This window comes from Spinacia oleracea, chromosome 3 (genome assembly GCF_020520425.1).
Source record: "Spinacia oleracea cultivar Varoflay chromosome 3, BTI_SOV_V1, whole genome shotgun sequence".
NCBI classification, from domain to species: Eukaryota; Viridiplantae; Streptophyta; class Magnoliopsida; order Caryophyllales; family Amaranthaceae; genus Spinacia; species Spinacia oleracea.
This window is the reverse complement of record NC_079489.1, coordinates 57701315-57773403: the sequence shown is the minus strand read 5'-3', so window position 1 is coordinate 57773403 and position 72089 is coordinate 57701315. Positions and strand designations below refer to the sequence as shown.

General features: G+C 40.5%; 1 protein-coding gene across 1 annotated transcript; it reads right to left on the bottom strand.

Annotated features, from left to right (window-relative positions):
• Nucleotides 1-15938: 15938 nt before the first annotated feature.
• LOC110798771 (E3 ubiquitin-protein ligase RGLG2) lies at nt 15939-27837 on the bottom strand. The gene is made up of 12 exons (XM_022003968.2): nt 27668-27837; nt 26794-27078; nt 21081-21165; nt 20841-20981; nt 20626-20739; nt 20394-20491; nt 17756-17835; nt 17551-17656; nt 17318-17445; nt 17005-17239; nt 16387-16443; nt 15939-16274 (listed from the first exon to the last, which is right to left on the bottom strand). Exons 2-12 carry the CDS (start codon nt 27055-27057, stop codon nt 16194-16196), a joined length of 1389 nt encoding a protein of 462 aa, XP_021859660.1. The 5' UTR covers nt 27058-27078; nt 27668-27837; the 3' UTR covers nt 15939-16193.
• Between the last annotated feature and the right edge of the window lie 44252 nt (nt 27838-72089).

Genomic DNA, 72089 nt, shown 5'->3' with positions numbered 1-72089 from the left:
TTAGTTGAACGACTAACTCTAGTAGATTTAGGAAAATAATCTAATCGGACAAATCCTAAGCAACTAAGGATTCAAAGCTTTGCACGAACATCGACCACACACACGAACAGCCCACAAGGGCCCTGTCCGCGCGCGCGGCCCAACAGCGCTGGCGCGGCCCATGCGTGGGCGCAGCCAGCCTGCTGCCTCGCCAGTGGCTGGGCCTGGCCTCGCCTTGCGCTTGGCTGGGCCTGCCTTGGTGGGGGGAGTTGCTGCTCACTTGCTTGCCTTTGCGCGGGCTTCGCTAGGCGCGGGCCTAGCTTCGTGCTGGGCCTTGCGCCTAGCAAGCTCGTCCGATGTTTATTTCGTACGTCGCGCTTCCGATTTATTTTCCGATTCCAGAATTCATTTCCGATTCGAACAATATTTAATATTTCCGATTCCGAAATTAATTTCTGTTTCAAACAAATATCTAATATTTCTGATTCCGATAATATTTTCGATTCCGGCAATATTTCCGTTTCCGACAATATTTCCGATTCCGGCAATATTCCCATTTCCCATAATATTTTCCGATACGTACCATGTTTCAGTTTCCGGCAACATCTACGACTTGGATAATATTTATATTTCCGAAACGATCCATATTTCCGTTTCCGGCAATATCATCGTTTCCGGAGTATTCATAATTTGCCTTTTGACGATTTCAGCTCCCACTGGAACCGAGATCCGTCGATTCTGAATATCAATAAATAGAGTATTTAATTCACTTAAATACTTGATTCGTTCACGTACTATTTGTGTGACCCTACGGGTTCAGTCAAGAGTAAGCTGTGGATTAATATTATTAATTCTACTTGACCTGAAGTGGCCTCTAGCTAGGCATACAGTTCACTTGATCTCACTGAATTATTAACTTGCATAATTAATTAATACTGAACTGCATTTATTAGACTTAGCATTGAATGCATACTTGGACCAAGGGCATTATTTTCTTTAGATGATCCATCATTGCACTTGCATTGTTGGGGAGTAGATTTAATTTAGCAGGTTGGTAGAACAAAGTACGATCGAAATCATGTAGCTTGGGATGGTTGGGAGTTGCATTCTTTTGTGCTTTGGAAACTATTTAATATTTTAATCTCGTATTACCTTCGTGATTTAAATTATACTTTAATCATGTTTTGAGTTTGTTGGATTTTTAATACTTTGGTTTTGGGCAACATGGTTCCAATTTGTAGGAGGCCTCAATTATTATTTATGTTGGTTTGAAAGTTAGTTAACATTAAATTCCGCTGCGTAATTATGGTACTAGCCTTAACCGTTATCACGGTGGCGGTAATACTTTAGTAATGTTAGGTTATGATACATATGACATTACATAGATCATGCGGAAACAACCATTAACCCAGGACAACATATTATTTACACATAATCATATAGCATAATTTAGATGCATACTCTTTGTTGCGTGCCCTCCCTAGCTGCGCCCGAACCGAACAAGAACAAGTCTTTAGGACTCCAAGTGTCGTCCCTCCGTAGATAGTCCACAGCACGTCCGGATCCGCCTTAAGATTGACCAACTAGAATCGCCCTTAAGGTACTAGAAAATTTCGGCACTTTTATGAGCAAGATGTGTGTTTTAATTTTCTCTCAAAAAACTCACTTTTGAATACTTTGAAACTTCTTATAAATTGTGAGCCCTAGCCTCATATTTATAGGGGTATGGAAAGGGAATCGAAATCCTATTCAGATACAAATTAATTAAACCTAGAATCCTACAAGAACTCTAATTTAATTAATTTATCAAATAGAATTAGGAATTTAATCATTAACCGAACTCTGCATGTTTTAGGAAACGTGCACGAACACAAACACTTGCACACACACGCACGGCTGCCACGATGGGCCCCATGCGTGCGCGCGAGCAGCAGCCCACGCAGCGCCCGCGCGCGCTGCGCGCTGCGCGTGCTGTGCGCGCTGTGCGCGCTGCGCAGCCTGCTGGGCCTGGCCTTGCGCTGGGCCTGGCGTGGCTGTTTGTGCGGCGCGCTTGGCTTGCTGGGTGATGGCCTGGCTTCGTGCTGGGCCTCGTCCGGCAGGCCTCGTCCGATGCTTATTCGTACGATGCGCTTCCGATTAAATTTTCCGATTCCGGAATTCATTTCCGATACGAACAATATTTAATATTTCCGATTCCGGAATTAATTTCCGTTTCGAACAAATATTTAATATTTCCGTTTCCGGAATTATTTTCCGATTCCGGTAATATTTCCTGATTCTGACAATATTTCCGTTTCCGGCAATATTTCCGATTCTGGCAATATTTCCATTTCCGATAATATTTTCCGATACGTACCATGTTTCCGTTTCCGGCAACATCTACGACTTGGATAATATTTATATTTCCGATACGATCCATATTTCCGTTTCCGGCAATATCATCGTTTCCGGAGTATTCATTTCTTGCCTGTGACGATCTTAGCTCCCACTGAAACCAAGATCCGTCGGTTCCGAATATTCATAGATGGAGTATTTAATGCCATTAAATACTTGATCCGTTTACGTACTATTTGTGTGACCCTACGGGTTCAGTCAAGAGTAAGCTGTGGATTAATATCATTAATTCCACTTGAACTGAAGCGGCCTCTAGCTAGGCATTCAGCTCACTTGATCTCACTGAATTATTAACTTGTTAATTAATACTGAACCGCATTTATTAGACTTAACATAGAATGCATACTTGGACCAAGGGAATTATTTCCTTCAGTCTCCCACTTGTCCTTAGGGACAAGTGTGCATTTCCTAATTCCTTTGTCGCTCGATGCTTTGCTCTTGAACATAAGGTAAGAGTTGTCATCCTTATTACGTCCAGAGGTGTTCCTCGGTTTCAGAGTTCAACTGATCAAATAAACAGATAATCATAGCCTATGATTCATCCGAGCACGGCCATGCATTTCACAGTTTCTAGCTCTCCGAGTGGCCTTGTACAACTTTTAAGCATCTCATCCCGATTTATGGGAGGACAATCCCAATCTTGCGATCTTGAGATTAGACTTCGTTTGATAGGTGATTACCTGAGCGTTGCCTTTATAGCCTCCTTTTACGGTGCGACGGTTGGTCAACGTCAAAGCAACCAGCTCTCAAACAAGTAATCTCAAATCACTCAGGTATTGAGGATTTAGTGTCTAATAATTTAATGAAATTTACTCATGACAGATTTTCATCTTTTACAGTAAATTTTCATAGGTCTTGCCCGATACTAGTCTTCCCAAAGTAAGTATCTATGCAAATGATTATGACATTGCCATGTCCACATAGTTCAAGAAACAGAACTACTAGTGATCTTGCATTCTAATCGTCTAACGTTTTCTATGCGTCCAATTTTATAGAAAACTCCGATTAGGGACCATTTTCAACCTTTGACATTCAAGTTCACTTGATAGACATTTCTTAGTCACAGGACTGGTCCTGACAGTCTATCTTGAATATATCGTCAAATTGAAGGGACTCATCATTTAATAAACCATAAATTAAATGGAAAAATGAATTCATTTCATTTATTGTGAATGATTAACCAATAATGTTTTACAAAGATTTAAAATCTAAAACTTTAAAACATTAAACAGAGACATCAAAGCCATTCTCCAATATGCTTGATTCCCATAGCTGCAGTGTGCGAGTTGTGCTTCGCCTGCGGTAGAGGTTTAGTTAATGGATCTGATATGTTGTCATCAGTTCCAATTTTGCTTATCTCGACTTCTTTTCTTTCAACGAACTCTCGTAGAAGGTGAAATCTACGAAGTACATGCTTGACTCTCTGGTGGTGTCTAGGCTCTTTTGCCTGTGCAATAGCTCCGTTATTATCACAATACAGGGCTATTGGTCCTTTAATGGAGGGGACTACACCAAGTTCTCCTATGAACTTCCTTAGCCATATAGCTTCCTTTGCTGCTTCATGTGCAGCAATGTACTCCGCTTCAGTTGTAGAATCCGCAATGGTGCTTTGCTTAGCACTTTTCCAGCTTACTGCTCCTCCGTTGAGGCAGAAGACAAACCCAGACTGTGATCTAAAATCATCTTTGTCGGTTTGGAAACTTGCGTCCGTATAGCCTTTAACAATTAATTCATCATCTCCACCATACACCAGGAAGTCATCTTTGTGCCTTTTCAGGTACTTCAGAATATTCTTGGCAGCAGTCCAATGCGCCTCTCCTGGGTCTGACTGGTATCTGCTCGTAGCACTGAGTGCGTACGCAACATCCGGGCGTGTACATATCATAGCATACATTATTGAACCAATCAATGATGCATATGGAATCCCATTCATTCGTCTACGCTCATCAGGTGTTTTTGGGCACTGAGTCTTGCTTAGAGTCATTCCATGAGACATGGGTAGGTAGCCTCGCTTGGAGTCCGCCATCTTGAACCTATCAAGCACCTTATTGATATAAGTGCTTTGACTAAGTCCAATCATCTTTTTAGATCTATCTCTGTAAATCTTGATGCCCAATATGTATTGTGCTTCTCCTAGATCCTTCATCGAAAAACATTTCCCAAGCCAAATCTTGACAGAGTTCAACATAGGAATGTCATTTCCGATAAGCAATATGTCGTCGACATATAATACTAGGAAAGCAATTTTGCTCCCACTGACCTTCTTGTATACACAAGATTCGTCCGCGTTCTTGATGAAACCAAAGTCACTGACTGCTTCATCAAAACGTATATTCCAGCTCCTGGATGCCTGCTTCAATCCGTAGATTGACTTCTTTAGCTTGCATACCTTTTTAGCATTCTTTGGATCCTCAAAACCTTCAGGCTGTGTCATAAACACAGTTTCTGTTAAAACGCCGTTTAAGAAAGCAGTTTTGACATCCATCTGCCATATTTCGTAATCGTAATATGCAGCGATTGCTAACATTATTCGAATAGACTTTAGCATTGCAACTGGTGAAAAGGTTTCATCGTAATCCACACCGTGGACTTGCCTGTAACCTTTTGCGACCAATCTAGCTTTGAAAACTTCAAGTTTCCCATCCTTGTCCTTTTTCAGTTTGAAAACCCATTTGCTTCCAATGGCTTGGTAGCCATCTGGCAAATCGACCAAATCCCATACTTGGTTTTCAGACATGGAGTCTAATTCAGATTGCATGGCTTCTTGCCATTGCTTGGAGCTAGGGCTCGTCATAGCTTGTTTGTAAGTCGCAGGTTCATCACTTTCAAGTAATAGAACGTCATAGCTCTCGTTCGTCAAAATACCTAAGTACCTTTCCGGTTGAGATCTATATCTTTGCGATCTACGCGGGGTAACATTTCTAGATTGACCATGATTCTCACCAGATTCTTCTAAAGATCTCTGAGTTTCATCCTGAATGTCATCTTGAGCATTCTCTAGAGTTTGTTGTTCGACTCGAATTTCTTCGAGATCTACTTTTCTCCCACTTGTCATTTTGGAAATGTGATCCTTCTCCAAAAAGACACCATCTCGAGCAACAAACACTTTGTTCTCAGATGTATTGTAGAAGTAATACCCCTTTGTTTCCTTTGGATAGCCCACAAGGATACATTTGTCAGATTTTGGATGAAGTTTGTCTGAAATTAATCGTTTGACGTATACTTCACATCCCCAAATCTTAAGAAAAGACACATTTGGAGGCTTTCCAAACCATAATTCGTATGGAGTCTTTTCGACAGCTTTAGACGGAGCTCTATTTATAGTGAGTGCAGCTGTATTTAGTGCATGTCCCCAAAATTCTAATGGAAGTTCGGCCTGACCCATCATTGACCTGACCATGTCTAGCAAGGTTCTGTTCTTCCGTTCTGACACACCGTTCCATTGTGGTGTTCCAGGAGGAGTTAATTCTGATAGAATTCCACATTCTTTCAGATGGTCATCAAATTCATAGCTCAGATATTCACCGCCTCTATCAGACCGCAGTGCCTTAATCTTCTTGCCTAATTGATTCTCTACTTCACTTTGAAATTCCTTGAATTTGTCAAAGGATTCAGACTTATGCTTCATTAGGTAGACATAACCATACCTACTGAAGTCATCAGTGAAAGTGATAAAGTAGCTGAAACCACCTCTAGCATTTGTACTCATTGGTCCACATACATCTGTATGGATTAAACCCAATAGTTCATTTGCTCTTTCTCCAACTTTAGAGAAAGGTTGCTTTGTCATTTTGCCAAGTAAACATGATTCGCATTTACCATAATCCTCTAAGTCAAATGGCTCTAGAATTCCTTCCTTTTGAAGTCTTTCTAAGCGTTTCAAGTTTATATGGCCTAATCGACAATTCCACATATAGGTGAGATCTGAATCATCCTTTTTGGCCTTTTTGGTATTTATGTTATATACTTGTTTGTCGTGATCTAATAAATAAAGTCCATTGACTAATCTAGCAGATCCATAAAACATCTCTTTAAAATAAAACGAACAACTATTGCCTTTTATTAAAAAGGAAAATCCCTTAGCATCTAAGCAAGAAACTGAAATGATGTTTTTGTAAGACTTGGAACATGGAAACATTCTTCCAGTTCCAAAACTAGCCCGGAGGGCAACGACAAATAGTAAGTTCCTACGGCTAATGCAGCAATTCGTGCTCCATTTCCCACTCGTAGGTCGACTTCACCCTTGCTTAACTTTCTACTTCTTCTTAGTCCCTGTGGATTGGAACATAAGTGTGAGCCACAAACTGTATCTAATACCCAAGAAGTTGAATTAGCAAGTATACAGTCTATAACGAAAATACCTGAAGATGGAACGACTGTTCCGTTCTTCTGATCTTCCTTTAGCTTCAAGCAATCTCTCTTCCAATGCCCTTTCTTCTTGCAGTAGAAGCATTCGGATTCAGAAGTGGGTTGACTGACCTTCCTCTTTGCAGATTTGGCGCCAGTTTGCTTAGTTGGGCTGGCCTTGTTGCCACCTTTCTTAGCATTCCTCTTCTTTCCAGATTTCTTGAACTTGCCCCCACGCACCATAAGCACATCCTGCTTATCACTTTTGAGCGTCTTTTCAGCGGTCTTCAGCATACCGTGAAGCTCAGTGAGCGTTTTGTCCAGACTATTCATACTGTAGTTCAGTTTGAACTGATCATACCCGCTATGAAGAGAATGGAGGATGGTGTCTATAGCCATTTCCTGAGAAAATTGCTGATCCAGCCGACTCATATTGTCAATGAGTCCAATCATTTTGAGAACATGTGGACTTACGGGCTCGCCTTTCTTAAGCTTGGTCTCAAGAATTTGCCTATGAGTCTCGAATCTTTCGACTCGAGCCAGATCTTGGAACATGTTCTTCAACTCACTGATGATTGTGAAAGCATCTGAGTTGATGAACGTTTTCTGCAGATTCGCACTCATGGTGGCGAGCATTAGACATTTCACATCCTTGTTGGCATCAATCCAACGATTGAGGGCTGCCTGAGTGACCCCGTCGCCTGCAGCTTCGGGCATCGCCTCATCTAGGACATACTCCTTTTCTTCCTGCATAAGAACTATTTGCAAGTTCCTTTGCCAGTCAAGGAAGTTTTTCCCGTTCAACTTCTCCTTTTCGAGAATTGATCGAATGTTGAATGAATTGTTGTTTGCCATATTAAAAACTACAATTGAAAAGAATAAACAAATAAATAACCATTCACAGTTTCTCTTAATAAACTTAAATTCTAGCATACATGCATAATTCAATGTTTATTAAGCATTTTATTCAAATTATGTGTTCCGGCAGGTGTGAATAAAATGATTCCAAGATCCTAAAATCATTGAAGAACTAAGCACAGTTTGTCGACTTAATCCTAGAACATCTTAGGTAAGCAAAAGCCTTTTGCTAATAGTCTAGAAACTATTCTTGGTTGATAGGTACGTCTAAGAACTTATTAGGTAAACCTATCGAATTTGCCACGACATAAAAGGACTCCTTACTTATATCGTTGAGTTTCACCAAAACTAACATGTACTCACAATTATTTGTGTACCTTGCCCCTTTAGGACCAATAAGTAACACCTCGCTGAGCGAAAACTATTACTAGATTGATGTAAAGGATATCCAAGCAAGTGTATATTTTGGCATGGCACCTTTTAACTCAATTTTTAAGTTTGGAACTTAAGGCTCTTACTATGTTGGTTAGATTTTAAGTGAACTAAAATCCTTAATCATGCAACATAATCAAGCTTTTGATCTCATGCATTTTAAGACATATTTAAAACAATAAATAACTTAAAACATGCATAAGATAAATGTGATCTAGTATGGCCCGACTTCATCTTGAAGCTTTGACTTCAAAGTCCGTCTTGAAAATCTCCGTGGGAGGCACCATTTTCTTCAAATAGGATAAGCTATAACTAATTACAACTATTTGATGGTTCGCAGACCATATTTGAATTGAAAAACAACTTTGGTACTTTAGACCAATTACATTCAAATTAATGGTACGCAGACCATATTTTCTATCCTATTTGGGCCATACTAGTCACTTCATAACCTGCAAAACAGTACATATACAATATATATATATACCATTCACCCATTCATTATCATGAATGGCCCACATAGCTGGTTAGTAAAACACATTATGCATCATGTAAACATTTGCAGCAATTAATCAAGGGCACCAATAATCTACCAATTATTCAGTCCTTATTAATTCTAATCAAGTTGTTTTAACCTTAAGGATTTGTAGACCTAATCAAGAGTTTACGACTAAAAAGCGCTCCCACTTAAACCAATAAATTTATATGCTTTACTAATTTTAAACATAAAAATGTATTTCTAGTCTAACCGGAAACATACAAATTTAATTAAAATTTAAAGCTCATATAAATTTATAATTGAATCCAAAAATTTAATTTAATTTCAGTCGTATTTAAATTAATTCATGATTTTAATTTTAGTAAAATAATTAGAATAAATAAAATTTATTATAATTACAATATTCAAAATTAAAATCCAAGAAAATAATTTAAATTATTAATTTTAAAATTAATTAAAATTACGTGAACTGGAATTTTCAAATTAAACATTCAAAACGATCTTTAATCGTAACGCAAACACCCTACGCGTTGCACGCCCATGGGCCGCACGCACACAGCCATTGCTGGCCATGTGTGCGCAGCCCATGCGCTCGTCGCATAGCTGCTGCATCCCCATCGCAAGCCTCCGCACGCATTGGTGCTCGCTGCGCGCGCCAGCGCTCATCGCACGCGAGCTATCGCTCGCAGTGCGGGCGCGACATCGCTCGCTGGGCGCGCGACATCGCTCGCTGGGCGCGCGAGCCATCGCTCGTTGGGCGCGCGACATCGCTCGCTGGGCGGGCGACATCGCTCGCTGTGCGCGCGAGCAATGCTGGCTGTGCGCGCGAGTCCTCGCTCGTTGTGCGCGCGAGCAATGCTGGGCGCAGCGCTCGTGGCACGCGAGCTTGCGCTCGCTGCGCGCGAGGCTGCGCGCTCTTGTGCGAGGCAGCGCGCGTTGTGGCGCAGCTCGCTTGCTGCCCACACGCGACTGCCTTGGCTCGCCCTTTGCCCATGCCCATTCGTCCATTGCTCGTGGCACACGACACAAGGAAGGGCTGCTGCCTTGTGCTCGTGCACTACGCCCTTGCTCATTGCATTCGTGCCGCACGGGCGACGAGCTCCCTTGCTCGTCGTCGCATGCCCGCATTATACAACACCCCTTAAGGGTAACACGAAGCGTCCACTGCTTCGTGCGTGCAATTTTTATGAACGAATCGCATAAAAATTTAAAATTTATATTTAAAATTAATGACAAATTAATAAATAATATTAATTTCATAATTTTAGGGCGAAAAAATCGAAAATTTATTATCCAATTGATTTCCGATTGTTATGGATTCAAGTCTAGGTCATAAAAATTTAAAATTTATCATAAATTTACAATTTTTATGGTGGTTTTTAATCATAGGTTTCTAATTAAATTACAATTAATTATGAAAATCAAATTAATTCTAAATTATTCTAATTTTCAACAAATTAATCATAATTACAAATTAGATTGCATAATTAACAAGACTAGGCATTCAAACTTGTTAAACATATGCAGTAGGTCAATCAAAAATTCAAGATTTATCAACAAGAATCGCAAATATTTAATTTAACATCTTAAATTTACGAAATTTTGCATTCGAAAAACTAAAACCTTCGAAAAGTCATAGTTAGGCTTCGAATTTGAGAATTCTGGGTTCGGCAGAAAATTATTATTTTTTTCAAAATTTTAGAATGCCTTTTACATGCGGAATTGACACAAAAATCACTCAATTCGGATGAGTAACGAAGAAACTGCCGAAAAACTGCGTACGTATAATTAAATAAACGCAATTTGCAATTAATTAACAATTACGAAAATTAATCACCCCTTTTAATTCTTGCAAATTTGTAATATTTAACCATGTTCAAGCAATTTAGATTATGAAAATAATAAGGGGCTCGTGATACCACTGTTAGGTTATGATACATATGACATTACATAGATCATGCGGAAACAACCATTAACCCAGGACAACATATTATTTACACATAATCATATAGCATAATTTAGATGCATACTCTTTGTTGCGTGCCCTCCCTAGCTGCGCCCGAACCGAACAAGAACAAGTCTTTAGGACTCCAAGTGTCGTCCCTCCGTAGATAGTCCACAGCACGTCCGGATCCGCCTTAAGATTGACCAACTAGAATCGCCCTTAAGGTACTAGAAAATTTCGGCACTTTTATGAGCAAGATGTGTGTTTTAATTTTCTCTCAAAAAACTCACTTTTGAATACTTTGAAACTTCTTATAAATTGTGAGCCCTAGCCTCATATTTATAGGGGTATGGAAAGGGAATCGAAATCCTATTCAGATACAAATTAATTAAACCTAGAATCCTACAAGAACTCTAATTTAATTAATTTATCAAATAGAATTAGGAATTTAATCATTAACCGAACTCTGCATGTTTTAGGAAACGTGCACGAACACAAACACTTGCACACACACGCACGGCTGCCACGATGGGCCCCATGCGTGCGCGCGAGCAGCAGCCCACGCAGCGCCCGCGCGCGCTGCGCGCTGCGCGTGCTGTGCGCGCTGTGCGCGCTGCGCAGCCTGCTGGGCCTGGCGTGGCTGTTTGTGCGGCGCGCTTGGCTTGCTGGGTGATGGCCTGGCTTCGTGCTGGGCCTCGTCCGGCAGGCCTCGTCCGATGCTTATTCGTACGATGCGCTTCCGATTAAATTTTCCGATTCCGGAATTCATTTCCGATACGAACAATATTTAATATTTCCGATTCCGGAATTAATTTCCGTTTCGAACAAATATTTAATATTTCCGTTTCCGGAATTATTTTCCGATTCCGGTAATATTTCCTGATTCTGACAATATTTCCGTTTCCGGCAATATTTCCGATTCTGGCAATATTTCCATTTCCGATAATATTTTCCGATACGTACCATGTTTCCGTTTCCGGCAACATCTACGACTTGGATAATATTTATATTTCCGATACGATCCATATTTCCGTTTCCGGCAATATCATCGTTTCCGGAGTATTCATTTCTTGCCTGTGACGATCTTAGCTCCCACTGAAACCAAGATCCGTCGGTTCCGAATATTCATAGATGGAGTATTTAATGCCATTAAATACTTGATCCGTTTACGTACTATTTGTGTGACCCTACGGGTTCAGTCAAGAGTAAGCTGTGGATTAATATCATTAATTCCACTTGAACTGAAGCGGCCTCTAGCTAGGCATTCAGCTCACTTGATCTCACTGAATTATTAACTTGTTAATTAATACTGAACCGCATTTATTAGACTTAACATAGAATGCATACTTGGACCAAGGGCATTATTTCCTTCAAGTAATACCTTTATTTTAAGTTGGAAAATAGTTTTATAAAAGCAAGGAATTATTAGGGTGTTACAATAGTAGAGTAGCATTTTAAAGACTTTTCTAATGTAATAGCTAGTGCTTAAATTTTAATGAAGTAATAAAGTAGCAAGCTACTATTTATGGTTTTAGTAGTTAATTTTGTGGTTTCTCGAATAAAGTACGATCCAAAGAATGTATTATTTTCTCATTGAAGTAATAAAAGTTTAGAGCTCTTCCTTTTACCTCTAATTCTAAGTTTACGTTCTCTTTGAGCGATTATCGCAAAAGAGTTTCATGTATTTCTTCAATGAAATTGTACTTGCAAGGTGGTTCAATTTTCACCACTTAAACGTTGTGATGCGGATTAAAGAGAGAAAGTGGCCCAATAATAGGCGCCTATCTTGCTCTAAGGGTCCGAAATTTTCATGCAACTTGTGCTAATTTTGTGACTTGTTAGTACAATGCTTTAGCAAGGAAGTGTCCAAACCCAGTTGTTAAAGTTAGTCTTTTGTTATATTCAGCAGAAGAGAAATGACTACCCAAGGGATTGCCGATGTGGTTAGGCAACTAGCTGAAGTAGTGCAGAACTTAGCACGAAATAGGAATAACTAGGGACTTGATCCAGCTGGTGAGATGTTTAAGAAGGTGGCCCAGAGTAAGCCTCCTTTGAATCAAGGGGAAGTAGATCCAACTGTACTTGAGAACTGGCTAAGGGAGTTCGATAAGCTTATCCTAGCTGTGAATTGCCTAGAAAATCTTAGGGTTAATAGTGTTGTGTATTACCTTAGGGGAGAAGCTGATTTGTGGTGGCAAAGGTGCCAGAATACTTTAAGAGCTACACCTGGATTTGGATGGGAATTATTCAAAGTAGCCTTGAGAAACAAGTTTTATCCACCATCAGATACCGGTTTTTTTTTCTTTTATAAATAATGATGTTGTATATTCGTATATCTCTTGTGGGGATATGTAAAACTATAGTTTTCTCTTTTAGTTGGAATAAATAGGGTTATCATAAAGGGTAATGAAATTCTAGGGCATATTACAAATATAGCGGTGGATGCATCTTGGCACAAGGAGACTAGGAATGCTGGTATGTGCTAGTATTCAGATGGAAAACCAGCGGGAACAACGACAATATCGGGGGCGCACAAGATGGTATGGATGCTTCTTCTTAACAAACGGAAGCCAATGCTTGTCTACTAGGTCTTCAATGGGCTTCGCAAGGTGAGTACCAAAGAGTTACGATCCTTACAGATTCGAAGAAGCTTATTGATTTGTTCCAAGAAGAGGAATTCTTAGACATGCAATTAAAATGGACACTTTGGAACATCAAAACGATTGGCATGACCATTGACTGGTGCTGCATCAACAACGTTGTACACGAGAAAGTTCATCAAACACATCTCCTTGCAAGAGCAGCTTCAACTTTACTATTTCTTACAAAAAAAAATTCTTAGTTTCTATAAGCTTTCCAAAAAAATAAATAAATAAATAGTACTTCGTACTATATTAGGTATGTGTTTTAGTTGCTCCGTATTTTCTTTTAAAAACGTTAAAAAATCATAAAGTAATAAATATTACAGAGTATGTTTTTTTTTTTTTTGAGGGGAATATTACAGAGTATGTAATAGATATACTTTAGAGTTTGTTTAATACTTACTCCGTATGTTGTTTTAATGACATATTTTTTTAAGTACACTTTCATGTGTTGTATTTTTTTTGAGTAACCCATCAAAGGGAGTTTCATGTATTGTATTTAAGTTTGTAGTGAAAAAACTGAAAGTGGTTCTCAGATAACAATTAATTTTCTTATGTTCCTTTATGTAAGGTGTATGTTCTTTCAAAGGGGCTAAAAACCAATTAAAATAATAATAACTATTTTCCATTGAGTTGTTTAATATTGTCTTTCAGTAATATTTTTTCTAAGTTATAATCAACTCCGTCAAAAGAAAAAGTATTTTGACGTAAAAGTCATTATGTTATTTTGTTTAATGTGTATTTTATTTTAAAAGGACAAAAAAACCCCGTAAAAATAGGCAATAATAATTTTATGCTCTTCAAAATTTCTTAATATGCTTTCTTAAAAACGTGTTCTTTTGTCGTAGGCTTATATTATTTTAATCAAAACTTAAATATTTAATATCGGACGCGTATTTTAGGTTTTTTTTAGCATTATACACACGGCGGTAGGAACTAGGGGTGTCAAATCGGATCACCGGATGGATTGTGGGTTGACCCATGACAGTTCGGGTTTGTTCGGTTCGGGTCAAGTTCGGGTCAAAAGTTTTCGGGATCAGATCGGGTTTGGGTCGGGTCTATTCAGTTCGGGTCAATTTTGGGTCATTTGTTGTCGGATCAGGGTAAATTTCGGGTCGGGTTAGTTCGGTTCGTGTAAAAAACGGACCAGGTGATCCCGTGTCGGATTCTAAACGGGTTTGGTCTGTTCAAATTCGGGTCGGATAACTCTGGGTCGGGTAGAATTTGACTCGGGTCATTTCAGTTCGGGTCAATTCAGTACCAGTTCGATTTTAGTTAGGTCTCGGGTTGGTTCGATTTCAGTCTGGATTTTTTCAAGCCATTATTAGTTAATGTTTTCATTCTATTTTTAATTAACAAGTTATTAATCTACGTCTTTACGAGTATTTTTAATTTACTGAATTACAACATCGTAAAGATGATTAATAATTATATAACGAGAACCATATATAGACACTAGACTACACAATATATATAAATCAATAATATATAAGTCTTTAAGTTGAGACGAAATCCAACTTACAAAATAATTAACGATTATAGTGTATAAGAACATACATCACAAATATACTCCAAATACAGCTAAACAACTTCTTAATATAACATATCACAACAATTCTTAAATTTACTAGTAGTCCTAACAAGTTTAAAGAACATAATATTCATTTGTATATCATGAATTGGATCATATCATTAGACATTTAATGATTATTACACGTTTACTAATACTTAGTTAACAGGAAATAGCTAATTGAAACCGATAACGTTATATCAAGATAACATAGACATTAAAGTATGAAACAATAAATCCATGAGATTGTATCTCTGTCAGTCGACAGAAAACCAAACACGACCAATATGTCAAGTATTTAAAGTGGTAAAACACATGAATTTGAGTGATTAAAAATTTGAAGGTAAATTAAGTGGGATCAGATATAGTCTAAAATCAGGTTGGTTCAATACAAAAGGGCCGGTTAGACTATTTGTTTGAGTCAAATCGGGTGAAATCGGATATTGGCCGGATGAAATCGGTGTCGGGTGGAGTTTAGGTCGGGTCAAACCAAATCGGGTCAAATCAGATATTTACCGGGTCAAATCGATTCCGGTAAAGTTCAGGTCGGGTCAAACAGGTGTCGGGTGGAGTTTGGGTGAAATCCAACCGATGGCAGGTGAAGTTTAGGTTGGATCAAACTTGTTACGGGTAGAGTTCAGATCGGGTGAAACGGGTAACGAGTAGAGTCAAGTCGGTCACAGATCGGGTTTGGGTCCTGAATTTTCCGGGTCAAACCAGCTCGGTTCGAGTTTGAAACAGATGATTTTTCGGGCCAGATCAGCTTCCGAGAGGACGGAGAGGCCAATATCTGATATGTATTTCAAGATACATATCACCCCACTAAACGACAAAATAGAGATAAGACAAAAATTAAAGCAGGTGCCACTTTTCAAAGAACAGATGCCATTTTGGAAAAATGGATGCCATTTTTAAAAAACCGATGCCATTTTTCATAAACGGATGTCATTTTCAAAAAAAATTGATTTTGTCCTTTAGTATTTGTCTAATCCCTATTTTATCGTTTAGTGGGTGATATGTATTTGTGAAATACATATGAGATATTGATTTATACTTCTTCGGACACCTTTAGTAGCCTAGTAGGAACCAATTTGCGAAACTCAACGGAACTGACATATTTTGCACCTCGTCGCGGACAAGTTGTCGACCATTCTACTTTGTCATCAGAAGAATGACACACTTTACATGTGATAAGTTGCCAACTACACCAAAACCCTCGGGTTTCTTTTTTTTCTATTTTTTCTTTTTCTGAGTCACGATAACTCTATTCACTACTGTGTAACAATTGTTACTCCGTATTTGCAAATAATGTCACAAAGAAAAGCATCGCACAACTACGTCCCCGATAACACCATCAAGATTATACATCTCCATCTCCCACGCCAAGTTCATCGAAAAAGTTACTCCACCATACTAGATCACCATAAACTTGAATTTGAGTTCAAAAAATGAATTAAAGAATTTCAGCTAATGACAGTGACAGCCACAATATTCACAAAAACAAAAAGAATTTCAACCATGTTCCTGTTAGTAGAGTTTGATCCTCGTTTGTATAGTGCTGCGACAAATTGGACAATTCAAGAGGTCTTGCCCACATTCAGCGCATGTCTGCCAAGAAGATGCGTAAATTAATCACATTCACAGCAATAGGACAAAAGTTGGAAACCAAATAAGCTGGGAAGGAAAGGGTCCTAAAAACAAGTTCATTTTTAGGATCTACCTGATGTCCGCAGCCAAAAGCCATGTCCTTGTTATTAGTCAAGCAAATAGGGCACAACTGGTCAAGAGCGTGAAAATAAACCATGGTTAGCTTATATTTAATGATCAAACATCAAAATAAAAATAAATTAGTGAGAGTCATAGCACCAATTTTTAAAACAGAAGAGCTGAAGGCTAAGTAGAACAAAATCAACTAGCCAATTCACAAACCTCAAATTAGTTGACAAACAACATTCACAAAAAAAGAAAAAGGAGAGGGCACTTTCGACCCAAGCAAAATTTGCCATTATTGCCAACAATGAATATACCTGTGCAATTGAACAGAAAAAGGGAAGAAAGCAAGTTCGACAAGAAGGGAGATAACAACCAACTTGTAGAAATAAAGAAAAAGATGCAAACAACTCATACTTGACAAGTTGACATCACCTTGGACAGGACGTAAAACCACTATGAAACAAGGGCACGGAGGTAGGTAATCAAGAGCTAGAATAACGCAACGAAACATGGCGTGCCAAATGGGAAAAAATGCCATAAACCACACAAAGAAAGAAGGTCATGCACTCATGCATATCTGTTAACGAATAATGAAAAAACAAGCAAAGTAACAAACGGCAAATACCAGATTATCAAATTCAGAGCTTGTAGCAGGTGGGCCTGCATCAGGGGTAGAACTAGGAGCAGATGGAGCTGTACCAACATGGCTAGGGTTTCCATAATACGCAGGTGCACTTGACTGAAAGCTTGTTGATTGAGAAAACTTTGGATAGTTAAAAGACGATGCACTGCTTAATGACTGTGCATTATGCGAAGGTGGAGGAAGAGGGATTCTCCCTGGAGAAGCTCCCCTACGCCTACTGCATTAATATTAAAAACAAATCAATTAATCACAATTTCATCATTTCCCATGAAGAGAGATCAGGGAGAGTAGTTACCCTAATAGATTAAGCTCTATTGTTGCCTTATACTGAGAAGGAATCTCCATCAATGCTGAAAGAGCAAACTCTGTTTCCTTCCGAGTTTGATGATTATTCTTTGCCATAATTTCAGTGAAATTCACAAACTGACAGGTTACAGAACATAATCAAACAATGGTATCAAGAAGTTCACAAAAACCCCCAAAAGCTTCATGAATAGGAAAAACATCCAAGATAGGTAGGGAATTCACCTGAAAGTTATCAAAATCCCTTGCAGGTATGTTATCATCAAATTCTTTCATCATGTCCCATGGTCCATCCCCAACCCCAACAACAACAATTGAAAGAGGATATTTGCTGTCATAAATCACCATAACAAACATTAGAAACACAACTACAAAATTTGACAAAAATACAGGAGAAGAAAAATAAACTAGAGAGAGTTCCAAAATAAACCTCGCTTCCACTATCGCATCAACTGTCTTCTGCTCCTGCGGACTTAGTCTACCCCGCTCTGTATCAATACTCCTGGTAACCTACAGAAACAAACCTCAAGGTAAAGTTTCAATTTAGAAAATCATATTGGCAATCATCCAGTTGTATACTAGATTAGATCCCATGCACGCACGGATAGTCAAAATTCATTATTTATCAATTTTTTGTACAAAATATTTAATTGAAACATTCCTCCTCCTAAATTTAATGCATTCATCGTTAATTCGTTATCATTACCCCATTGCCTCAAAGAGGCTCCCGTAAGAAGCGGGGTAAGGGAGGTCGGGTGTACACAACCTTACCCCTACAATTGCAGAGAGGTTGTTTCCAATTGATCCAAAAGCGATAACTGGACGACAATGAGACTACCATCTTCTACTTCATGAAAAGGAAGCGAAGAGGTTTTAAGAGCCATTTCGATTTAGCCCATTACATCCCACAGAAAAAAGAACAAATGAATCTTTAGCTCCACCGAAAATAGAACATCTCGTAAATCTAATGCATAATTAATAAATCTTAAACATACTCATTTAATTATCAAATATGCAATTTTCGTTCTACTACGTATTACATGCGTATATTATATGCTTAACATGTTAATTTGACCAAAATATTTAATAGCTTAATACTTGTATATTAATTGGACTAAAATATTAAGTAAATGTATTATCCATTATTGATATACCGATTTGACTAAATTGTTACCAAAAACATTTTTTAGCAACTTATTGTTAAGTGGTATCTATTAGTTATATTCTATAATCCAATATTTTTTCCGTATATAACAGTTTATAAAAAAAAGGTAAAAAATAAATAAAGTGGATTTGTTTTTTTGGAAAATGTTCAGGAAGTAACATCTGTCATTCCTGGTGTTTGTTTTAGTATATAGTCATAATTATCAATTATCATTATTTTATAGTTTGATTCACAAAAACACAACAATATTTCTATAGGCAAACAATATATAATATGTCCTTCAAAAGGTTTCTGGTTATTGATCGAAATAACTAGGCTATAAATTCATCAACATATTTCTTTCATGAAGCACTGTAAACAAATTGAAAAGATACAAATGGTGACGTTTGAAACTTTTTTATGCTAGCAGTGCTTCCTAGTAGTATAAGTTTGGGATAAAAAAGGTTGTAGTAAAAAAATCATTAGCACTTAATTTATAAAAAAGGCAATTAAGTGTAGCCACAATGACATAAAGAATATATAACTCTCCAGTTAATTAATTTCACTTTATACGTACTTGTATGCCATATCTGATTCAACAGCTTAGTTCTCGCTACAAATTATAGATGGTCTACCTATTGCAAGAAGTATGTTCCTTCAGGTTTCGGAATGAATATAAAACCCATTAGGGGCCGTTTGGTTGGGGGTATTCAGGAAAGGGAATGGGAATCAGAAGGATTAATTCCCTTTGTTGTTGTTTGTAATGCTATTTTAATCATTCCCTTTACCCCCTTCATTCCCTCAAATCCCTCTATATTGATTCCCCACCCCCCCCTAGGTATTGGCATTCCCTTTCCTGAGCTATCAACACACCACCACATCCACCATGACCAACCCATAACTAACCCTTCCCACGAAGACGGTGGACGGTTGTCGGTTGCTCGCCGGTTGCTCGTCGGTGTCTCGCCGGCTGCTCGTCGGTTGCTCGACGATTTCCGTTTCAGATCTGGTCGACGGTTGCCGATGACTCAGCGGTTTCTCGAGTCTGACGTTTGCTGGAGGTCGGCGATTCGAAGTTTGACAACCCTCAACTCCGTTTGAGATACTTCCGGAGGTCCACGACCCGACAGTTGCTGTAGGTCGACGGTTCAGAGATTGACAATTTCCCGGCGAGAGGGAGTCGCGGGTTGGGGGAGAGTGAGGGTGTCGCGGGTTGGGGGAGAGAGAGGGTGTCGTGGGTAGGGGGAGAGAGAGGGTGTCGGGGGTTGGGGAGAGATAGGGAGCCCGGAGATCGTCCGATCGAGTAGCGGGGGTGGTGGAGAGGTGGTGAAGCGGTGGTGGAGAGGTGGTGGAATTGTTAGGGTTTCCCTGGGATATGTTCAAACAAACAACTCTTAAAATCTAAGGGATTTGCTTTCCATTCCTTACCTTACCCTTTGTTGATTCCATTCCCTTTACCCTCGGTGAACCAAACGGCCCCTTAATCTCCAGATCAATTGTTAATTTAAGTTGGTTGGGTGATTGAGAATATAGATGGTTTAAGAAAATGAGAAAGGGGGTTAACAAATGAGAAAAATGCGAAAGGGATAACAAGTAACATGGGACATTACCACCCTGAGTCCCTCTAGAGCCTAACATGTGGGGGGTTCAAGGCCGAGTCTAGATATGCCCTATATCAAGAAAATTTGCATGGTCCTGCGAGTATTGGAAAGCATACAGAAGCAGAAGGAGTCAGACCAATACTCTGAAGCATATCTTGGTCTATTTAGGTCATATTGGAATACAGCCTAGAGAGAGATGAACCGTGGAATAATATTTCAGCCTGTTATTAAAAAAAAAGGCTACTTCATATCTTATAGTGCAAAAAATAAAAGCACAAAAGAATTTATCAACCCACTTTTAAAATAAAAAAAGGGCCCAATACCTGCCCATCTGCAATAATTAGTAAAACATGGTATTGCCCTCCACTCTGCTCAACAATTGTTATGGCCATCTCAATTACAGGGGCAAATGATGTAGGTCCTGCCACATCAAGAGATAATGAACCATTATTTAACTTAAAAATCTAAATCAAAGAAAGGACAAGCAGCCAATATAACATCAATACTCATTGCAAGGACCTGACAAGAAGGAACAACATCAGTAAAATAACAAACCTGCAAGTCGTAAATGGGGAACAATTTCCCTATACCGGGACAAAACTTCCTCAAATCCGTTACAAACTCTTCCATCTGGATAGAAACTAAAGACATCTTGATCATGTGTTGATGCTGTTAAAATACAATATACTTAGTTGATTAAAAAAACACGAAACTCAAGAAGACACAAGAAACATGAGAACAAAATTAAATAAAGCGCAATGCACACATACCATCTCCAAATCCGTAACATGGAATTAAATTATCATCATCAAAAGCAGCAAGTGTCTTTCCAATTATAGATATTGCTTGTTCATAAGGATTTTGTCCATGGCCAGTATGATGCAAACTTCTATTGTTGAATGACATTTTACCTGTTGTGGGTCACAGTTCAAATTTTAATTTTAAGAATAAGAGAAAAGCACCCTAAGATGATTTTCCAGGAAGCCATAAACACGGTTGAATCAAAATACCTGTCCACTCATTGCTTTTTGTAAAATCAATACCCACAATGAGGTTAGAGGATTCCAGGCCAGCACGGGCCAGAGCTTGAGTCACCTGCAAGATTACGTAAAAGAACAGTAACTTCTGTATTATGAATTCATTTTCATTTAACACCCGGAAAAAAAATACAAATTAACATTTGCACCCCTTATCAGCCCTTTTTGAGAATACGTCTACATCATCAACCTACATATACTCTGCTCTCTTTCTATGACAGTGAAATAGCAGAAAGAAAAAAAAATATGTAGGTGGGTGTGGGGCTGGAGTAAAGAAAAACTTATGAATGACAATGCACAGTTCTTAAGGGACACATCCAATTAAGAATAAGAATAATTTTGCAAGGGATGGAAGGAGTAGTTTTTGGCTTCAACACAAGCACTAGTTCACCGTGAACAAACATCAATTCAACATCAAACGATAACAGCATATACAAATGGGGAAAAGTGGCAAATTAGCCCCTCCACTTTTAGTTGGATGTGCAAATTAGCCCCGTACCTTTTGACCGTAACAAATTAACCCTATATCTTTCACAGAACGTGCAATTAACACCTAATTAATGTTTTCCGGCATAATCTCAACAAGAAAGAGTAAAAATCACCGGAAAACTACTAAAATCAATAAAGTAACGCTCAAATACCATTGATCCCATGTGTGGTGCTTATGCCTCAAATGTTTTTCTCTCTTTCCTGACTTCTAAGGCTTTAATTATAGCCGGTGTTTGTCAATCTACTCGTATTCTCGTTGGGAAAAAGAGGGATCAAAACTACAGACGTTGCTTTTCATATTCATCATATCAAACCATTATTTTTCTCATATCCCCATGAAAGGAATTAACATTTGCAGACCCACCCATATAAACATTTGTTCACATTATAGAGATAAAATTTGGGCATCTTGAATTTGTATATTGAACCAGCGGAACAAAATCCTACATATAGCAATGTAAAATGGGTCCTTGATGGAGCCGAAGAAGGTTTGTCTACATAGTGAGGCATAGATTGGAGATTTGGAGGGTAGAGGGGGTAGGCAGAAGGTAACAAGGATATGGCTGAAGTTAATTTAGAAAACAATAGTGTCTTTTCATTTCACATTGTTATTTTTCGGTGAAATTGTGCCAATAATTGTTGATTAGATGTGGGTTTCACGTTGAAGAAAAGTTAAGGGGCTGATTTGCTTTAATTAAAAGATATGGGGTTTATTTGCACATTATACCAAAGTCTTGGGGCTAATTTGCTACTTGTCCCTATACAAATGCAACAAAATAAAAAAAGACTTCTCACACCCAAAATAAACGATCACAAAGACATTAACATCTCTATTCTAAAAGGGAACTCCTGAGGTTTATTTGCTACTTGTCTCTATTCTAAAAGGGAACTCCTGAGGGTTTATTTGCTACTTGTCTCTATTCTAAAAGGGAACTCCTGAGGTCATTTTAGTAATTGGTCTTTTGGTGTCCCCTTATGGAATAAACTAAAAACCCTCAATGACAATTAAATAAATCAAAATTATAGTTAATAAATAATAACAGAAAACTTATTTAGGATGATTAGTCAAATAACACAAAAGGATTAGAGTAATAACAAGAAAATAATAAAATAGGAAAAAATTCAAACAATTACTCCTTAATTCTCCCCTCCTTATGTTTTTAAGGGCAATCCATAACGTATGTTTGCTAATGTTAATAATTTGGGAAAAGAGAACGACACATAAACAATTGTTAATCAAATTTATTGAGGAAAATAAAACAGGTTAGACAACCGTGATTTAAATTCAAAGTTCCTTACGTTAGCACACACTGCATACATATGAGAAAATATTGTGCTTTACTTCGTTATTACATTGTAGTATTGGTTCGATGGTTGCTAACTATAGATACGTCAATTTTTCTTTAGAGAACATTTTGAATAATTATTTTACATATTATTTCAGGTTAAATTGTGATTATTCAAATTTGTATCTTATATTCGCACGCATCGCGTGCATATGAGACTAGTATTACATATGTGAACTACTGGAGCCACATCCAACCATTTTAATGCAAGTGTACAGATTTACACTCAAAACTTTTTCACTCACATACTGGCCATATAACCATATAACAACTGATGCAATTATGATTCCAACAATTTGTTCGTGGGATTGTTTACAGCATTGTGGACTGGAGGACCTTAAAAATTCTGGCTGTGTCTACTCTTGGAGCAACAAACAAGAGGGGATAAATAGAGTAAATAGAATCTTAGTCAATAATGACAGGGAGCTCTTTTTCCTCATTCTGACGCTATTTTTCTTCCTGACGGCTTAGTTTTAAAAAGCGCGAAGCGCACTGAAGCGCAAAAGGGCCGTGGAGCTTAAGCGCAAAGCGAAAGCGCACGCTTTTCGTAGGCGAAGCGCACCCGGAAAGAAATAATAAATTTTCAAAAGTTCAGAAAAATATGGAGAAAATATGGAAAAAAAAGATGGAAAAAAAAAAGAGAAATCAAAACGATGAAAGAAAAATTCAGAATCCGATGGGAGAAATCCGGCGAGAAGGCTAGAGAAATCCGGCTACGGGAGAAAATTGCACTAGGGTTTTCAAAAACTTCTCAAATATTCGATTTTTAAAAAAAAAGAAATCACGTGATACTTTAAAATAGAAAATTAGAGTCACGTGGCTTTATTTTTTTATATAAAAAAGGGCCTGATGTGCCCAGACTACAAGAAGCGCAAAAGCGCTAGGAAGCACAGAAGCACCGAAGCGCTAGGAAGCGCGCGCTTCTTGTATGTCGCTAGGCTTCGGTTGACAGAAGTGTTTTGTTGTGAGCTTCTGAGCTTCCGAGCTTTAAGCGCAAAAAAGCGCTCTTTTTAAAACTAAGCCTGACGGATGGTGTAAGTGTGTAACCATTCTCCTGCTTTGCTGATTTCTCACGGAGTTGCTGTTGGGGGGTAAGAAGTCATTCAGTATTTCAACTTTTTGAGTCAGGCTGATTGCTTTCTGTTTTCTGTCCAGATAAAAGTTGAGGTGAACCTATAAATGGGATTCCTACGTTTAGATTTGTGTCTAAGTTGAAGCGTTTTTTAATAAGTCCTAAGCAAGATGGATAGAGATAATTTTCCTTTTATTCAAAGTACTGACTCAAAAGCTTTTCAACACCTAGACTCCTAGAGGATTGCAGAAGACACCTCTTGCAAGTCTTAGTTACTCTGAGCTAGCTGATAAGGAGAAAGTGGCATATAGAGCCTATTTGCTTGGTCAAAAAGCTTATATCTCTTTCCTACGACAGAAGAGTTTGGCTCATTGGCTCAAGGATGGAGGTGATAATACCTCTAGCTTCCATAAGTGCTTTAGAAAGAGAACTTGCTTTCTGAATAAACATCGCTCCAAATGTAAATGAGAGTACGGGAGGACAAAGGTACCATAAAAGAGAAACCATAGTGGTTGCTGAGCTGAAATATGAAGGGGATGAAGAAATACTAAGCAGTGGTAACGGACTAATGGTGGTGATGGTGATGGTAAGGGATTCTTCAATTATTGGTTGCTAAATAAGTTATCCCTCACTTGGGTAGTCGCATAACTGCACCAAATCAATGACCAGTGGATTGATGGTAGAACGAGAACGAGAACGGGAACGGGAAGGAGAACTTATCATGGCTAGTGTTATGCATACAGCATCTTAAATAGCCAATAGAAGTAAGGTTCCAAGAGAAAACAAAATGCAACATTTGACAACAGAAGAACATATTAAAAAGCCCCAGCTAGTTAACTACCCAAATTGAAATACTTGTAAATAGACTCATAAGATAACCCAGATATTTGACCCTATTACGGTTTGAAAACTGATCAAATGAATAATAGATGATCAAATCAAATACAAGTAATATATTTTATCTTAGTTATCAACTGCGAACACATACACTCATATTGTTAATTACCCTCAAGAGTCCAAACCATTTCACACTAGTCTACAACACTCTTTCAAGAGTTGTCACCTTCATGCTCCTAATAATCCGTAAACCCAGCACTAACTTATACTTTCTCAGTTTCTTTACAGTTGACACATTTTAACGTATACGTTCTCTGTTTCTTTATAGTTGACTTCCTTTTGTCATTTATACTTTAAAAAAAAACATATCACGTGGGGACTTGTTAAATTCGAGGCAATGTATATTTTCTAAATATCAACTTTTTATAATCTCTGTTTATTGATAATCGAAGATATTAATGTTTAAATCATACATTGGCTAACGTGCCTAAACAAATGTGTCAACTAAAATGAAATGGATGAGGTATGACACATCTTATCTCCAAGAACACATTACCGCAGTGAAGCCGTCAAGGAGAGAGGAATATTACAAGAATAAACAAAAGACGGAGAGGTAAGCTCCACGAGAAGAGTCATCATAGAAAACTCAAGGTTAAGAAATTATTCGACTATACTAATTTCAATGCAGCATGTGTGCTCAGATCATAGATAAAAAATGCGGTATCGGTCACGGTCGCGGGATCGGTCGCGGAGTCTCGGTAACGGAAATGATGCGTTAGTCGCGGACCATGTCGCGGTTGTCGTGTAGGAATTTGAAATTTAAAAAGAAGCCCCACGTCAGCCCCATTCACTACCTACCCTAGTCCCCCTCCCCTAAACCGTACACGTGACATAATTAAAATGAATTCATTTGTCTACCTTCTCTCTCCTCTCTTGTTTTAGATTTGAAAATGGAGTTCTCTACTCTATTTTAATGGAGTTTCTCCATTTCTTTCCTTTTTCCCTTTCTTTTTGTCGAAAACATGGGGAATTCGGCTGAAAACCGAGTAGATGTGAGGTTTATAACGTTTAATGCGGACAAAATTCGTTCGGATCGGTTGAACCGGCCGAGATCTCGCCGTTTTTAAAAACACCTTTACAACTCGGGATATCTCGTATCGCCAGCCTCCAAAACCTTGTTAACTCGGGCGATACGAGTTAACTCGGGCTAGTTTTTACACCATAGCACAAGGTGCAGTATATGGCGACTTCTAAGTGTCGTTTAACTCTCTTAGCACAACCTTGGACCACAAGCAAATGAAAAAAGAATAAAAAGATCAATACTAAGGAATAATAAGCTAATAAAAATCCCGCGTAACCTCTCAAGATCCTCAAAATGCATATACTCTATAACAAGACTTGGTAATTGAACAGGGTAACCCAATGGGTATAGATAGGGTTAGGTTCAGGCTTTTATTGGACACGACCTTTGTTGGATAGGGTCACTTTGGAAATTAAAATAATTATGATATAAAAAGTTATATTATACATCTATACCTTCATATTCGCTTAAACTCGCCTTTGTCTCCCTCATTTGTCGTTTTTCCTTGCTCATTTATTGGTCCAACCACTTTTCGACCTGTTGTTGACCCGTTTAAAGTATGACCAGACCCGCCAATAAAGGTCTATATATAATGCAATAAGGATTCTAGTACGCACCCCCAACAACCAGAAAATGGGAGACCAATATAGCACAAATAGAGTTCTGAAAATTGATTGTAGAACTCAGAAGTTCTACAGGCTGTACAATTCAGAAGTTTTACAGAGCTGTGAGGCTGTACAATTGCAGGGATAACAAGAATTTGAAATAAAATGCATAAAGATCTTACTTCAAAAATAATTCAAATAAAATGCATTTTAATTATCAAAGGAAGTGAAACTCTTGAGAAAAAAACAGAAATACCTCATCTAAAGATTTGTACTCATCAGCTATCCTAGAGTACATCTTCTCAAACCTCTTCTTATGTTCATGAGTCTGACCAGTTCCACCGTAACTCGACGATGACGTTGGTGCCGGCGTCTGTGGGTAAGGCTGTTGATGATGAAATTGATCCTCAGGAGGTGCATAATACGGTTGGCTATATCCTGCTTGCTGATTCTCATACTGATTCCATTGGTTTGATGAAGTTGACCTCCTAAATTCATCCTTTGAACTATTTCCTCCCATTTTTTACTCAATTAATACAAACTGATAAATGCCACAACACTTTGATTAGCACTTTGATTTGAGAGGGTAATTCTTAAGTTCTATATTTTTCACATAAATCTTGATGAATATTCAAGATATTAATACCCAAAAATTACTTAATAATCAAGATATTCTGGTGTTTATCTAATTCAGCAAGAATATCCAACGCCTACTAGAATTACTAAATATGATAAGAATGCAAATTCTAAGAAATTTCCCAAAGAGAAAACTAAAATAAAGGCGGCTACATTAACAGACTCCTACAAGCAAAAGAAGTCTTCTCATTTACGCCCCCTTAATAAATAAATAAATAAATGAATAAATAAATAAGTCTTCTGGTTTATGCTTGAAGTTTCACGATCTTATCCATTTTTAAATCTTTAAATTTTAAATCTAGAAAAAATACGCGTCAAGAAGAACTGACCTAGATTGTGATTGCAACATTTTAAAGATCTGGGCATATTAATAATGAGAAATTGTGCTCAAATTTGACGGTTAATCAAAATAATTGATTAAAATTCAGGAAAAAAATAGGAAATTTTAATGTAAAATTGAAAAGTCGGCAGTGTTCAAAATGGTGAAGGAAAACCTCGGGAAGTATATGCAGTGTTGTACAGTAGCGGTAGCGGTGGCGGTAGCAGCCGACTGGCCGAGGAGGCGGAGAAGCAGCTCTGAATCAGCAAAAGGAAAAGGTTGGAGACCCAAAAAAGAGGAATAATTAAAAAGATGACGAAAAATGAAGAAAAGTATTAAAAAAAAAGTTGCGGGAAAGTTTCTTCGCTTTTTCTGTTAACTAGTATCATGTACGTTGCACGTGGCTGTTTTTGTTCTTTTGTTTTTTTAATGCATGATCATATGTCTGCATTCTACAATAATGAAACATCTATTTTTTTCTTTTTGGGTAAACAATGGAAAATAACATTACTTAAGTAGTGTTCGTGGCATAAAGCTATTACACTCTGATATGACATTGTTCAAAAAATAACTTGGGATGGGTAAATTTCCTAGTTGCGTACATTCATTTTAAAGTTGCTCCTTCTTGTTTTCTTTGCTAGTCCATCTGCTAATTGATTTTTCTTCCTTGATACAAAGCCAAAATCAAGGTTGGTAAATACCTTCTACAACTCCAAGCGAGTGTTGAGAATTGTGAGGACACGTTCAATTACCAACTGGTCCTGTTTGAGCACATTATATAATCTCCCTAAGAACATTGTTAATGGTGAGGTTTTTTTTTGCACTTGGGTTAATGGTGGGGAAAATTTTGCTCTTGGAGTGGGGAAAAATGAAAATCCCCATGGCATGGGGATTTTTAGCTTTTGGATGGGGAATTTTCAGCCAATCATGACGTGCCATGTGGCATGCCATGAAAGTCTTTGTAACAATTGTTTTATAAATGCCATTTTTTTTATATTTCTGATTCATAAAAAAATAAAATAAAATTACTATCGGTCATAAAATTTTAAGATCCATATTGATATAATTTAACCAAAAAAAATTCTCCCTCTAATTTGATTATTTACAACTATAATTACCAAAAACTTAATTACTCATCTTCTAATTTTCTGTTTTTTTATTTTTTATTTTTATTATTATTGTTGTTGTTGTTAGAGAAAGCAGTAGTGTGTAAAGGGAGAGGGGTGAGGTGATTTTATTTTGCTCATGGATAAGGGGGGTGGGGAAAAATAAAATCCCAGTGGAAAAAAAAAGAAAATGATGAGCGAGAAAGTGGGTAGAGAGAGAGGGATGGAGATTTTTTTTGCACATGGTTAACAATGGTCTAAGGCAGTCGGACAAAACCATCAGTTGCTCCCAATTTTCTAATTTTGCAATCACCATAACCTCTTTAATACTGAGCAGCTCCACGTGGAGTGGGGAAACAACATATATCAATTTGGAAACCCCATTAACCATGCTCAATTACTATCGCGAAATACTCCTGCAATGCCTGTTGGGGGTTTCGTGGCTCACAAACGAAGCCTCGACATTCACATGTACCCAGGGTTACAAGAAATCTGAATTTTCTAGGCATTGGGGCAGCAACTGTTTGAGGGCTAACACTCAAGAATTCCCTAGCCAGTTCACAGATGGGTAGCTCTAGACATAGTTAATTAGACTCGGTGTATCATGGGTTTTCTATCAAAGACGAACTATTTCGTTCTTTTCAAATTTCAAAACACGCAAAAGGGAACAAAAGAATCCAGTTCATTGCATCGTAGGTCCCCTTACGTAGTAGGTTGGCCTCTACCCACTTCTTGTTATTTCCCACCCAAAAATATAGTTGATGGACAAGGATGTCCCACACTACCCGAGGTATGTAACAGTCTCTTAGTACACAGAGGGAGTTCTCAACATCAAGACGACAAAGGGAGCATGAGGAGTTGGGGATAATGTGTCTTTGAGCAAGTAACTTACTATGAGGGACACGACCCCACCAAACAAATCACATGAATAAGGAGTACTCTGGGGTATTTCTGTTTTCCATAACCATTGGTGTTTGCTTGAATTGGGTCTGAGATCACTCCTTTGTATGCTTGTGCAAGCGAGAACTTGTTAGAATTTACAAAGGGAGAAGATGGTTGATTTGTGTAGACGCCTACTGTAACACCCTAATAATTCCTTGCTTGTTATAAAAAATTTTCCAACTTAAAATAAAGGAATTACCAAGATATTACCGCCACCGTGATAACGGCTAAGGCTATTTACCAGAATTACGCAGCGGAATTTAACTAACTTTCAAAATATATTAAATAGTTAATGGTTATTAAAACAAAGTGGAACCATCAAGGCCCAAACCAAAGTAATAAATATTTCAAAATCCATTAACTATAAGTAGTAGTCATGACTATAAATAGAGATTATAAAATACGGAAGAAATAAACTCTCAACACGAATCCCATGATAACTTCTCCCGCAAGTTATCTCTACAAACCTGCTTTATTAAAATTCTACTCCCCAACAACGCAAATGCAATTGATGGATCATCATAGGGTCATTAAGGCAAAGGCCATGACCAGAAGACATGAAGCACGAAGTCAGCAAAAGCTGAGTACAAACAAGCTAGAATAACATTCTATCCTAACATGCTTCACTCAACGAATTAATAATCCACATGCAAAAGCCAATTAATAAACAGGTAAACATGGAGACAAGACTCTACACTTGACACGACTCTTGACTCACAGTTTAATAAAGAAAGTAGCTTCAAACGGGTAAAATAAAGTATCCTCAAAAGGAAAGAAAAGGGTGATGGGAGCCCACCATACACCAAATAACAACAAGTTGGACTCCTACCGACAGTCGAACCATACTGACGGAATTCCAATGCACAACGGCCTAAAAGAAAAGAATGAAACAACGTCTTGTATCATTCAAGGAGTACAAGTTCTCCGACCAGACTCCCCCCATTGTTCATACTCAAGGTATATACGTTCCGAGAGTTTTGAAGCTCATTCGGGTTACACTTTACGTTAATTAGTATGTTATGATCAAGGCGACTCAAGACTCTACACAAGACATAACATGCAAACAATTAAACAATTAAACAACTCAACAATGACACTTTGTTTTAATCCTTTAGGACTTGTGATCAAACATAAGACTCAAGTGAAATTACTCCCATTGTTCCTTCTCAAAAACACTGTTTGAGATAACCCAACATTTCCCATTAACAAGCGGGGTGTCCCCTTAGCACGAATTGTCCTTAGTTCAATTCACATAGACTCTCTAAACATATTCTACCCCTGTGGTAGAATAAACAATGCACTCCGGCAATATTCAATAGGCTCAACATATGCTAGACATCTCGTACTATAGCATAATCATAATAACTTGCATGCGCAATACTCATACATGCAAACCAATTTGAACAACATGCTTGACATAATTCAACGATTATAAAAGTCCATAACATGATAGTTCAACAGAATCTATAAAGCATAAATCAATTCATAACATGCTCGTTCACATAGATTCAAGAATAATTCCCAACATGCTTGTTCACACATCAAACATGATTCCATAATAATAATCACATGCTTGTCTACACATCAAACATGAATTCCTAACATATAAGTTCACATGATTCGCATTCAATACACTTCACAAAGTCTTCAATGCCTTCCTGCATTTGGTCTCCATCTCCCGCTCTCCCAAGGCCGCCGAGGGGTGGTTTAACCTCAGCAGCCGAGGCACTTACCAAACTGTGGTGGGTAAGCTCAATAAGTGGCATAAATGGAGGAAGAGGTGGGTCGTGTTTCACACTGACGACGAAGAGATGTATGATAGGATGAGTCGTTGGAGCCGCACGGCCAATTACATGGAGCACGACGAGGCTCTCCCGCCTCTTACCTCGGATGAGTGGGATCACATAATGGTGTTGTTCAAGGCCAACGCTTACCATCTGACTGCTGACAAAACATTCCATGTGCCGGCCGAGTGGTTGCCGCACATAAGCCAATTACAGGACGAGGCGTTTTTTGCTGCTGTGGGTTTAGGGTATTCTATGACCCAAGGTAGAATGTTAGGTTGTATGCCGTCTGACTTTGTTCCATTCTTCCTCTAACCATTTCTCTATTTGTGTGCAGAAGAAGGAATGAGCAAGTTATCTGAAGCAGATAAAGGCAAGGGAGATACGACTGACTGGTTGGCTGACATCTATGAGGCCAAGATGAAGAAGGCTAAGGCTGAGTTGGAAGAGAAAGTGAGTACCAAACCTGTTTGATTTAATCTCTTTGTTTTGAGTACACCCTAAATGTGCGGGCGTCTCTTTTGCTGACGAGCCAGTTCCTTGAAAGTGTCTTGTGATTGCTAAGGTACGCCTCGTCACATTGTTTTTGGACGAGCGTCCTTATTGATGACGAGCCACTATCTTGTAGATGGCTTGTGATTGCTAAGGTACGCCTCGTCACACTGTTTTTGGACGAGCGTTCTTATGGATGACGAGCCACTATCTTGTAGATGGCTTGTGATTGCTAAGGTATTGTGAGGGGGTCGAAAAAGCACGAGGCTAATGCGTGACCTCGTCCCTCGTGGGTGTGACGCTTCTTTTTGTCAAATCAAGTGTAATTGGATTTCCTGTGAGTTTACACCCAATTGACTAGTAATATAGGAGTCGCCATTCAGTTTTTAACGACAATGAGAAAAACTGACAAAACCCGGTTATCGTGACATAAAGGGAGTGCAATTATGTTTGACCACGACGGCCGTAGGTTCCATTATGATCCCTGGTGGTGGGGATCGCTCAACGTACACCCGCAGGGTAGAGATTGAGGGTTCGGGGGACTGTAACTACCGAGAGGAGTACTCGCTCTTCGATAACTCCAGAGGCAGGATATGCTTACTAGCTCAGCATAAATAATTGAAGGGACATTCGTTAACTATTAAACTAATCTGAGTTGATTTTAACAATATGCAACATATAGTACTAGATCGAGCGCGATTAACTGATTTAGATTGTTTTAAGGGACCTAGCATGATGATCCAATTTCCCAAAAATATCATATTTATTAAGCATGATCGAACAATCAGATTTAGTTAGTTTAACAGTTCATAAAAGGGCGAGGAAATCAATTAAACCATAGAAAAGGGACACATTACGACGCACCCTTGAGAGGTGCGTCACGGTTCTCAGAAAACTAACCACTTTGACTTTGCTATTTCTCCTTTTATTTAACGAATCTCAAATTATGGGACGGGATACGTTCTGTTCGATTTATGGATCGATTGCGACAGAACGCGTGATCAGTTTTGCAGCGTGAGGCTTAGGCTTAGGGGTTTAGAGTCAATACTCAGAAATATAATTGTGTGTTGTGTTCTCTTCACGTCGGCTTTAGGGGTCTATTTATAGGAAAGAGTGGCGTAGAAAGATATATTTTCAGGAATTTGAATACGAAACGGATTAGGAAAAGAATCTGTCCCAAGTATTTTCGGCGCCCAGCTCTGGGCGTCAAAGATTTCGGCGCCCAGGGCTGGGCCTTGAAAATAGGGTCTGGCAGAATTCTTTGTCAGATTGGACTCTAGAGTACGGAGTTCATTAAGAGACTTAATCCGAGTTATTTGGTGCGTATCAATTTACGACGGAATGCGTCTGGGCCCTTTACGAACTCTAGGTTCGTTATGAGTTTAATTAATACGTTAACTCTTTTATCGAGCTGTGATAGGAACATAATTCCTTTTACAATTTCTATCTCTTTTAGGATTTATGTTGGAGTGCAACACCTAATTCTGACAGGTTTCTATCTTTTTATTCTTACTACTTTTAGCAACTACCCTTTACGGCAGTTACTATTTTTAGCAGGTTTCCATAAATAGCAGGTTTTTATAAATAGCAGGCTTCGGGTGAAATGAAAAGGGTGATTGAGATTCGTTATTTTATAGGAGATGCGTTGCCAAGTGGAGATTTTATGTTCTCATCATCGAACCTTCCCTTTCGGGAATGGGGACAAAAGTAGGTGTCTACAGTTAGCCCCCACTTTGACTGAGTCTTGGAGTAAGACGATGGTCAAAGTATTAGACGGAGTGCGTCACACAAGCCATGGTGACCTGTTTTTTGCGAGGGTCTCACGAGCCCCCGAGTGATAACATTTTACTTAAGGGTCATCACTTGGAGTGTTGACATATCCCTCACGTGTCATTGGGATTTGTCAACGGATAGTATAGAATACTCCCTCACTTTGTCATTGGAAGTATCTAAAGAGGCGTAGGAACTCCCTCACTTTGTCATTGGGAGTAGCTACAGATGTTTTCGAAATCAATGCTATAAAGTGTAATTGGGCCTGGCCAAGCCCAATCACGAGGTAAAAGTGTTTTTAAAGATTCTCATTTTCAGGGTTAGCTAAACGAGAAAACCCTCTTGTTTTTATGGGACGTAAAACGAAGGAAAATCCAGCACATCGTTCTTTTTCCTTGGAAAAACGGAAAACCAATCTTTTAAATTTTGGAAAAAAGGGAAACTACTCACATCGCTTTTTTGGAAAAAACGGAAAACCAAAAGCTACTCACATCGTTCTTTTTTTGGAAAAACGGAAAACCAAAAGCTACTCACATCGTTCTTTTTTTTTTGGAAAAACGGAAAAACCAAAAGCTACTCACATCGTTCTTTTTTGGAAAAACGGAAAACCAAAAGCTACTCACATCGTTCTTTTTTTTGGAAAAACGGAAAACCAAAAAAAGTTATCGCTGCAGCGACTAAGGACCTGCGCGGTTAGTGGCGCAGACCCCGCCGGCTAAAGATGGCGAGCCTGTCCGCTAAGGGTGGACACCCCGTCCGATAGAAGTGGACGAATATGTTTTGAAGTTTGTTTGTTTTTTTTGAAAATAAGAACCTACGTGGTTTGTGACGTAGACCCCGCCGGTTGAAGATGGCGAGCCTGTTTTTGTTTTGAAGATTTTATTTTCTTTTCATTTTCGAAAACTGAGGACCTGCGCGGCTAGTGACGCAGACCCCGCCCGCTGAAGGTGGGCGAGCCCTGTCCGCTGAGGGTGGACGTCCCTGAATTCGTTTTTTCTTGATTTGGAACTCGCGTGGTTCGTGGTGCGATCTTGCCCGATTAAGGTGGGCAAGTCCCTATCGTGATTTCTTTTGAGAATTTCTTTTATTCATTCTTGTAAGAGCGAATTCTTTCGAGGGATGCTCGGATTTAGTTATAACCTGAATGTGGGTTGACAACGCGCTTAGACGGACCATTGTCTTGTGGTCATCATCTTTCATGGTTTTGAGCTAGTCTTTATGGCTCAATCTTGCCACTAACTGGGTCCTTGATTAGGGGACTATGTATATAAGTGTCAATGGCGACCTTTGTCTTGAGGTCGTAAACCGGTTTTATCTTTTGAGACATCCAGACACGGGACTTCGTGCAGCGTAGTCTGGCAATATTGTTTTACCTTTGCATAATATATATTTTCTTTCGAGCCCCCAAGCACTCGTGCTTGACGGTCATTTTTTGTCAAAGAGGTTCCTTGGGAGTGCGCAATTTGTGATGTCCTTGATCATGTTTGGGATTGTACTCGTAAGTGCGAGCGATCTTTGTAGTGGTGTGCTACTCTTGACAAAGTCGTGAGGTGCGACTTTCAGTAAGGAAATCGGCAATTTTCGAGTCGAATGGATGCGGCAGGGCCCAATAGAAGTTAGGGCCTTTTTGAGCCTGGGTTCATTTTTGGCGCCCATGCCTGGGCGTTGAAATAATTCACGCCCAGGTGGGGCGTTAAAAGTATTGTTTGGGCTGGTCTTTTGATGACACAGTTGGCCGCTTGTTCATTCGTTTATTTTACTTGGAAATTCTACGTATTTGTTTTTTGTCTTTCTTTATTTTTAGAACGTGATGATTTTCTCGAGAAGCCGTAGCCGATTGGTGGACTACGGTGCCTGTCGCTTTGGGGCGATTATTTTAAGGAACTGTTGCTCTTATGGCGTACAGTTATTGCGATAGTTGGGCGAGTCTATATGGCCCGAGGAACATACCTTGAGGCGTAAGATTTTGACCGCTCCTGTTGTTGTATATTTTTCTTTTGGAACGCGTTCGTGAATGTTCGACACTTAGAATGATGATATGTATGTGCAGACGAGCGTTCATAGAATGGCCGTTGTGTGCGGTCCATTAATCAGTTTGCTTGAATCATTTTTTTTGAGCAATGACTGATTTTGAATAGTTTGCTTAGAAGCTTGATAGGGTTCAGGCCCATTCAAGAAGTGGGCTCAAACATCGTACCCTTTCGATTGTTCAAACATTTGCTTCGAGATTTTTTATTTTTCTATGGTTGTTTCGTAGCTCGGAGCCCCCAAGTATGCATGTTGGGATGCTTCCTTTTGGCGTACGATTTTTGTAGGTTCTTTCGAGACAGATGCCCTGGGGTTCCGCTCGTGTAGGTGCGAGCTATCCCTTTCGTGGTAGGTAATATTTTGCTACTTTCAATCCTTAATGTAGAAGTCGTGTAGCTTGCATTTTGAATTTGGGCGATAAGTAGTCTTTGCCTCTTTTACACATGCTCTTTGGTCGTGCCCGCATTAGTGCAATATGCCTTACTCTCTTTTTTAGACTTGTACCGTGGGATAGTTAAACTTATGGTGCGACGTAGGCTTGTGTGGCCTAACAACATGTATTAGAACATTCCTCCAGGCGTTGGGATATCATTATTACTTTTGCATTGGAGTACTTCATCATGCCTCGTTCAGGTGTTCGAACAAGTGTAGCACCTTCTGCGTGGGTTTGCACGGCTTATTACTTCGTTCGATGCGAGGATTCATAGGTGTTTCTTTCTCTTTTTTTTTAGCTGGGCAAAACTTGGCTAGCAGAAAGATTCAGCGCCCAGGCTGGGGCGTTAAAGATATCGGCGCCCAGCTCTGGGCGTTGAAAATGATTTTTGGGCAGAATTTTGACAGTTTTTTTTTGATTTTTTTTTCTTTCGCTTTTGCTTTGGAACGATGTAGACTGTGTAACGGGCGCTTTATAGGGTGAGCGTTATGTGCAGTGGTTTGATCGGAGTTTTGGTGACTCGCGATTTTCAGTTACCCTTGTTAGTGGGGCGACTTTATATACTCTAAGTAGTGCTTAGAATTTGGGAGGGGTTGTAGCCATTCTAAGGTTCGTTTTACACGATTAAAGCTTATGATTGAGCCCCTATGACATAGGCATAGCATTAGCGTCGAGAATTTGCGATGAAATCGTCATTTCGAGCATTTTTATAGTGTTTTTCTCAAGCCTCCAACTGTAGCTACGGGATTGGCTTGGTGCTATAATGCCTTGCATACGTTTTTGTGCATTCATGGCGACGTGAATCATGAATAGTTTGAACCAGACTCGTTTAGTGCGAGGTACGTTCGAGTAGTGATCTGCTACTTCTCTTGTAAATGTCGTATTGTGCGACATTGCCATGGTCAAGGTAATCACATGTTGAAGTGTGCCTTGACCAAACGCTAGGTGCCTTTCTTTACCCATAATCATATTTAGAAATATCTTTGACTCACTTGCAAAACGCATACTTAGATTAAACCAATGACACTTTATTATGTTCGAAGAAGCCTTTGAAAATTATTTGAAATCCGAGTCCTACTGTGTACAATCCGAGGTGTCCTAAGTAGGTTGGCTTATAGAAGGATTCGTACAGGATTACATGAGTGAATCAAAATACTGTTACGATTTTGGAATGCTGTCTAAGGATTTGCTGGAAGCCAGGGTGCAGGCGTCAAGATATTACTTGTGCCCGTTTGGCATATGCTTTTAGGCTTTTAGGGCCATCTTTTCCAGAATTGCGGGAATATAAACCGTTTTTAAATTGACTTAAATTTACTTGGTGTATGTCTGCACAAAAGGTCAAGGTATACTTAGTTCTTTCCCTAGCTCTTTCATTTCAATTTTTAGCCCCCAGTTGCTGTTATGTCTTCCCATTAATGATGCTTTCAGATTTCGATTTTAGATGCCCGTGTCACATGTGTGAGTAGGGTGAGCCTCGGTTAAGTGCCAAGTCCTATTGACAATGTCTTATTTTTTCCAAAGGGGATTAGCAAGCATTTGAATTACCATGAACGGGTGCCATGAGTTCGAAGGAACGATGAGGTGATGCCGTAGAACAATCCTCTTTATTGCAAGCTTACTGCCTTTACTACTTGTCGGCGACTATGACTGTGTCTAGGGGTGAAAGAAGGTCTTTAAGCGAACGACTATGTCTAGTGGTGAAAGAAGGTCTTTAAGTGAGTTAGTTCGCTTTAGGGAGGGTCAAGTCGAGTATTTTAGAGGTCATGGACGCTTGCGCTAGCCCCCATTCGATTGAGGCAAAGCGGTCTTTTGAGTCTTGGCTAAGTGCCTAGGAGTGTGAGTGCTCCTTCTGGCAAGGGTACGTGCCCTTTATTATTTTTCGATGTGTGCTCATTTTGGCATCTTGACGACTTGGATTCTTTCTTTGACTTAAATTTTTCTTTCGACTTGGATTGCAAGTAATTAAATTTCAATAAGGGACTTCTATTTTTTATTCTTGTTTTTCTATAGGCTCTAACAGTTTTGCAAATTGGTTGGACCGAATGATAGATTGCATACGTATCCGCTTTAAATAGATTTAATTTGGAATCAGGTCTTGCGTAGTTCTTAGCCTAGAAAATGGTTTCTTAGAATGCCGAATTCGATAAGTATGTTCTGAGGTGGAAACATATTATTTGAAACGGTAGAATAAGTGAAGTCTATTATTTTTTTAATCTGCTGCCTTGCGTAAGCCAAAAATTTATTTTATTTTTTTGATTTGAGTACATGTATCTCTTTGGTGGTACGTATATCTGAATACGTGTTGTACCCCTCCAAGTGTTCGTTATTTTTCCGTGCATGTGCGGATAAAATGACGAGCACTTCAGGACAAAATTTGGCAAGCAGAGAGATTCAGCGCCCAGGCTGGGGCGTTAAAGATTTCGGCGCCCAGCTGTAGGCGCTGAAAATGATTTCTGGGCGGATCTCTTTTTTTTTTGTGCGCTAAATGCTTCTTTTTCTTTTTTGACTAACTTTAGAGGCGCTTTGCAAAGTTTCTTTTTATTATTCACATTTTTTTTTTTTTTTTTATTTTTACGTTGAGCGTAGAATGTACTTTTCATTTGTCTCTTTTTTATTTGTGACTCAAGACGGCTTGAAAGATGGGTTGAATGAGATAGGATAATTTGTATAGGTATTTAGTCAAGCATGAGGATACCATCTGCTAGGACTCACAATTTGCAGTCTCAAACTAGTGTCATGAGTTTACATCAACCAAGGCCAATGAGTAGCATGGGGATGGCTCAAGGGTATATCAACAGGATGTATCCAAACAAGTTATATGGTCATTATGCTAATGGTGGTGTAAGAGCAGGTTTGGGCTTTGGAAATAATGGGTATGACGCACGTATCAATGGCCGTGCGTGGTTTGCGGTTGACAACAAGTTCAAGAACAAGAGTCGAGGTAATGGTTTCTTGGGTTATGGCAATGAGAACATGGATGGGTTAAATGAGCTGAACAGGGGCCCCAGAGCGAAGGCGTCTAAGAACATAAGGATCGGAAAGGGTAGACATCGTAGAATTTTATGATTTGGATTGGTTGACTCAATTCTTTTCCTTCGTTTACTTGGGTAAATCTCGCACTTTGGGAGGTACGGGCGAAGTATTTCATGGCTCGTTCTTTTCGCTCTCCCTTTTTCTCTTTCTTTTTAAGTATTTCATGGCTCGTTCTTTTCGCTCTCCCTTTTTCTCTTTCTTTTTAAGTATTTCATGGCTCGCTCTTTTCGCTCTCCTTTTTTCTTTCTATTTTTCTTTTTGCTTGGGATTTCTCCCCAACATAAATCCTTCAATTTTTTTTTATTTGGGCTAAAAGGTAGATGGTTGTGGTCTTTGAGTCACGAGGCGAGACTGAGTGAGCCTCGTTTGGTGGGCCTATAGTGGACCTTTAACTTTAGTAGGCCTAGGGTGGACCTTTAGCTTTAGTAGGCCTAGGGTGGACCTTTAAATTGTCTTACTTTGCAAGCGTATTTAGTCGTTTCTTAAAATGTGCAAATAGCATTGATTCAAAATGTTGTTTTTGCCTTATTGAAATTTAACGAAAGAATTACATCGAAAATAATTTTTTGCTTCTTTTTCAGATTCCAGTTTCTCGGATTTAACTGGAAGTTGTGATTTAGACTCGAACTTTCATTAATTTTTCTGATTATAACCTGTGTATGAATACAAGGAGGTGGCCTAAACTCAAAATAATGACGTGGCGTGAGCCTATAATACTTGACCAAGCGACTCTCAGACTTAGGCTAATTGGACCATAACTTTCGTTGGTTGACACTTTAGATTTTAACCCTTGGGTGTTCATTTGTCATGCGCCATTTTGCTTAATGTTGGCAAGGTAGTTAATTGGGGAGATCGAATTTTTATTTTTTCAAGACTAGAATCATTAGTGCGGCTTCTCTCTTAGTGTGTATTGCTTTACTCCAATGGTAGCTTTATGGTATGCCGATTTGGGTATTTTCATGGTTCGTCATGTTGCATTCATGGAAAATCTTTTAGTCCGTACTTAGGGGTACTTCAAGGAGCGAGTGGCTCGAGAGGACTATGATAGTCGTGACCCAATGTGATCATAAGCCTTGAGGCCACTAATTTTTGCTAATGGTATTGATACCTTAGGTTCACTTTGGGGGTTGTGCGACTATGGGGGAATGATTTCCAGAATGTGACTGTTTCCATTTTGCAAATACATAACATATTCTTTTTATTGGTGAGAGAGAGTATTGAGGCTGTGGATTCTTAGCAAGGGATGACAATTACATATGGGTGCTTATTGATTTAAATGTTAGAAAGGGAGACTCAATATGGTTTAACCTTTTAACTTGCAGAACGACACCAAGCATTAGGACCGATTCTATGGATAAGACACCTAAGACTTAGGATTTAGATTGTACTTTGGCATAACCTAGTCTAGACTCGGATTTTTTTTATTTGAACATTATTTTTACTTTGAAAACTTTATTCGAACATCATTTTTTTGAATACTTTTCCCATGTGACATTTATTTTAATTAGCATGCTCGGTTTTGGTGCCGAACATCGTCGTCGTAGGAGGCCTAACAACGAAACAAAGAGTTATTTATTTTTATGAGTCGCTTTTAGAATCGAGTGCTTTTCTTACGCCCTCGCAGCAATTTTTTTTTTACGAACGGTTTTTTTGCTACGTGTTTTCTTTTTTTTTCGCGGGCACTGAGGCTGCTGCGCCTGACCAGAAGGCCAAGCAGCAACTTCAGCGCCCAACGTCGGGCGTGAGAAATTCTGGCGCCCAGCCAGGGGCGTTGAAAATGTGTCCCTGGCTGGTTCTCGTTTTTTGTTTGCTTCTACTTTTGTTTATGCGACTTCGATTTTGCGTGCTTGCCTAATAACGTCCTCTACGCGTTGTGCAGCGTTTGTGGGATTCGTTACAGGCCATCCCGAGCGTCGTTTATTTTTGTGGCGATCGTTCGGGTTTGCGGAACACGTATTTTGGTATAACTCTTTGGCCAATTGGTTTATGAATGTTTGGGCAATTTTTATGGTCGTTGGTTTTCTAGCATTATTTGTCACACACAATCATATATTTCGTTACACATAACTAACATTCCATCATGAGGCAATAATAATATGTCATGTAGTTTATGATAGGCTTCTATGGGTAGTTATTTGCGCCTGGCTTGGTACCGCTTCTATCGCAGATCCACCACATGCCCCGGTCGGGGTAGTGCTTTCAATAGAAGAATTTCGTCACAGAAGGCCAACCCGCAAGTGCAAGCCAAGGGGGCATGCAGGCGAGAGGACCTAGTGGGCGAGCGATTGGGTTTGGGACGGGTGTACTACTAGCGAAAGTGCCGAGTGGACAACATTCGAAGCGTATGCACCCCCCGGTTGGAGATGGGTATCCTTAGTCCCAACTCCCGAGATGAAACACCAAGGGAGCCAAGATTCGTTATGCGGTTCTGTCCGTTCACATTAATATGCTGATTTTCAGGTCGTCCCAACTTGATGGGGAAATAAACGCGGGGTAGGATCGTTTCACCCTTCGGCTATTTTGATTACCTACAAGCACGAGTATTTCCTTCACTATCCCTAGTGGAGTCACCACTGTGAGGGGGTCGAAAAAGCACGAGGCTAATGGGTGACCTCGTCCCTCGTGGGTGTGACGCTTCTTTTTGTCAAATCAAGTGTAATTGGATTTCCTGTGAGTTTACACCCAATTGACTAGTAATATAGGTGTTATTCCAGTAGGAACACGCACAAGAGGGGGGGGTGAATTGTAATTAGAACTTTGATAAAGTTTCTTGCGGAACTTAAGAAACAATCAAGAAACTGAGAATAGAGAAGACAATAACAACAATTGTGAAAACTTCTTGATACTAATCAAGAAGAGAATTCTTTTATTATGGTAATGCCTCGATTACAATAATCTCTCCAACACAAGTTCCTCTCAAACTCGTGTTCCTCACAGTAATCTACTTCGATTACAACTCCTTAACTTCTCTCTCTCAGACTTAAACTCTAAGTCTAAACAGGATAACTCTATCCTTACTAATACAAAATATAATTTGTGTTTGGATAACTCTAGATATTAATAATGCTTTTGTGAGGATATAAGAAACTTAGGAACTTTGAATTAACTAGGACACAAACTGTTTTAGAAAATCTTAGACAAAACGTTTTTAGGAAAGCAAAAACTCTCAGAATGTTTGTGTACTTTAAACCAAAAACGATTTCCCTTTTATAGTGTTTATCCTTAGGGTTAGTTCCCTTCAAAACCTCAACTGCTAACTGCCAGCACTTTGGTCTCCACGTCCCTTGACTTGAGGAACAAGGGGAAGACCACTTCCCACGATCAGCCATGAAGCAGTTGGAGATTTGACTCAATCAAACCCTAAAACATTTCTTTAAAACAGATTTTATTTATCTACAAAAACTTAGGAGTATTTTTAGGAAAATAAGTTTTGTTTAAATAAAATAAAACGTAAATCTATTTTATATTAAATATGCAAAACTTGTTTTTATTTATGAAATGTTTTCCATAAAAATCGCTTCCAATAAAATAAATGGCCTAATTAAATCATAAGTTCCTTGAGTACTCTATATACCATTAGCATAATTAATATTTACATAAAATTCTAAGTACAGTGGACTACCTAGACTTCATGTCTTCCCTTTGTCTGGAACTTGCAACTCAGAAGCTTCAGACGTTCCAGCCAAGGAACATTGATGAGTTCCTCTCTAGCTAACACAGGAACTCTTGGCTATGAGTCTGTAATAGTTCTTGTGGATATTCGGAACTCTTGATATGTAACTGTGTTGCTCCTCTTGTGACTTCAAACTGGAACAGATACAACTTCCAGCTCTGGAACTCCATTGACTGTTCCAAGTGTACCTCAGGAACTTCACCAGTTTATTCAAGTTCCTATCCTAATAGAAACTTGGGCATATGCCTGTTCAAAGTCATTTAGCAACCATAATCAGGAAGTTTGCAATATGTGTGTGTCATCAACCAAAACTTAGGAACAACAATATTCCCCCTTTTTGGTGATGACAACACTTGCAAACTTTTTACAAAGAGAGTAAGTACGAACAAACAAGAACTTATACAGACTATTGTGAAACAGAACATAAAAATTGAAAAACAAAAGAGAAAGATTAGAGAGAAGAAAGAGGTGCACCCTGGGCTTACAGAGAGATTCAGAGAAACAGATTCAGGAACTGGATTGAGTGTGCCTTGGAAGTTTGCACCCATGACTTCCCCCTGTTGACATCAACAAAAAGCATAGCACGAAATATAGCCATTCCAAACACAGTGCCCCACGATCAACGTTTGGCAAGTTAAGCTAGCCTCAAAGTATTAAACTAACTCATACAATAAATTGAAAGCAAGCAGTAATGATCAAGACTAGAAAGCATAGATATGTGTAACCAAGCAAGTCAAAATAAGATGGAACAAATACCCAAGTTTAAAAATTATACAAACCAAAAGCAAATTAAAAAGATTGTTCCATGGCAAAAGATAAAAGAAACATGGGATAGGGTGATTTAGGCTTGGGATGGGGAACCAGAACCAGCAGTTTCTTCTATCACAGTCTCCTCAAAAGATTCCAGATTGTTGATCTTTGTGAGGATTGTGGCACGAGTTGCATTGGCTTGTTCTGAGTAGTGGTGAAGATCGTTTTGGAGAGTCTTGACACTTGTAACCAATGCACCTATGTGGGCCTGCATTGAGCTAATCCTGTGATCTGTTCCCTCCTGTAGTTCCACCAGACGAGCAACTGTTGCCTTTAGCTCCAATATCTGATCATCCTTTGTGTTCCAGGCACCCCCATGATCTTGAACATGTTCCTGTTCAGATGGAACACGACTAGCTTTGGACTTTTTGGAGGATCTGGGTGTCCTTTTTCTTGGCCTAACAGTTTCAGGCAGTTCCTCTTGATTCAGTGGAACAGCATCCTCCTCTATGGGCATCTCCTTGACATCCCCTTCCTCATTTATTTCCATGAAGACAGGCCCTCTTTTCTTGTTCTCCTTCATTGCTACCCTCATGCTCTTTCTTTTTCCTACACTCTTCCTGTTCCCTCGAGGTAAAGGGACCTTTATTTGTTCGAGTTCCTCCTCCTCCTCCACTTCTTCTTTAACTGCAATTTCTTCCTGATCTTCCTCATCTTGTTTCTCTTCCTTTCCAGCCCTAATGACTTTACCCTGAACCACTTTAAGATTTAACAGATGGAGCATTTCAAGTTGAAGGATTTGGGTGGATTTTAAGGGAATCACAAAGTATGGGCTAAGGTCAACTGAGAAGCTTTTGAAGATTTCTGTGAGAAGGGAGGAGTATGGAATTTTGAATTTGGGGATACAGGTGGATAAGTGTTTGATCATGATTGCAGGAAAGTTTATGGGAATTTTCCTTTCAAGACAATACATGAGACATGCATCAAACAGACTTGCTATGTTCCTTTTCTGAGTTCGAGGAACTACACCTCTCCATACAATATTAAACAGCAATTTTTGAAGAGGTGAAAAGCAGTTGTGTGAGGTGGAGGTGGATACTTTAGAATCTCCTCCAATGGAACCAACTATATCTTTCTCATCTACATTATCTATGGTCACTGTGATTTGACCTTTGAGCCACATATCAAAACCCCTATTGGGTGTACCAAACAGCTGTTCCAGATAAGAGGCATCAAATTCGATGCGAGTTCCATTCACTTTACTTGAGCATACATTATCAACACATGCAAAGTTCTTGCAAAATTCTTTCATAGCTTCAGGAATTAAGGGGGATTTGGCATAGGTACTCAACAGACTTACCCACTTTTGTTGTTCAAGGATTTCCATCAACTCCTTAAATTTCGTGGCTTCACACCATGTTGAGTTGATTGCGAACCCCTCGACCAGATTGTTTTCCTTTGCAGTGAGTTTCTTGGACCCTTTTAATTCCCCCTGAGTTTGAGCAATCTCCTCTGTTTCCTCGATGTCTTCACCAGAAGCTTCCACTCGTCGTTTTTTGGATTTTCTTGTGGAGGATCTAGGGTTTGAGATTGGGGATTTCATTTCGATGTCAGTGTTGGTTTGTTCCCCCTGAGTGATTGCGAGCATTGGATTGTGGGATCGAAGAGGAATTGGCGATTGAATGGGTGAGGTATCCATGGGAACAGGAGATGAAGGGTTTCTCTTTCGTTTGAGGGATATGAGATCAGTGTTGTTGCTTGTGAGAACCATGGTTGAGGTTTTTTATTTTATAGGTGGAAGGAGAGGTGATGTCAGTGGAGAAGGCGTGTGAGAGAGAGAAAGGGGGTTGCATGGATTGATTGTGGAAAGTGAAGAGTTTCTCTTATTTATTGCCAATGGAACCGTTCCAAACATTCTTTGAATATGGGTATTCGGTTTTTAATTAAAAAAAATTGATAAAAATAAAAGGAAAAGAAAAAAATTGTGTTTGACTTTGACTTGCTTAATTTCATATTTCTGACTTAACTAGTTTGAAAGGAACTGCTTACCTTGCTTATTTGAAGTGTGAGTGAATTTGCCACGATGGTAAGCTTCAACTATGTTTGCACACAAGATTTTGTGTTTGTAATAGTCTATATGTACCATGATTTTTGCTTTTGCCTTAGAGGAACTCCAATTTGGCAATTACCTTAGCTTGATCATTCCGAGTTCCATTCTCATTTTCTCATGTTTCTCTCTGTTCAAAGGCTTAGTTAGAATATCAGCAATTTGGTGATCAGTTTGGCAAAAGTCTAATTTGATCAAACCTTTCTCAACATTATCTTTAAGGAAATGGTGTCTGATGTGGATGTGTTTGACTCGGGAATGATGAACCGGATCTTTTGAAATACAAATAGCACTAGTGTTATCACAATAGATAGGAACACAATCATAGATAATACCAAAATCTCTTAACTGTTGTTTTATCCATAGAATTTGTGAGCAACAAGCTGCAGCAGCTACATACTCAGCTTCAGCTGTGGATAGAGCAACAGTATTCTGTTTCTTGGAACCCCAAGAAACCATGCATGGACCTAGGAACTGTACCATACCTGATGTGCCTTTTCTATTCACTAAGTCACCTGCATAATCAGCATCTGCATATCCTCTTAGCTCGAAGGATCCACTTCTTGGATAGTAAAGGCATAGGTCATCAGTTCCTTTGAGATATCTTAGTATTCTTTTCACTGCAGTTAGATGGGACTCCTTTGGATTTGATTGAAATCTTGCACATAGTCCTACACTAAAAGAAATGTCAGGTCTACTGGCTGTTAAATATAATAGAGATCCAATCATACCTCTGTATTTTGTTTGATTCACACTTTTCCCATTTGGATCAGTGTCTAATCTGGTAGCAGTTCCCATGGGAGTGTGATTTACTTTGGCTGACTCTAGCTCATATTTCTTTAGGAGTTCCTTCACATACTTTTGTTGGTGTATCATGATTCCCTCCTCGGTTTGCTTGATTTGTAAACCAAGGAAGAAGTTGAGTTCCCCCATCATACTCATTTCAAATTCACTGCTCATCAAGCTTGCAAAATCCTTGCACAAATTTTCATTAGTTGCTCCAAATAATATATCATCAACATAAATTTGAACTACTAACAAGTCAGTTCCTCTAGATTTTAAGAATAAGGTTTTGTCTATTCTACCTCTTTTAAAATCATTTTGAAGGAGGAACTTTGATAATCTCTCGTACCAAGATCTAGGGGCTTGTTTTAGTCCATAGAGAGCCTTATCTAATTTGTAAATGTGATTTGGAAATTCGGGATTTTCAAATCCAGGGGGCTGTTCCACATAAACATCTTCCTCTAAGAAACCGTTTAAGAAAGCACATTTAACATCCATTTGATAAAGTTTAAAACCCATGAAAGCAGCAAAAGCAATTAAGATTCTAATGGCTTCTAATCTAGCAACAGGTGCAAATGTTTCTTCAAAGTCAATGCCTTCCTGTTGATTATAACCTTTGACCACTAACCTTGCTTTGTTCCTTATGATTGTTGCATGTTCATCTTTCTTGTTCCGGAACACCCATTTTAGCCCTATCACCTTCTGGTGCTTTGGTTTGGGTTCCAAGTGCCATACCTTGTTTCTTTTGAATTCATTTAATTCTTCTTGCATGGCAATGATCCAGTCAGCATCTTCCAGAGCCTCAGTGTGATTTCTTGGCTCAAATATGGAGAGGAACGCGTGGAATGCGCAAAAGTTCCTTAGTTGTGACCTTGTCTGAGTTCCTTTTCTGATGTCACTCACAATGAGTTCCATTGGGTGGGACTTTAGATGCTTCCAAGGTTTAGGTTGAAATTGAGCTACTGGTGTTGTGGCATTTTCGTCAGTTCCTTCTATGACCTGAGTTCCCTGTTGGGGTTCCTCTGGTGTTGTTTCTGGATCTTCTTGGTTTTCTGCTTGTTCCTCTAGTACGGGAACTTCTTGATTTTGTTGAGCAGTTCCTCTTGCTGTGTGTTTGCTTATTTGGAACTCCTCATCATTTTCTGCAGCACGAGATAAACCAATCTCGAAAAATTCTTGTTCAGAGTTTCCTTTGTCACAGAATTGAGAGATGCTTAGTAGACTGTGCATCAAACCCTCGACTAAAAATACATTTTCAATGGCGTAGGAACTTGACCTTCCAACTTTTCCAATTCCAATAATTTCTCCTTTCATGTTGTCTCCAAAGGTCACAGTTCCTCCATTGTAGGCTTCTAGTGAGAGGAATTTAGATTTGTCTCCTGTCATGTGTTTGGAACACCCGCTGTCGAGATACCACGAGCTGTTCCCCTTCACTAGAATCTGTAAAGAGATCAAAGGTTAGTTACAGGAACTCGGGTTTCCTCGAGTTCCTTTTCAACTATAACTTCAGACTTCTTAACCCATTTTTGTTTTACATAATTTATGTTTCTTTGATCCTGTTCCTTCATCTTGGAACACTCAGTACTTATGTGACTTCCACTTCCACATGAGAAGCATACTTTTACACTAGGAAGATCCACATACTTCTTCTTATGACTATTTTTATGGTTAAAGCCCAATCCTTCTGTTCTCTTAGATTGAGCATTCTCAATCCATTTGGGAGGAACTTTAGGTGGTTGTCTCTGTGCCCTGGCCATGGATAGTTCCCTTTCCAGTTTCTCTTTTTGTTCCTTGGTGGTGATCAGATCTTTGTTTAAATTTTCTAAGTCGATGTTAAAAATTCCCATGTTGATTTCCAAGGATTTTGTAGGATCTAAACTTAAATTAAACATCTTATATTGACTGAGTTGAACTTGTAGAAGGATGTTTTCATTTCTAATTTTTTCGAATGACTCATTAATAGAGGTATTTCTATCTAGTAATTCAAAGAACCTGCCTTGGACATCAGATCTAATATTGTTCAGATAATTTATGTGGTCTTTACTGAGTTCCAAGGCTCTATCACTTTGTGCTTTTAATATACTTAGCTTTTTGTAATCATCTAGAGTTTCTAGCAACAGTTCAATTAGTTTTGACTTTGAGAGACACTGAAGAGTGGAGGAACTTACTTCTTCTGATGGAACTTGATCAGTTCCTTCTGTTCTAGCCATAAGGCAGAGATTTGCAGTTTCTTCATTTGGTTGTTCCTCATCGTCTTCTGAGTCTGTTGCTTCGCCCCATGCAGCTATCATGGCCTTCTTGAAGTTTGGTCTGTTGAAGGTAGACTTGTTAAAGCGATCTTTGACCTGTTCCTTCCCTTTTCCTCTGGTCTTGTCGTTCTCCCACAGAGGGCATTCACGAATTTGGTGATCAGTTTCTCCACATTTGAAGCATCCTTGCTCAGTTTTGGAACTAGTGATTTTCTTGGCAAAGTTCCTTCCTTTCTGGTTTCCTGGTTTGAAGTTCCTATAGAGCTTTCTCATTCTTCTGACCAGCATGGCAGCCTCTTCTTCATCTGGTTCAGATTCATCGAGTTCCTCAGCCTTTAGAGCAAGTCCTCGATTTCTTGAGCTCTCGGGAACAGCAGCTCCAAGATGCAGTTCGTGTGTCATCAAGGAACCAGCAAGTTGTTCAATGTTGAACTTGGTGAAGTCCTTGGTCTCAAACAGTGCAGTGACCTTTGTTCTCCAGCGATCATCTTGTGGCATGCTTCTTAGTATTTTTCTTACCTGTTCATCTGTGGGAATGATTCTACCAAGAGAAACTAATTCATTGGTTATGTTAGTAAATCTAGTGAACATTTCTTGAATAGTTTCTTTTGGAAGCATCTCAAATCTTTCATATTTAGACATCAAAAGGTCAATTTTGGAACGCTTAACTTCATTAGTTCCTTCGTGGGTTACTTGAAGTAGTTCCCAAATCTGTTTTGCGTTCTTGCACCCCATGACTCTGTTGTGTTCATGAGGTCCAAGCCCGCAATGCAAGATTTTGACAGCCATGGCATTCATCTCATATTTATCAAAATCTTCTTTAGAAAATTCAGACATTGGTTTAGGAACTACCTCGTTTTCAGCATTGGTCTTTGTTACCTCGAAGTCTCCAACTTCAATTACACGCCAAACTTGGTAATTTTCAGCTTTGATGAATATCTCCATTCTATTCTTCCAGTATGAGTAGAACTTGCCATTGAACATAGGTGGCCTTTGTGTCGAGTAACCTTCTTCCAGCTTCTCTTGTGAGTTCATACTTTCAGGAACTTGACTCAAACAGGGTTTCCTGTGTTTTGGTGAGTACTGGCTCTGATACCAACTGTTATTCCAGTAGGAACACGCACAAGAGGGGGGGGTGAATTGTAATTAGAACTTTGATAAAGTTTCTTGCGGAACTTAAGAAACAATCAAGAAACTGAGAATAGAGAAGACAATAACAACAATTGTGAAAACTTCTTGATACTAATCAAGAAGAGAATTCTTTTATTATGGTAATGCCTCGATTACAATAATCTCTCCAACACAAGTTCCTCTCAAACTCGTGTTCCTCACAGTAATCTACTTCGATTACAACTCCTTAACTTCTCTCTCTCAGACTTAAACTCTAAGTCTAAACAGGATAACTCTATCCTTACTAATACAAAATATAATTTGTGTTTGGATAACTCTAGATATTAATAATGCTTTTGTGAGGATATAAGAAACTTAGGAACTTTGAATTAACTAGGACACAAACTGTTTTAGAAAATCTTAGACAAAACGTTTTTAGGAAAGCAAAAACTCTCAGAATGTTTGTGTACTTTAAACCAAAAACGATTTCCCTTTTATAGTGTTTATCCTTAGGGTTAGTTCCCTTCAAAACCTCAACTGCTAACTGCCAGCACTTTGGTCTCCACGTCCCTTGACTTGAGGAACAAGGGGAAGACCACTTCCCACGATCAGCCATGAAGCAGTTGGAGATTTGACTCAATCAAACCCTAAAACATTTCTTTAAAACAGATTTTATTTATCTACAAAAACTTAGGAGTATTTTTAGGAAAATAAGTTTTGTTTAAATAAAATAAAACGTAAATCTATTTTATATTAAATATGCAAAACTTGTTTTTATTTATGAAATGTTTTCCATAAAAATCGCTTCCAATAAAATAAATGGCCTAATTAAATCATAAGTTCCTTGAGTACTCTATATACCATTAGCATAATTAATATTTACATAAAATTCTAAGTACAGTGGACTACCTAGACTTCATGTCTTCCCTTTGTCTGGAACTTGCAACTCAGAAGCTTCAGACGTTCCAGCCAAGGAACATTGATGAGTTCCTCTCTAGCTAACACAGGAACTCTTGGCTATGAGTCTGTAATAGTTCTTGTGGATATTCGGAACTCTTGATATGTAACTGTGTTGCTCCTCTTGTGACTTCAAACTGGAACAGATACAACTTCCAGCTCTGGAACTCCATTGACTGTTCCAAGTGTACCTCAGGAACTTCACCAGTTTATTCAAGTTCCTATCCTAATAGAAACTTGGGCATATGCCTGTTCAAAGTCATTTAGCAACCATAATCAGGAAGTTTGCAATATGTGTGTGTCATCAACCAAAACTTAGGAACAACAATAGGAGTCGCCATTCAGTTTTTAACGACAATGAGAAAAACTGACAAAACCCGGTTATCGTGACATAAAGGGAGTGCAATTATGTTTGACCACGACGACCGTAGGTTCCCTTGTGATCCCTGGTGGTGGGGATCGCTCAACGTACACCCGCAGGGTAGATATTGAGGGTTCGGGGGACTGTAACTACCGAGAGGAGTACTCGCTCTTCTATAACTCTAGAGGCAGGATATCCTTACTAGCTCAGCATAAATAATTGAAGGGACATGCGTTAACTATTAAACTAATCTGAGTTGATTTTAACAATATGCAACATATAGTACTAGATCGAGCGCGATTATCTGATTTAGATTGTTTTAAGGGACCTAGCATGATAATCCAATTTCCCAAAAATATCATATTTATTAAGCGTGATCGAACAATCAGATTTAGTTAGTTTAACAGTTCATAAAAGGGCGAGGAAAGCAATTAAACCATGGAAAAGGGACACATTACGACGCACCCTTGAGAGGTGCGTCACGGTTCTCAGAAAACTAACCACTTTGACTTTGCTATTTCTCCTTTTATTTAACGAATCTCAAATTATGGGACGGGATACGTTCTGTTCGATTTATGGATCAATTGCGACAGAACGCGTGATCAGTTTTGCAGCGTGAGGCTTAGGCTTAGGGGTTTAGAGTCAATACTCAGAAATATAATTGTGTGTTGTGTTCTCTTCACGTCGGCTTTAGGGGTCTATTTATAGGAAAGAGTGGCGTAGAAAGATAGATTTTCAGGAATTAGAATACGAAACGGATTAGGAAAAGAATCCGTCCCAAGTATTTTCGGCGCCCAGCTCTGGGCGTCAAAGATTTCGGCGCCCAGGGCTGGGCGTTGAAAATAGGGTCTGGCAGAATTCTTTGTCAGATTGGAATCTAGAGTACGGAGTTCATTAAGAGACTTAATCCGAGTTATTTGGTGCGTATCAATTTACGACGGAATGCGTCTGGGCCCTTTACGAACTCTAGGTTCGTTATGAGTTTAATTAATACGTTAACTCTTTTATCGAACTGTGATAGGAACATAATTCCTTTTACAATTTCTATCTCTTTTAGGATTTATGTTGGAGTGCAACACCTAATTCTTACAGGTTTCTATCTTTTTATTCTTACTACTTTTAGCAACTACCCTTTACGGCAGTTACTATTTTAGCAGGTTTCCATAAATAGCAGGTTTCTATAAATAGCAGGCTTCGGGTGAAATGAAAAGGGTGATTGAGATTCGTTATTTTATAGGAGATGCGTTGCCAAGTGGATATTTTATGTTCTCATCATCGAACCTTCCCTTTCGGGAATGGGGACAAAAGTAGGTGTCTACAGTTACGCCTCGTCACATTGTTTTTGGACGAGCGTCCTTATTGATGACGAGCCACTATCTTGTAGATGGCTTGGGATTGCTAAGGTACGCCTCGTCACATTGTTTTTGGACGAGCGTCCTTATTGATGACGAGCCACTATCTTGTAGATGGCTTGTGATTTCTAAGGTACGCCTCGTCACATTGTTTTTGGACGAGCGTCCTTATTGATGACGAGCCACTATCTTGTAGATGGCTTGTGATTGCTAAGGTACGCCTCGTCACATTGTTTTTGGATGAGCGTCCTTATTGATGACGAGCCACTATCTTGTAGATGGCTTGTGATTGTTAAGGTACGCCTCGTCACATTGTTTTTGGACGAGCGTCGTTATTGATGACGAGCCACTATCTTGTAGATGGCTTGTGATTGCTAAGGTACGCCTCGTCACATTATTTTTGGGCGAGCGTCCTTATTGATGACGAGCCAATTTTCTGACCTTGTCTTTTGTTCAGCAAGCGAAGGATGCGGCCAAGGCGGCGGCGAGGGCGAAAGGGACGACTCTGTCCTAGTTGAAAAAGAGGTCTGCGCCGGCCAACTCGGAGACCCCGAGTACTTTCAAGAAGCCTAAGCCCAAACCCCGACGCCTGGTGAAGAAGGACGAGTAACAGGCCGCCGAGGGGCATCATCCTGCTGATGATGAGCAGGTCGTGGATAAGCCCTCGATTGTGGACTTGGTGTCCAAATCGAAGTCTGGTGGGCACCACGCCGAGCCGGAGGACCCTCTTGCTGGAATTCCGGCCAATGTCCGCTCTCAAATCCCTGCGGAGGTGGCCCGCCGAGCTAGGTCATCGGGTGGTAAGTTTTATTCGAACGTCGTACAGACGTGCCGAGTCTCTTCTGGCAGTTCTTCTTACTCTCCGCGTCATCCTAAGGCCGTTGTTTTTCCTATAGCTAAAGGCAAAGGAAAAGAAGCAGCTGTGGCGGTGGACGAGGATATTCCTGCTACTCCTCATTACTCGGCAAGAGATAGGGCGGCAATATGTCGCAAGGTTTTTAAGGCCGTCCCTTCGGAGTACGTTGCCTCTCTTCCTGGCCGTAAGACAGACGCCCAATTTAGTGCCATTCAAGCTACTCAACTCGATGTGAGTCTGTCTTCGACTTTTATATGTGTTTGTTTTTTTCTTTTCCTTTTAGAGATTTCACTAACATGTAGCTCCCTTTGTAGTTGTTCTGCCGCATGAAATTCTACAAGAGTTGGAAGACTCACACTGCTAAGGAGCTCAAAGCTCAAGTGGCCGAGTCCACCCACCATGGTGATTATGCGTTCAAGTCGATTGAAAAGGTCCGCTTGCAGATGCAGACGACCATAGACCTTCAGGCAAAGGAGGTGGCTTCGTTAAGGTCTGATAAGGCCGAGCTGCTAAAGAAGGTCTTGGCGCAGGACAAAGACATGGTGGCGATAGTCGAGGAGGCCAAGAAGGCAGCGGGGAAATACGCACACTTCAGGACCAGCTGCAGGAGTACCCCCAAATCAGAGAGGCGGCTGAGGATGCCGAGCAACTTCGGGGGGATCTGGAGACTGCCAGGTCGCAGGTTCGCACCCTGCGCGAACGTCTTCTCGAGTCCTACAATCAGGGGGAGCAGGCGGCGAAGGACGCTGTTAAGCATGCCTGGGAGAACCACATGGAGGAGTATGACCTCGCGTGGTTCCAGCGGCGCTTAGAACACAGTGCTGCTGTGTTGGCCGTTGAGCGTCTCGGCCAGCCGCCCCCTGAGTTTGTACCCTCCGATGACGAGGACGATGCTGCTGCTCCCTGATTTGCCTCCTTCTGCTTTATCAAAATTTTATTCAAGTGTTCTCATGCCTAAGGGCAAAAACAATTACTTATGTTTTGGCGCCGCTGGCGTCTGTACTATTGTGCCTGCTGTGCACACAACAATTTTATTTTGCATTTTTGGCCACTTTTGCACGCCTTCTTATGGGCGTTGTTCTATAAATAGGCTATTTCTATTCTTTTATCTTGTGTTTACTTGTCTTTCGTACTTTGATTGATTTTCTGCAGTGCTACCAATCAACAGGTATGGTCGTCATTTTATCTGGCACCTATCAAAGGTATAGCCTGCCCATCAGATAAAGATGTCGGCCCAAATGCCGCCGGTCTTTAAGCATACACTAAGCAGTTATGTAGTAGTCGTAATTATTAACGAGCGTGTCCGCCACCATATAGGTTACAATTGGGCAACAACTTATTGCCCCATGGTTATTCATGCAGCGGGCGCCTGAGTGTGTTCTCGGCACTAATGTGGTCGTCACAATCTTTGACGAGCGTGTCTACTACGATATTGATTGACGCAAGTCAATCAATAAGTATGATTGCCGCTAGACAGGCTCGTCAAATGGAGTGGATGACCAAAGAGCTTTTACGAACAGCCTTTTGTTCTGCGGGTGTTCATGCCGCCGCACATTTGAGCAAACAACTTTTGCCTCCTGGTTGTTTCGGCCGTGGGCACCTGAGTATGTGCTCGGCACCTATGTGGTTGTCACAGTCTTTGACGAGCGTGTCTACTATGATGTTGATTGACGCAAGTCAATCAACAGGTATGATTGCCGCTAGACATGCTCGTCAAATGGAGTGGATGACCACGGAATTGTACGAACAACCCTTTGTTCCACGGATGTTCGTGCCGCCGCACATTTGGGCAAACAACTTTTTCCTCCTGGTTGTTTTGGCCGTAGGCACCTGAGTATGTGCTCGGCACCTATGTGGTCGTCACAGTCTTTGACGAGCGTGTCTACTACGATGTTGATTGACGCAAGTCAATCAACGGGTATGATTTCCGCTAGACATGCTCGTCAAATGGAGTGGACGACCCAATTAAGGGCATATGGCGACCTTTCCAAAAGGTCGTTTTTGCCGAAGAGCTTTTGGGCAAACCACCTTTGTTTCAAGGTGACTTCTGCCGCAGGGCTTTTGAGTAAGCCACCTTTGTTACAAGGTTAATTTTGCCGCAGGGCTTCTTAGCATACCACCTTTGTTTTAAGGTTAGCCTTGCCGCAGGGCTTCTTAGCAGACCACCTTTGTTTTAAGGTTAGCCTTGCCGCAGGGCTTCTTAGCAGACCACCTTTGTTACAAGGTTAATTTTGCCGCAGGGCTTCTTAGCAGACCACCTTTGTTTTAAGGTTAGCCTTGCCGCAGGGCTTCATACGTGAGCTGATGTGCCGTTGGGCGGTTTAATTGCGGCATGTTATGCCGCTGATGTGAGAGTTGAATAGGTGACCAGCCTATAACTTATTGCTAATCTAGGCCACTTCTTAGGCTTCAAACAATTAGGCTTGTTATGCGTGGGTGCTAATCTAGGCCACTTCTCAGGCCGTCATTCAATTAGGCTTGGATGTTCGACTTGCGAGTAATAAATGATATGAAAAGAATAAAGTAGTATTATTTATAACTTTGCATGGCGAATTTAGCCGGTTAAAAAAGTGGTTACTACCCTATTAGGAACATTAGAGACCGCCCCATAGGCAACGAATAGTTCTATGTGAGACAAAGCTAATCATACGCCTAGAAGAAGTATTTCTTAAGATTGTCAGCATTCCAGGTGCGCAAAATAGGTCGGCCTTGCATGTCTTGTATGCGGTAAGTTCCATCCCTGACTTCATCATAGATCTCATAAGGTCCTTCCCAGGTGGGCGTCAGCTTACCCTGTTCATTTGCTCGGCCTGTGGATTCCATTTTTCGGAGGACAAAATCCCCCACTTTGAGCACTCTATTAGAAACTTTCTTGTTGTATTCTCTTGCCATTCTTATCTTGTACAACTGCTGTCTTAGGGCCGCATTTCCTCTAACCTCGGGCAGGAAGTCTAGGGCTGCTTTCATCATCTCCCAGTTAGCATTTTCGTCATACAGCATGACTCTCAATGTTGGTTCGCACATTTCTATGGGTAAAACGGCCTCGGCACCATAAGTTAGCAAGAAGGGTATTTCACCGGTTGAATTCTTACCTGTGGTGCGGATGGACCATAAGACATTTGGCAGCTCATCAGCCCATAGACCCTTGGCTTCGTCAAGCTTCTTTTTCATCCCTTCAGAGATAATTTTGTTAAATGCCTCGACCTGACCATTGGCTTGGGGTCGCCCAACCGACGCGAAACAAGTATGTATGCCGTGGTTGGCCAGCCACTCTTTCAGCTTAGGCGTTTCAAACTGAGGCCCATTATCAAAGACGATAGCCTGCGGGATCCCAAAACGGATCATGATATTTTTCCAAATGAATGCTCTTAAATCACTGGTTTTTATGTTTTTGAGTGCTTCTGCCTCCACCCATTTGGTGAAGTAATCTACAGCAACAATGACATAGCGCCTCCCTCCGGGAGCGGCAGTAAATGGGCCTAGGAGATTCATTCCCCATTTTGCAAACGGGATTGGGCTCGTGATGGGCGTCAGAACTCGTGCCGGTCGGTGTATTAAATGAGAAAAGCGTTGACATTTGTCACACTTCTTGACCAATGAGACTGCATCCTCTTTAAGAGTCGGCCAGTAATAGCCAGTTCGAAGTGCCTTTTCAGCCAAAGCCCTTCCACCAATATGCGAGCTACACATCCCCTGGTGAAGGTCCTCTAGAATTTCCTGCCCCTTTTCAGGCGTCACACATTTTAACAAAGGACGAGAGTAGGCCTTTTTGTAGAGGGTGTCATTCCACATTTCAAACCAAGAGCATTTCTTCTGAAGTCTTGCCGCTTGCCTTGAGTCTTCTGGCAATACTCCATTCATTTTGAAGTTAACTATGTCATCCATCCATGTGGAGGTCCTGTCAAGGGTTTCCACCTCCATCCGCTCAATACTTTTGTGCTCCTTCACCTCCCAGAATATGTGCCGAGGAGTATCACAAGACGCAGAACTGGCCAATTTTGACAAGGCATCAGCTTGGTTATTTTCCGAGCGAGGGACTTGTCTTACCTCAAAGCTTTTCAGTGGTTCTACTTCCTGGTGGACGGCCTGCATGTATTTGACCATCGTCGGGTCCCTAGCCTCGTAGGTTCCATTGACTTGGCTCACAATCAATTGAGAGTCAGATAGAGCTACAATCTCCTCGGCGCCTGCCGCCTTACACATTTTAATGCCACAAAGCAGGGCTTCATATTCGGCTTCATTATTTGACGCCTGAAAGTTAAATCGCATAGCATACTCAAAAGTATCCCCCTCGGGGGAGTGACAGATTATCCCAGCTCCACGCCCATTCTGTGTGGACGAGCCATCTACATACAGTGTCCACACAATCTTTGTATTCTTGGCAAAGTCAGGCCTCGTCATTTCAACAATAAAGTCGGCACAAGTTTGCCCCTTGACAGCCTTCCTCGGCTCATAAGTGATATCAAAGGCATTCAGTTCTATTGCCCAATTCAGCATTCGTCCTGACGCCTCCAGCTTCGTGAAGGGCAGTTTAAGCGGTTGATCTGTATAGACCACTATTCTGTGGGCTAAGAAATAAGGACGAAGTTTTTTGCCGGCCATGAACAGGGCTAAGCCAAACTTCTCAACCGTAGGGTATCTAATTTCAGCATTTTGAAGAACATGACTAACAAAGTATACTGGCATCTGTATTCCCTCCCTCTCTGTCAGTAGAACGACGCTCAGCCAGTGTTCAGACACGTCCAGATACATGTATAAAGTCTCTCCCTGCAAGGGGCTAACCAGACGAGGTAGGGTGTGCAAGTGTTCCTTTAGTCTGACCAGCGCCGCCTCCGCTTCGTCCGACCATTCAAACTTAGCCTTCTTTCTGATTTCCCTAAAAAAGTAGTGACACCTGTCTCCGGCCCTGGAAAGGAATCTTCCCAGGGCGGCTAGGCAACCTGTGAGCCGCTGGACCTCTTTTACTGTCTTTGGTGAGCTCATATCAATTACTGCCTGGATCTTGTCTGGATTGGCTTCGATTCCTCTCTCATCAATCAGGAAACCTAAGAATTTGCCCGACGTCACCCCAAACACACACTTCTTAGGATTCAATCTCATGTTGTAGGCTTGAATAGTCTCAAATGTCTCTCTCAGATCAGCTATGTGTGCCGCCCGCAACTTACTTTTCACAATCATATCATCAACGTAAGCTTCAATATTTCTGCCGAGCTGTTTGGCGAACACAGTGTTAATAAGACGCTGAAAGGTGGCCGGTGCATTCTTTAATCCAAATGGCATTACTTTGTAGCAGTAAAGGCCTTGTTCTGTAACAAATGACGTTTTCTCCTGGTCGTCAGGCCACAAGGGGATCTGATGAAACCCCGAGTATGCGTCTATGAAGCTCATCATGGCATGCCCTGCCGTGGAGTCGACAAGCCGGTCAATCTTTGGCAATGGGAAACTGTCTTTGGGACATGCCTTATTGAGGTTGGTGTAATCAACGCACATCCTCCAGGTGCCGTTTGGTTTTTTGACAAGGACCACATTAGCAACCCAGTCGGGATACTGACTCGGTCGAACAAACCCTGCATCCATCAACTTCTGTATTTCCGCCGCTGCTGCCTGGTTTCTATCTTCCCCATGGTTCCTTTTCTTCTGACGAACTGGTTTAAAATTTGGGTCCACATTCAGCTTATGGACGGCCACAACAGGGTCAATACCCGGCATTTCCTCCACTGTGAAGGCAAAAATATCTTCAAATTCTCTCAGTAAGTGGACCAACTCTGCCGCCAGCGGGTCGTCAGGAGGAATTCCGATGGGCACTACTCTGTCCGACTTGTCTGTATTTAATACCACATTGAAATGAGCCCCAACAGGCTCTGGTCGTCTATCTTCCATGTGCCCTGCTGAGATGGTCAATGTTTCTTTGACGACTTTGGGTTGTGTGTCACCACATTTTCGTTTGTTTCCCACCGTGTCTTTCTCTTCACCTGACCCCCATGCTTCCGGACTCAAGGTGGTTAAATAGCAATCTCTAGCTTGTTGCTGATCACCATGTATAGTGCTGACGCTCCCATCATCACAGACAAACTTAAGAAGCATCAAGTGAGTCACAATAACAGCCTTTGCCCTATTCAAGGTAGGACGCCCCAGGATGATATTATATGCCGTCAGATCTTTCACTATGAGGAAACGGACGTTCATTTGACGAGATTCTTTCTTATTTCCCATTCGCAAAGGAAGAGAAATGATGCCGACTGGATGGATGATACTACCTCCGAAGCCTATAATGGGATAGTGGATTTTCTCAATCTTCGAGGAATCATGTTGCAGCCGATTCAAGCACTCAAGACTAATTATGTCTGACGAACTTCCTGTATCAACCAAGATACGCCTTACCCTCAGATTAGCAACCTTTAACTCAATCACCAACGGATCGTCGTGCGGGGTGGCTATTTTCCCACGGTCGGCGTCGCCGATTTCCACTTTTGGAAACGGGTCGGCTGTGGTTTTCCCGGACAGCATCACTTGTCCGAGTCGCTTGGCATAATCTTTCTGACCCCTCATGGTCGGACCACCGGCGGCCAATCCTCCTGAGATGACTGCCACACACTCTGGGTCAGTACGGTTCCCATCTTCTTCCGAGGGAGGTGATTTGTTCTTTTTGTAGAAGGGTTTGCCAGAACCTCCCGTGTTTCTGCTGATATAACTCTTTAGGAATCCCTTAGCAGCTAGGTCGTCCAGTTCCCTTTTTAGGCTCTTACATTCTTTGGTGTCATGTCCAATGTCGCTATGAAAGTGACAGTACAGCTTGGGATCTCTGCTTTCTGGTGGCGATTTTACAGGAAATGGACGATCAATCTCATACTTGGACCCAACGTCCATCAAAATTGTGTACATGTCTGTGTTATACTCAAATCGCTCCCGGTCATAAGTTTTGGATCTCTTCTGGCCTGCCGCTCCGGGGGCCCTGTCTGATTCCTTTGCAATAGCCCACGTCCCATTGGGCCGGCTCTTCTTTTCAAATTTTTCTTTTTTTGCGCCGGCTAAACGGTATCACTTCCCCTTGGGTCTTTCGGGACACTGCAAATTTTTGTTGCGTGGATGAAGGCCTCGGCCTCATCTAGCACTTCTGCCTGTAGGGGAATACAGTTAAACATAATAACATGTGCGGAACAATCCCCAAAGCCAGGAAACATGTATAAAGCACAGATTAAGCAAACTTACATTCGAAGCGTGTTTTCCACAATAATCCGTCAACGAACACGAACAAAGAACTCCACTTGTCGTTCCTCTACTTGGTTCACCGACACGATCAGATCCGTCTTGATTATCGTAGCTAAGACAATCGATCAAGAGATTTGCTTTTTGGGATGAACACACTATGGAGGCACAAAGAGAATTAGGGTTCTCTGTTTTCTCCTAGGGTTGTGTGTAATCTGAATTGTGATTGCAGTAAGTTGGAAAATAGGTCATAAGGTTATTTACATAACCTTACAAACCGACCAAGCCATAAGGCAAGGCCGGCTAGCAAGCCCGCGCAGCATCACACGGACACGCACATCGAGCTGGGCCGTGGGCCGCGCTGCTGCTGCTGTGTCGTGGTCTTGGCCCGCGCGCGCCTATAGCTGCTCGGCCATGGGCCATCGCTGTTGTGTCGCCTTGCTTTCTTGCCTAGCGCGCGCGCCCATGGGCCTTGAGTGCTTCGTGCACTCGGCTCGTGGGCCGCTCCTCGTATCCGCGTTTAATATATTTCCGATATATTATTTATCGTTTCGTATACGACGAATCACCGTCGTACGATACGATTTATTCATTTCGCCTAGCTTACGAATATTCGCGATACGATATACGATTCCGATGCAAGGTCGTATCGTATAATACGTTTCCAACTTAAATCCCGAAAAGCTATTAAATGAATTTCCGATTCATTTAATCCGGTGATCTATTACGTGTCATTGGTGTGACCTTGTAGGTTCAGTAAAGAGTAAGTTGTGAGTTCAATATCCATTAGAACTCACTGATCGGAAGCATTGCTCCAGCTAGCTGTTCCGATCACTTGATCTCACTGAATTAATTGTTCGCAATTAATCTGAACCTTGGTATTAGACTTAATGCAACTTGGGTGAAGGACATATTTCCTTCAATCTCCCACTTGTCATTCAGACAAGTGTGCATCCACATTCCTTTGTCGCTTAGTGTTACTTACTGAACATAAGGTAAGATCCAAGCCATCCTTATTAGGTCCAGAAGTGTTTCTCGGATTACAGAGTTCAACTGTCAAACTTTTGCAGAAGGTTAAGCCTAACCATTTTGAGCACGGCCATGCATTTTACAGTATCTAACTCTCCGAGAGGCCTTGTTACACAACAACACCATATCCTATCAAAGATAGGAGGACAATCCATTCTTGCAATCTATGAACACTCACTTTGATTCATAGTACGCCCAATAACTGCTTTTATAGCCTCCTTTTACGGTGCGACGTTTAGCTAGTATCAAAGCGAACTAATTCTCAAACGAGCAGACATAATCACTCATGTTCTGAGGAACAGTTTCTAATCACCATTAATGAGAACTATCTATGACATGACTTTAATCTCTTAAAGCGTTCTCATGGTCAATCCGATACAAAGATCCAATAAGTATCTATGCAAAAGATTCTGACATCCAGTCACTCTAGTTCAAGAAACAGAACTAAGTAATCTACTTGTAATCTAATCTTCATTAGTCATTGGTCGTCCACCTTTCAATGACCTGGATTAGGGATCCTTTGTGACTTCAATATTCAAGTTCACTTATGGGTGTTTCTTTGCCAAAGAATCCATCTTGACATCCCATTTGAATGATTTGAATCACATGGACTTATCATTTAATTCTAAACCACAATTAAATGAATATGAAATAATAAATTTCATAAATATGAAATGGTTAAACCAATTGTTTTAAACATAGATCTAACAGATGTTCTAAAACAATACTTAGAAAATCAAAGTCATTCTCCAACATGCTTGATTCCCATGGTTGCTACATGTGCGTTGTGTTTCACTTGTGGCAACGGTTTAGTCAATGGATCCGCGACGTTGTCTTCAGTTCCAACCTTGCAAATCTCGATTTCCTTTCTTTCAACGATCTCTCGAAGTATATGAAATCGCCGCAGTACGTGCTTGGACTTCTGGTGGCTCCTAGGCTCCTTTGCCTGGGCAATGGCTCCGCTATTGTCACAATACAAAGCCACTGGTCCTTTAATGGAGGGGACAAAACCAAGTTCTTCGATGAAATTCCGAATCCAAACAGCTTCCTTTGCTGCTTCTGAGGCAGCAATGTACTCGGCTTCAGTTGTAGAATCCGCAATAGTGCTTTGTTTAGCACTTTTCCAGCTTACTGCTCCGCCGTTGAGGCAGAACAGAAACCCAGATTGTGATCTGAAATCATCTCTGTCGGTTTGAAAGCTTGCGTCCGTATAGCCCTTAACAATCAACTCATCTGTACCACCATAAACCAGAAACTGATCCTTAGTCCTTTTCAGGTACTTTAGGATGTTCTTGGCAGCAGTCCAATGCGCCTCACCTGGTTCTGACTGGTACCTGCTCGTTGCACTGAGTGCGAACGAAACATCCGGCCTTGTACAAATCATAGCATACATGATGGATCCAATAGCCGAAGCGTATGGAATTCCACTCATCTTTCTACGCTCATCAGATGTTTTGGGACACTGATTCTTGCTTAGATATACGCCATGTGACATGGGTAGATGGCCTCTCTTGGCTTCCATCATATTGAATCTAGCTAGCACTTTGTCAATGTAAGTGCTTTGGCTTAGTCCAATCATCCTCTTAGATCTATCCCTATATATCTTGATGCCCAATATGTACTGTGCCTCTCCTAAGTCCTTCATTGAGAAACACTTCCCGAGCCAAGTCTTTACAGACTCCAACATAGGAATGTCGTTTCCAATAAGCAGTATGTCGTCAACATACAAGACTAGGAATGCAATTTTACTCCCACTGACCTTCTTGTATACACAAAATTCGTCCTGATTCTTGATGAAGCCAAACTTATTGACTGCTTCATCAAATCGTTTATTCCAACTCCTTGATGCCTGCTTTAGTCCGTAGATGGACTTCTTAAGCTTGCATACCTTTCCTTGGTTCTTTTGATCGACAAAACCCTCCGGTTGTGTCATGAACACAGTCTCTTCAAGAACACCGTTCAAGAAGGCAGTTTTGACATCCATTTGCCATATTTCATAGTCATGAAAAGCGGCAATCGCAAGGATTATCCGAATAGACTTAAGCATCGCGACTGGAGAAAAGGTTTCATCGTAGTCAACGCCGTGAACTTGCTTGTAACCTTTTGCTACCAATCTAGCCTTGTATATGTATACAATTCCATCTTTGTCTTTCTTCAATTTGAAGACCCATTTGCATCCGATAGGTGTGAACCCATCCGGCAAATCAACCAAATCCTAGACTTGATTTTCAAACATGGAGTCTATTTCAGATTGCATGGCCTCTAACCATTTAATGGAGCTTGGGCTCGTCATAGATTGCTTGTAAGTCAAAGGTTCATCACTATCCAATATGAGAACGTCTAAGTTTTCAGTCAAGAGGACGCCTGTCCATCTGTCCGGCTGAAAAATAGTTCTATTTGACCTACGAGGGGCAACAACGGTTTGAGGAACTACTCCCACTGGCTCTTCTAAAGACTTTGGAGGTTCATCAACTTGAACTGCTTCTAAAGTGTTCTGAGTTCGTTGTTCGTCTCGAATCTCTTCGAGGTCTATTATTCTCCCACTTGTCAATTTGGAAATATGATTTCTTTCCAAAAAGACACCGTCACGAGCAACGAATACCTTGTTGTCTGACTTGTTGTAGAAGTAATACCCCATAGTTTCTTTTGGATACCCAACGAAGAAACATTTTTCAGATTTAGGTTGTAGCTTGTCCGATATTAATCGCTTGACATATGCTTCGCAACCCCAAATCTTCAGAAAAGACAACTTTGGAAGTTTCCCAGTCCATAATTTGTATGGAGTCTTTTCAACAGCTTTTGACGGAGCACGATTCAGTGTGAGTGCTGCAGTTTGCAACGCATGTCCCCAGAATTGTAAAGGAAGTTCGGCCTGACCCATCATTGACCTGACCATATCGAGTAAGGTCCTGTTTCTCCGTTCCGACACTCCATTCGATTGAGGTGTCCCCGGAGCAGTCAATTCAGAAAGAATACCGCATTCTTTTAGATGGTCATCAAACTCGTGGCTAAGATATTCACCTCCTCAATCCGATCTTAGAGCTTTGATTTTCTTGCCATGTTGATTCTCTACTTCATTTTGAAATTCTCGGAATTTCTCAAACGATTCAGACTTATGCTTCATTAAGTAAATATAGCCATATCTACTGAAGTCGTCCGTAAACGTTATGAAATAGCTGAACTCACCTCTAACTTTCGTACTCATAGGCCCACATACGTCCGTATGTATTAGCCATAGTAGTTCGCTTGCTCTTTCTCCCACCTTTGAGAAAGGTTGCTTTGTCATTTTGCCAAGTAAACAAGATTCGCATTGATCAATCTTCTCTAAGTCGAATGATTCTAGAATTCCTTTCCGTTGAAGTAATTCCATGCGCTTTATGTTTATATGGCCTAATCGACAATGCCACAGAAATGTGAGATTCGAATCACCAGTTTTAGCCTTTTTGGTATTTATGTTATAAATGTGTTTGCTCGTATCTAGCACGTAAAGACCGTTTTCTTGTTGTGCTGAACCATAAAACATTCCATTCAAAGGAAAAGAACAACTATTGTCTTTAAATTGAAAACTAAAACCTTTAGAATCCAAACTTGAAACGGAAATGATGTTTCTGGTGATACTAGGAACATAGTAACAGTTTTCTAGTTCCAAAACAAACCCACTAGGAAAAGAAATAAAATAAGATCCTACGGCTAATGCAGCAATCCGTGCTCCATTTCCCACGCGTAGATCCATCTCGCCTTTATCAAGCTTTCTACTTCTCCTTAGTCCCTATGGATTGGAACATAAGTATGAGCCACAACCAGTATCTAATACCCAAGAAGTAGAATTAGCTAGATTACAATGTATAACATACATACCTGAAGTAGAAGCAACGTTCCCGTTCTTCTCATCTTCCTTCTTCTTCAAGCAATCCCTCTTCCAATGCCCCTTCTTCTTGCAGTAGAAGCATTCAGAGTCGGCAGGAGAACGAGTCGCCCTTTTCTGTTTACCAGAACCGGCGCCATTGGACTTGGATGAGGGCGAAGCCTTGCCCTTACCCTTCTTGCCCTTGTTCTTGCCTGATTTCTTGAAGTTCTTGCCCTTACGCACCATAAGCATATCATGCTTATTCTCTTGCTTGAGCGTCTTTTCAGCGGTTTTCAACATACCGTGAAGCTCAGTAAGAGATTTCTCCATGCTGTTCATGTTGTAATTCAACTTGAACTGATCATAGCCATTATGAAGCGAATGGAGAATGATGTCAATAGCCATTTCATTTGAGACGTCAGAATCTAGAGCTCTCATGTTCTCAAAGAGTCCAATCATTTTAAGAACATGTGGGCTCACTGTTTCTCCTTTCTTGAGCTTAGTCTCAAGGATCAACCTCTGAGTCTCGAATCTTTCGATTCTGGCTTGGTCCTGAAACATGTTCTTCAACTCCGAGATGATTTGGTAAGCATCCGAGTTAATGAACGTTTTCTGAAGTTCAGGACTCATGGATGCAAGCATCACACATTTGACATCCCTGTTGGCCTGAATCCAACGATTAAGGGCAGCTTGGGTTACCTCCGGCCCAGCCTCTTCCGGTAACTCTTCCTCAAGGACATATTCTTTTTCCTCATGCATAAGAACTATTTGTAAGTTCCTTTGCCAGTCGAGGAAATTGTTGCCATTCAACTTCTCTTTGTCGAGAATTGAATGCAGGTTGAAAGTGTTATTGTTTGCGGCCATTTTTTATTACTACAATCGAAAAGAATTTGCAATAGATAACCATTCATACAATTCAATAACTTTGAAATAAAAGCAAAACATGTAATCATTAAAGCTATTAAAACATTTCATTCATGCAAAAAAGCAAAAACATGGTCCGAAATGAATGAAACGATTCCAAGACCCCAAAAGTCCTAAATCCTTAAGCAGCTTTAGCATGTCTTAAGTATTTTAAGATTTTAGGTAAGCAAAACCTATTGCTAGTAATCTCCAAATTACTCTTGGTTAATAAATTAATGCCATAATTTATCCCATTGCCACAACTTAATGCCATTGTTGTTTGAGTTATAACCACAACCAACGTGCTCCTTTAGGACGCCTTACCATCCAAGTCAACTAAAATAGCACCTCGCTTTAGTGTAAACCTACTATCTTAGATCCCTAGATTTTTTTAAGTGTTGATTTGGAAGGCAATTTTTAAAACTCAATATTACTTGGACCTAGTTGTTTCTATGTTGGTTCGATTATTTAGTGAACTTAAAACTAATCGATTCATAGGAAACAACCTGTTCATGCAAAGCATACATACATTCATACATTCACGCATAATATATATATTAAATTGCATAAATAATTGGTGATCTAGTATGGCCCAAAACTTCTTGTCTTGAAGCATCCAATCTTCATCACCTCCTTGTTAGCTTGGCATCGTCTTGAATCTTCGTTCAAATGCTAACTTAAAGTTCTAAACTTAGAAATACTTGAAAATAATAAATTACATCAAAATTTCCATGGTACGCAGACCATATTTAAAACTTTACATTCAAAGATAGAACGGTGCGCAGACCGTATTTAACTATCCTAAATTTGGCCATACTAGTCACTTGGAGTACCTGCATTGCATAAAATATATATTCTACGCATTCACCCATTCGTATGCTAAAACGAATGGCCCATGTTAATATGCAAGTATTTACGTGAATTAATTAAAATTCAGGTTCACATAAACGCGTCCTAAAAGATTAATCAATTTCCAAATTATTAATCCTTAGACTTTATTCTAATTAAAATTGAATTTAATTAAAATAATGCGACCTACGAAATAATTAAAATAATTATTTCATTTTAAATTGATTTAGTGGCTCCCACTCAAATCAATAATTATGAAATATTAATTAAAACTCGCGGCCCGGCCCAAGCAAATAAAATATTAAATTAAATATCCCGTTAGCCCAAATTAATGCAAATAAGTCAAGCCCAACAAAAAAAATGTCATGTGCTTACTTGGGCTAGGCTTGCGCCCAGCCCATTAGCATTGCGTGGCCCACGATGCACACGAGCATAGCCCGCAGCCATCGCAGCCGTCGCATGGCCTACGAGGCATGCGAGCATAGCCCGCACCCATCGCATGCCAGCGCACGCGTACCCGCAGCATCGCTGTTGCCCTACGTGCCTTGCTCGACTCGTCGTGGCGCATCGCTGCACCATCGCAGGGGCTTGTGCCCTGCAATGCGCGCAACACACGCCCTTGACCTCTCGCCCAGCGCGCGTGGCACGCAGCGTGCATGCTGCTGCCCGCGTTGCTGCGACTCGATTGCGCACGGTAGCTCGCATGGCTCGTCGAGCCACACGCCCACCACACACATGTGTTCGTGCCTTTGGTTCGTGATACGGACCAACTTAATTAAAATTAAATTTAATTTCACGAACTTGCATTAATTTTATTTTTCAAAAAGTTACGATTTTTATTTTCGAAAAACAACGATTTTTAATGATTCAATAAACTTTAACGACAATCCAATTTCGTAAAATCATTAAATCAAGGGCTAAAAATATTCAAACTTTTAAGAACGAACGAATCAATATTTAAATTTTGAACTTTTAATTAATAAAATCTGAAACTTTATATCGTTCATAAACAATTAAATTTCAGATTATTAATAATTTGGTTTAAGTGCGATTAAAATTAACGAAACCATTCAAAATTTTAATCCAATAATTTTTAAAATTAGCCACTGACCCATGAAATTATACCCCTTTCCCCAATTAACCGAATTATTAATCCAAAATTAATTAAAATTCAATTAGGGTTGTAAATTTTACGAATTGGGGAAAGGCAAAATTAGGGTTTATACTTATGAGAAAAATCTGAAATTTTTACCATAGATCAATCATGTACCCAGAAACATTTTGTCAAAATTTCAAGCAATTCCGAGTAGTTTAGGTCGACCTTTTAACTGAATTACTGTCCGACACATTTAATTTTTAATAAAAAATTAACAAAAACGCCCAAAACCTGATGCTTCGAGGCCTCTTTTCGCAATTCTATTCCCATGAGTTGATCGTAGAAAATTGTTTTCCATCAGATTAGAGTTTTAAAAATCGCAAAAGCGAATATTTTTGATTTCGGAACTGCCAATTTCGCAATTAATCCCATAATTCGAAAAAATTCCGAAAAATCAACAAAAATTCCAAAAATTTCGACAATGAAAAAACAATAATAATCATGCTAATTCATGCTTTGAATACATAAGGCTCATGATACCACTGTAGGGGAATACAATTAAACATAATAACATGTGCGGAACAATCCCCAAAGCCAGGAAACATGTATAAAGCACAGATTAAGCAAACTTACATTCGAAGCGTGTTTTCCACAATAATCCGTCAACGAACACGAACAAAGAACTCCACTTGTCGTTCCTCTACTTGGTTCACCGACACGATCAGATCCGTCTTGATTATCGTAGCTTAGACAATCGATCAAGAGATTTGCTTTTTGGGATGAACACACTATGGAGGCACAAAGAGAATTAGGGTTCTCTGTTTTCTCCTAGGGTTGTGTGTAATCTGAATTGTGATTGCAGTAAGTTGGAAAATAGGTCATAAGGTTATTTACATAAACTTACAAACCGACCAAGCCATAAGGCAAGGCCGGCTAGCAAGCCCGCGCAGCATCACACGGACACGCACATCGAGCTGGGCCGTGGGCCGCGCTGCTGCTGCTGTGTCGTGGTCTTGGCCCGCGCGCGCACAAAGCTGCTCGGCCATGGGCCAGCGCTGTTGTGTCGCCTTGCTTGCTTGCCTAGCGCGCGCCCATGGGCCTTGAGTGCTTCGTGCACTCGGCTCGTGGGCCGCTCCTCGTATCCGCGTTTAATATATTTCCGATATATTATTTATCGTTTCGTATACGAAGAATCACCGTCGTACGATACGATTTATTCGTTTCGCCTAGCTTACGAATATTCGCGATACGATATATGATTCCGATGCAAGGTCGTATCGTATAATACGTTTCAAACTTAAATCCCGAAAAGCTATTAAATGAATTTCCGATTCATTTAATCCGGTGATCTGTTACGTGTCATTGGTGTGACCTTGTAGGTTCAGTCAAGAGTAAGTTGTGAGTTAAATATCCATTAGAACTCACTGATCGGAAGCATTGCTCCAGCTAGCTGTTCCGATCACTTGATCTCACTGAATTAATTGTTCGCAATTAATCTGAACCTTAGTATTAGACTTAATGCACCTTGGGTGAAGGACATATTTCCTTCACTGCCATGGTTCGGACGCTTTTCTTTACCAGATCAAATTTGAAGGAGCCCTTCTTAAGCCTTCTAATGAAGTTATCAAATGCCACACCATCCGGCAATTCTGGAATTTGTCCAGCCTCTAAATTGAATCTCTTCACATAGCTCCTCAGAGACTCGTCTTTCGCCTGCTGAATTCTACTCAAATGCATGCTCGTCTTCTTTTCTTCCTTGTGAGCCATGAATCGGGTAGAAAATAATAACTCGAGCTCTGCGAAAGAGCGTATAGTTCCAGCTGGAAGCCTTTCAAACCACTTAGATGGTACTCCTTTGAGTATACCTGGAAAATACTTACACCAAGTTGAGTCAGTTGTTCCTTGGACATACATGTGATGCCGGTAAACTAAGAGATGCATGTCTGGGTCTGTGGTCCCATCATAGACATCAATGTTGGGCGGCTTAACTTTAGGCTCCCTTGGGGCTCTCATGATGTTATCTGCAAAAGGGGTGGAGTGTCCCAGGGCCATGTTGGACACCCCCTCCTGAATGTGATACATAGGATCCTGACGCCTTGAGTAGGGTTCCCGCCGAGAAGACTCTCATCGGCGAGTTTAAAGAGTTGGCCGAGTGACCCCTAGGCGCGTTTGGCTCAAGTGCGTGTAAGTTTGGTGAGGGAGAGGTCTATCCGGCATGACGGGGGTTGACCCGGTGTCCGAAAGTTCAGACTCAGAATCAGGCACCTGCTCTGCATGTGGCTGCTCACGTCCTCGAGACGTTTCGCCGATCAGTCGCTGAGGCAGTCGGCGCGGCAGGTAAGACGCGGCCTGATTGGCTGGCAGCCGACTCCTAGCATCCCCGTCTGTCCGTCTGGTCCAGACGTTGGGAGGCCGCAGGGACAGGGACGGCCTGGTATCCGCCGGTCTCCCATGATTGGCAGCTGCAGTGGAGGTGTAAATCATCATGCTCTTCTGCACCTCAGCATTGACCGTCTTGCCCATATCAGCTTGGAACTCGGCCAGAATGGCCCGCAGGGCGCCCACAGACACGGGCAGGTCCGGATTCTCCTCCATTACTGTATCCGCTTGGGGATTTAGATGCCCACCAGGGGGAGTGCGGTTAGCCTGCTCGTCCTCCTCACTGAGAACTTCCACCTCGGCGGCATGGCGAGGTGTGTGCCCTGCTGCGAAAATCCGGGCGGCTTCTCCAGTTATTCTCGGAGCCGGCGTATACTGCTGCTCGGTCGGCATTTCCCTTTCCATCGTTCTCCTGTTGTTGTCCTTCCATACTACCGTACCTCCCCACAAACGGCGCCAAATGTTGTGGGGTTTTTCCGGGGGATTTAGACTTGGAGGTTTCCGGTAGTTAAGGTTTTTTAAAGAGTATCTTTAGAGTGAGAAAGTAGAGAGAAGGCAGAGCAGTAAAATATTCTTGATTGTAAAGATTGTGTCCCCTTTTTTCTAGGGAAATGGGGCTATTTGTAGTACTAGGTTTTTGTGGGAATAACCTAGTATTCCTTTTACATGATTGGCTGAGGTATGGGAGGAGGACACGTGTCCTTCCTTCTTACAGTTTATTGGCCCGTTTAGACAATAGTGGGCTATTTGGGCCTATTGTGCCTATTTATACTCCGTAGGATATTTACTACTTAACCCCCTTTTTAGGTATAGGTACAATACATACATTTAAAAATACATACATATATATTGCAGATACGTAGATTGATACCCATACTCCGGAGTAGGCTTCGTATGGTTCTTGCTTACGGGGCGTATTACGTACCATGTGTCACGTCCTCATTGGTACACGAAGGCACGGTAATTTTTCCCACAACAGTGTTAAATACAGACAAACCAGACAGAGTAGTGCCCATCGAAATTCCTCCTGACGACCCGCTGGCGGCAGAGTTGGTCCACCTACTTAGAGAATTTGAAGATATCTTTGCTTTCACAGTGGACTAAATGCCGGGTATTGATCCTATTGTGGCCGTCCAAAAGCTGAATGTGGACCCAAATTTTAAACCGGTTCGTCAGAAGAAAAGGAACCATGGGGAAGATAGAAATCAGGCGGCAGCGGCGGAAATACAGAAGTTGATGGATGCAGGGTTTGTCCGGCCTAGTCAGTATCCCGACTGGGTTGCTAATGTGGTCCTCGTCAAGAAACCAAACGGCACATGGAGGATGTGTGTTGATTACACCAACCTCAATAAGGCATGTCCCAAAGACAGTTTCCCATTGCCAAAGATTGATCGGCTTGTCGACTCTACTGCGGGGTATACCATGATGAGCTTCATGGATGCATACTCAGGGTTTCATCAGATCCCCTTGTGGCCTGACGACCAGGAAAAAACGTCATTTGT

What these genes read in the sequence shown, in the direction of transcription:
- LOC110798771 (XM_022003968.2), bottom strand. Translation starts at nt 27,057, where the DNA reads ATGGGAGGAAATAGTTCAAAGGATGAATTTAGGAGGTCAACTTCATCA. An exon ending in AGTACAAATCTTTAGATGAG is followed by an intron (nt 21,166 to 26,793) that starts GTATTTCTGTTT and finishes GTAATCTTGCAG; the next exon opens with GTGACTCAAGCTCTGGCCCG. An exon ending in ATAGAGCTTAATCTATTAGG is followed by an intron (nt 17,240 to 17,317) that starts GTAACTACTCTC and finishes ATATTAATGCAG; the next exon opens with TAGGCGTAGGGGAGCTTCTC.